The sequence below is a fragment of the Arachis hypogaea genome, chromosome 12 (genome assembly GCF_003086295.3).
Source record: "Arachis hypogaea cultivar Tifrunner chromosome 12, arahy.Tifrunner.gnm2.J5K5, whole genome shotgun sequence".
Lineage (NCBI taxonomy): Eukaryota > Viridiplantae > Streptophyta > Magnoliopsida > Fabales > Fabaceae > Arachis > Arachis hypogaea.
In genome coordinates, this window is record NC_092047.1 from 39315369 (window position 1) to 39387457 (window position 72089).

General features: G+C 36.4%; 5 protein-coding genes, 1 non-coding gene and 1 pseudogene across 6 annotated transcripts; 2 read left to right on the plus strand and 5 right to left on the minus strand.

The window, feature by feature from the left end:
- Positions 1–23877: 23877 nt before the first annotated feature.
- LOC112729979 (uncharacterized) lies at positions 23878–25565 on the plus strand. Its single transcript, XM_025780105.2, has 3 exons — positions 23878–24026; positions 24236–24831; positions 24928–25565. Exons 1-3 carry the CDS (start codon positions 23878–23880, stop codon positions 25563–25565), a joined length of 1383 nt encoding a protein of 460 aa, XP_025635890.2.
- Positions 25566–33139: 7574 nt separating this feature from the next.
- Positions 33140–33832, minus strand: LOC114924903 (uncharacterized). The gene has a single exon (XM_029291059.1). It carries the CDS (start codon positions 33830–33832, stop codon positions 33140–33142), a length of 693 nt encoding a protein of 230 aa, XP_029146892.1.
- A 2824-nt stretch (positions 33833–36656) lies between these two features.
- Positions 36657–39119, plus strand: LOC112727329 (large ribosomal subunit protein uL4). Its single transcript, XM_025777031.3, has 2 exons — positions 36657–38019; positions 38829–39119. Exons 1-2 carry the CDS (start codon positions 36913–36915, stop codon positions 38940–38942), a joined length of 1221 nt encoding a protein of 406 aa, XP_025632816.1. The 5' UTR covers positions 36657–36912; the 3' UTR covers positions 38943–39119.
- A 735-nt stretch (positions 39120–39854) lies between these two features.
- Positions 39855–40886, minus strand: LOC112729980 (uncharacterized). The gene is made up of 4 exons (XM_025780106.1): positions 40647–40886; positions 40490–40594; positions 40263–40364; positions 39855–40163 (listed from the first exon to the last, which is right to left on the minus strand). Exons 1-4 carry the CDS (start codon positions 40884–40886, stop codon positions 39855–39857), a joined length of 756 nt encoding a protein of 251 aa, XP_025635891.1.
- A 7408-nt stretch (positions 40887–48294) lies between these two features.
- LOC112729982 (cationic amino acid transporter 8, vacuolar-like) lies at positions 48295–49379 on the minus strand (annotated as a pseudogene).
- A 5916-nt stretch (positions 49380–55295) lies between these two features.
- LOC112727330 (probable LRR receptor-like serine/threonine-protein kinase At1g67720) lies at positions 55296–61917 on the minus strand. The gene is made up of 15 exons (XM_025777032.3): positions 61676–61917; positions 60235–60766; positions 59345–59850; positions 58830–58962; positions 58656–58727; positions 58474–58542; positions 58324–58395; positions 58085–58153; positions 57493–57647; positions 57163–57407; positions 56922–57048; positions 56785–56853; positions 56461–56647; positions 56171–56306; positions 55296–55783 (listed from the first exon to the last, which is right to left on the minus strand). The coding sequence occupies exons 1-15, from the start codon at positions 61767–61769 to the stop codon at positions 55457–55459; spliced, it is 2793 nt and encodes a 930-aa protein (XP_025632817.1). The 5' UTR covers positions 61770–61917; the 3' UTR covers positions 55296–55456.
- A 6871-nt stretch (positions 61918–68788) lies between these two features.
- On the minus strand, positions 68789–68896 carry LOC112732144 (small nucleolar RNA R71). The gene has a single exon (XR_003167881.1). It is a non-coding gene; the product is annotated as a small nucleolar RNA R71 (small nucleolar RNA).
- Between the last annotated feature and the right edge of the window lie 3193 nt (positions 68897–72089).

The following is a 72089-nucleotide window of genomic DNA, read 5'->3' on the forward strand; positions in this document are numbered from 1 at the left end:
AGTCCCGCTCATCTAATTGGAGCTAAGTTCATTGATAAGTTTGGAATTTATTGTATATTCTCTTCTTTTTATCTTATTTTGTTTTTAGTTGCTTGGGGACAAGCAACAATTTAAGTTTGGTGTTGTGATGAGCGGATAATTTATACCCTTTTTGGCATTATTTTTACATAGTTTTTAGTATGTTTTAGTCACTTTTTATTATATTTTTATTAGTTTTTATTCAAAAGTCACATTTCTAGATTTTACTATGAGTTTGTGTGTTTTTCTATAATTTCAGGTATTTTCTGGCTGAAATTGAGAGACCTGAGCAAAAATCTGATTCAGAGGTTGAAAAAGGACTGCAGATGCTGTTGGATTCTGACCCTCCTGCACTCGAAATGAATTTTCTCGAGCTACAGAAGCCCAATTTGCACGCTCTCAATTGCGTTGGAAAGTAGACATCCTGGGCTTTCCAGCAATATATAATAGTCTATACTTTTCCTGAGAATTAATGGCCCAAACTGGTGTTCAAAGTCAGCCTAAAACTTTCTGGCATAAAACGCCAGAACTGGCACCTTTTTCGGCGTTAAACACCCATTCTGGCACCCAGGGTGGCGTTTAATGCCAACTTTGGGCATATGCACGTGAAAGCTTGGAAGCTCAGCCCAGACACGCACCAAGTGGGTCCTAGAAGTGGATTTCTGCACTATCTGCACTTAGTTACTCATTTTTTGTAAACCTAAGTTACTAGTCTAGTATAAAAACTACTTTTAGTGATTCATTTTGTACCTCATGACATTTTACACTTCATATTGTATCTTCTACGGCATGAGTCTCTAAACCCCATAGGTGGGGGTGAGGAGCTCTGCTGTATTTCAATGGATTAATGCAATTACTACTGTTTTCTATTCAATCACGCTTGATTCTATTCTAAGATACTCATTCGTACTTCAATATAGAGAATATGATGATCCGTGACACTCATCATTATCCTCAACCTATGAATACGTGCCTGACAACCACTCCCGTTCTATCTGAGCTCAACGTAGTCATTGGGCGACAGCTTGAGTGCGTATCTCTTGGGTTTCTGATCCACGGACCGAGTCTGGAGGTTAGAACCTTCGTGGTATAGGCTAGAACCAATTGGCAGCATTCTTGGGATCCAGAAAGTCTAAACCTTGTCTGTGGTATTCTAAGTAGGATCTTGGAAGAGATGACTGTGACGAGCTTCAAACTCATAAATGTTGGGCGCATTGACAGTGTCCAAAAGGACAAAGGTCCTATTCCGACGCTAGTGGAAACCGACAGATGATTAGCCATGCAGTAGCTGTACATGGTATTTTTCATCCGAGACGAGAAATCCGACAGTTGATTAGCTGTGCAGAGATCGTACCTAGTATTTTTCATCCAAGAGGATCATAAAGCTTGCCATTGAAGGAAGCCATACGTGTTTGGAGAAGAAGACAGTAGGAAAGCAGAGATTCAGACGACAAAGCATCTCCGAAACCTCAGCCTGTTTCTCATTATTAAATCACAAGTGCTATTTATTTCATGTTATTTATTTGTCATAAATACAATCACTCTTATCATTAATCTCCTAACTAAAATTTACAAAATAACCATAGCTTGCTTCAAGCCGACAATCTCCGTGGGATCGACCCTTACTCACGTAAGGTATTACTTGGATGACCCAGTGCACTTGCTGGTTAGTTGTGCGGAGTTGTGAAAAGTATAATCACAATTTCGTGTACCAGCCGGGTCTACAAAAATGCCTTCATGAGAGACTACATGTCCCAACACTATGCCTTGTCTTACCATAAAGTGACATTTTTCAAAATTTAAGACAAGGTTAGTGTCAACACATCTAGCTAAGACCTTGGCCAAGTTCTCTAAGCAACAATCAAATGAAGTTCCATAAATACTGAAGTCATCCATAAAGACTTCTAGACAATTCTCCATTAGATCGGAAAAGACACTGGTCATACACCGCTGAAAGGTAGCAGGTGCATTACATAGTCCAAATGGCATGCTTTTGTAGGCAAAGGTGCCAAAAGGGCAAGTAAATGTTGTCTTTTCCTGATCTTCAGGAACAATGTGAATCTGGAAGTAACCAATGAATCCATCAAGAAAGCAATAATGGGATTTACCCGCCAAACGGTCCAACATCTGATCGATAAAGGGCACAGGGTAGTGGTCCTTCCTTGTGGCGGCATTCAACCTTCTATAATCGATGCACACTCGCCATGCATTTTGTACTCTCTTGGTGACCACTTCACCATCATCCTTTTTAACCATAGTGATGTCCGATTTCTTGGGAACAACCTGGACCGGACTCACCTATTCACTGTCAGAAATTGGGTATATGATACCTGCATCAAGTAGCCTAGTGACCTTCTTCTTTACCACATCAAGGATGGTCGGGTTGAGCCTCCTTTGTGGTTGCCTAACTGGCCTAGCTCTCTCTTGGAGAAATATACGATGCATACACTTGCGAGGGTCAATCCCCACAATATCAGCTAGGCTCCAACCAATTGCCTTCTTGTACTTTCTTAGAATATCTAGGAGCTTCCATTCTTCTTCACTAGAAAGCTCACTAGCAATAATGACCGGAAACTTTTGATTGTCCTCTAAGAAAGCATACTTCAAATGAGATGGAAGAGGATTTAGTTCACTCTTTGCCTCAAGCTGAGGTTCCTTTTCATCAAGCTCATGGAGTTCATTCTCAACAACTTTCTTATGTTCACCCTCTTGGTCATCCGTCTCTTCAACAACAGGGTAGCATAACTTGTTGTGGTCTTCTTCTCGCACTTCCGCTACCACTTCATCGATTACATCACATCGGAGAACGGAATGCTCTTCGGGAGGATGCTTCATGGCTTCTTCTAAATTGAACTTGATAGTCTTGTCTCCAACCTCAAAGGAATATGTGCCGGTGAAAGAATCTAACTTGAATTTAGAGGTCTTAAGGAAGGGTCTACCAAGTGGAATGGAGGATGAGCTTCTATTTTCTGTTGGAGGCATTTCAAGGATATAAAAGTCAACCGAAAAGACTAAGTCCTTGATTGCCACAAGTACATCTTCTGCTATTCCCAACAGAGTGATCACACTCTTATTGGCTAAGGCAAACTTCGTCGCCGACTTCTTCAATGGAGCTAAATTCAACCGCACAAAAATAGAAAGTGGCATGATGCTTACGCAAGCTCCTAGGTCACACATACAGTCATGAAAAGTGCGCCCGCCAATACAACAAGACATCAAACAAGGTCCAGGGTCACCATATTTCTTTGGAATAGGTTCCATCAAGGAAGAAATTAAACTACCCAAGGATAATGTCTCCAACTCTCCTATCCTATCCTTGTGTGTACACAAGTCTTTCAGAAATTTTGCATGCTTCAGAATTTGTTGGATAGCATCAAGAAGTGGTATGGTTACCTCAACTTTCCGGGGTCTTATTTGCTTTCTTCACCAATGAAGGGAATGGGATAGGAATGGACTCATCCACTATAGCTTTTCTCTTGGGTTCCTTATGGCTTACTCCTTTTTCATCATGCCTTTTGTCTACCTCCTCTTCTTCATGTGGAGCTTCAACAACCACTTCTTCGTCATGAATGTCTTTCATGATCCTAGGAGGTATCTCCTCTAATGTAGTCCTCGACCGTAAAGTGATGGCGTTGAGACCGCCCTTGGGGTTTGGTTGGGGTTGAGAAGGAAGGCTAGAAGAGCTTGAGGGTTGGTTGGTGTTGTTGGAGGAGGACATGGACATCTTCGAAATCATGTCGGTGATATTGGCCAATTGAGCACTCATGGCCTTGAATTGAGCCTTATAGCCCTCGTCCCGTTTATCCACAGCGGCTCTAAGCTCATCAACTTGATTGGTGGAAGATGAAGAGGATTGGTTGGATTGTTGTCTATGGTGTGGTGCTTGGTATTTGGTGTGGTTGTTTTTGTTTTGGTTGTGGTGATTTTGGTTGGATTGGTGGTTGTTGTTGTTGTGGTGGTATTGAGATGAAGATTGGTTGTTGTTGTAATGAGAAGAAGAGTTGTTCCATCTTTGGTTTCGATTGCTCCCTTGTGTATTATCCCTCCACCCTTGATTTTGATTACTACCATGAGAGTAGTTATTTTGGCTTTGAGAAGGATAGGGCGGACGGTTGTTATAGTTCACATTGGCCACGACAAGGGCATGCTCCTCTTGAATTTGATGGCATTGATCGGTGTAATATATGGTGCTAGAGCATAAACCACAAATTCTAGGAGGGCCTTCAAGTTGAGCAACTTGAGGTGGGGCTTGGATGGCTTGGATGGAGTAGTATTCCTTTTGATCTTTTTGTATTTGCGTGAGGATAGTGGTCATGTCCCCAAGCGTCTTGGTTAAGCTTGCTTCGGAAGGGGATGGTTCTACCACACCCTTAAGAGGATTACTTCTCACCCTTACATGTTGTGTAGCCTCGGCAACATCATTTATCAATTTCCAAGCTTCTCCCTCCGTCTTGTTTTTTGAAAGGGAACCGCCACTAGAAGCGGTGAGCAATCTTCTATCTTCCACACAAAGACCTCCGGTGAAGTAACTAATGAGTAAGTGAGTGTTCAATCCATGGTGTGGACAAGATTCCAATAGCCTCTTGAACCGAGTCCAATACTCATAAAAACTCTCTTGGTCCTTTTGCATTATACCGAAATCTCCTTCCAGATGTAGTCGGTCTTCTCCGGTGGGAAGAATTTATCTAGAGACTCTCTTCTCAAGAAATCCCAATTGGTCACAATCTCATCCGGTTGTGAATAAAACCACATCTTTGCTTGCCCTTCAAGAGAGAAAGGGAAGGCAAAAACCATAATAGCCAACTCATCGGCTCCATGCCTTCGAGCCGTAGAACAAGCAACTTGAAGATCTCTTAGATGTCGGATGGGGTCTTGACCCGGCAACCCATGATACTTAGGAAGTAGATTTATCAAGCTACTCTTCAACTCAAAGTTTGGATCAAGGTTGGGATACCTTGCTTGCAAAGGTTGAAGTATGATATCCGGAGCTCCTTGCTCATGCAAAGTGATCCATCGTGACTCCGCCATGTATGGCTCACCTGTAGGATGCAAAGATGTATTAGTAGTGCCAACAGAAGAATAGGAAGTAGCGGACTCCAAGTCACTCTCGGTACCGTCTAGTGATTCGGTATGTTCCTCAAGAGAGGCCGAAGTACTAGCTGTATAATCCAACCGCCGTCTAGCTTACCGAGTGTGTAACAAGGCTTTTTCAATCTCAGGGTCAAACTCATCTAAGCTAGAATTCGGTTGAGACCAAGTCATCAAACTTGGGAGTCATAGCACACATACAAAAGAAATCTAAACTATAGCTAAGTATTGAAAGAAGGTAAACTATCTACAATATTCACATATTCACATAACCAATATCAAGGCATATGTTGCAACCATTCCCCAGCAACAGCGCCAAAAATTTGATGGAGCTCACGGATACCGTCGATAAGGAATTTCACAAGATTTTTCGCGTTGCAAGTATAGTCATCAACCAACAAATAATCCGCAAGTATCAAATTTAGAAGGAATTGGTTATCACAAGTTCAACCCTAATAAAAGTAACCGAAGTATTCAAACCTCGGGTCGTCTCACAAGGAATGGGCAAACATGTGCTTCAACATTAGTTAGAAATCCGGGGTTGCAAGTCATGAGTAAGAAATTAAACTAGGAATCCTAACAAGCAAGTAATTTTGGAATGCAAGAAACTAATTTAATTGACTAAAGCAAGATGTAATTAATTCCAAACTAATAAAATAACATCCAATGTAATTCTATTCTAAACTAAACAAGTAACTACAACTAAGACAAAGCAATCAAGATTTTTGGGTTTTCAAATAAGAATGATAAAAGCAACTCTTGGCTAGACATGGGAATTGGGGTCACTATCCTTGTCTAATAACTATATCTTGACAATTATGAGGAACCAAACTCATTAAGTCTACTTCTATACTTGAAGTATGTTAAATAGTTTGGTCAACATCAACCCATAAGGTCCAACCTAACTACTAATTAACTTAGTAGTGTGCTAGTGTCAATGGCTTTCAAATTGACCACTAAGGGTTCCCAAATCATCAAATCCATTAGACCCAATGACTCAAGTTTACCCAATTCTCTTAGCCTAGGCCAAGAGTAATAAAGACTACTCCATAATCAAAGGAAACATTTCATCAAACACATGGTAAGCATTGATAAAAGACCTATTCAAATTGTAATTAAATTGGAACTAACAAGTACCCACTAACAATTATCAACATACAATCACTCAAACAACACAATTAATCATGGAAATCATCAATGCAATAATAACAAATCAAGATCCATAAGATTCATGAAATGGGTATAAAATGACAAACAACAAGGAAATATAAAACTAACACAAGATCTAAACAAAATTATACTAGAGAATTCAAATTAAACAATTAAAACTAGTAATTAACAAGATCCAATTCAGAATTCAACAAGGGAAGATCAAATTAAAACTAGATCTAGAGAGGAACAAGTGTTTCTCTCTCTAGAAGAACAAGAACCAAAAACTAGCTAAAAATTGTGTCTAAGTGTAAAATAATTGATCCCCCCCTTTCCACCTAGCATCCTTGGATCTTTTCCATGCAGAACCAGCTTGAATTTGGGCCTCTTCAGCCTCAAAAATTGTCAGACACGATTTCCTTTAATGAGGTCACGTGCAGCTTTCCGCGCGTGCGCGCACGCCGATTGCTTTTGTGATCCACGCGTGCGCGTCATGTACGCGTGCGCGTCGGTGTGGATTTCCTAATCTATGCGGATACGTCCATCCTTGCGCGCCGCTTCCAGCTGTCCACATCCACGCGTGCGCGCGAGGTACGCGTGCGCGCCCATGCTAAAGTTCCCAAAAATCCAAATCTTCATGTTCCTTCCTCTTGTGGCTTTCTTTCTCTCTTCTAGGTCATTCTTGCCCTATAAATTCTGAAATCACTCAACAAACACGTCACAGCATCGAATGGTAGTAAAAGAGGATCAAAATATAGCAATTTTAAGGAAAAAGAAGCATGTTTTTCATCATGGAGCAATATTAGGAAGGGAACACAAAACCATGCAATTCTTGTGGATAAGTGTGAAAAATATTGACGAAACCTCCCAAATTCTACACAATATAAACCACAAAATTGGGGTTTATCAATTGGCATATAGGATGCCAGTTGGTGCACGAATTGTGAATCACACTTTTCACAACTCGTACCACTAACCAGCAAGTGCACTGGGTCGTCCAAGTAATACCTTACGTGAGTAAGGGTCGAATCCCACGGAGATTGTTAGTTTGAAGCAATCTATGGTTATCTTGCAATTCTTAGTCAGGAAGTCAATTGTATTTATCAGTTGAATTGCGAATAAACAAGAGAGCATGGGTTAAAGGTTACTTGTTATGCAGTAATGGAGAATATGTTGGAGTTTTGGAGATGCTTTGTCTTCTGAATCTCTGCTTTCCTTTGTCCTCTGATTCATGCACGCGCGTCCTTCTATGGCAAGCTGTGTGTTGGGCCATCACCGTTGTCAATGGTTACATCCCCTCCTCTTGTGAAAATGGTCCAAATGCTCTGTCACAGCACGGCTAATCATCTGAGGTTCCTAATCATGCTGGAATAGGATTCACCCTCCTTTTGCGTCTGTCACTACGCCCAGCAATCGCGAGTTTAAAGCTCGTCACAGTCATTCAATCCCTGAATCCTACTCGGAATACCACAGACAAGGTTTAGACTTTCCGGATTCTCATGAATGCCGCCATCAATCTAGCTTATACCACGGAGATTATGATTAAGGAATCTAAGAGATATTCATTCAATATGATGTAGAACGGAGGTGATTGTCAGACACACGTTCGTGGATTGAGAAAGGTGATGAGTGTCACTGATCATCACCTTCTCCATAGTTAGGCGCGAATGGATATCTTAGATAGGAACACGCATGTTTGAATAGAAAACAGAAATACTTGCATTAATTCATTGAGACACAGCAGAGCTCCTCACCCCCAACAATGGAGTTTAGAGACTCATGCCGTCAAAGAGTACAAATTTCAGGTCTAAAATGTCATGAGATGCAAAATAAGTTTCTAAAAGTTATTTAAATACTAAACTAGTAGCCTAGGTTTACAAAAGGTGAGTAGACTATGACAGATGGTGCAGAGATCCACTTCTGGGGCCTACTTGATGTGTGCTGGGGCTGAGACTTAAACAATTCACGTGCATAAGGCTGCTTTGGGCGTTCAACGCCAGGTTTGGATCCATTTCTGGTGTTGAACGCCAACTTTTAATCCTTTTCTGGCGCTGGACGCCAGAATTGGGCAGAGAACTGGTGTTGAACGCCAGTTTACGTTGTATATCCTTGAGCAAAGTATGGACTATTATATATTTCTGGAAAGCTTTGGATGTCTACTTTCCAACGCATTTGGAAGCGCGCCATTTTAAGTTCTGTAGCTCCAGAAAATCCACTTTGAGTGTAGGGAGGTCAGAATCCAACAGCATCAGCAGTCCTTTTTCAGCCTGAATCAGATTTTTGCTCAGCTCCCTCAATTTTAGCCAGAAAAATACCTGAAATTACAGAAAAACACACAACTCATAGTAAAGTCCAGAAATATGAATTTTTCCTAAAAACTAAAGGAAACAAACTAAAAACTCACTAAAACATACTAAAAACTATATGAAATTAACCCCAAAAAGCGTATAAAATATCCGCTCATCACAACACCAAACTTAAACTGTTGCTTGTCCTCAAGCAACTAGACAAATAAAATAGAAGACTAATAGGTTGAGAAGCAATAATATCTCAGAGTTTTGAGTGAAGCTCAGATTCTAATTAGATGAGCGGGACTAGTAGCTTTTTGCTTCCGAACAGTTTTGGCATCTCACTTTATCCATTGAAGCTCAGAGTGATTGGCATCTATAGGAACTTAGAATTCAGATAGTGTTATTGATTCTCCTATTTCAGTATGATGATTCTTGAACACAGCTTTTTCATGAGTCTTGGCCGTGGCCCTAAGCACTTTGTTTTCCAGTATTACCACCGGATACATAAATGCCACAGACACATAATTGGGTGAACCTTTTAGATTGTGACTCAGCTTTGCTAAAGTCCCTAATTAGAGGTGTCCAGGGTTCTTAAGCACACTCTTCTTTCTGCTTTGGACCTTGACTTTAACCGCTCAGTCTCAAGCTTTCACTTGACACCTTCATGCCACAAGCACATGGTTAGGGACAGCTTGGTTTAGCCGCTTAGGCCAGGATTCTATTCCCTTAGGCCCTCCTATCCACTGATGCTCAAAGCCTTGGGATCCTTTTTATTACCCTTGCCTTTTGGTTTTAAGGGTTATTGGCTTTTTTTTTTTTTGCTGCTTTTTCTTGCTTCAAGAATCATTTTTATGATTTTTCAGATTATCAATAACATGTCTCATGTTCATCATTCTTTCAAGAGCCAACATATTTAACAGTCTTAAACAACAAATTCAAAAGACATATGCACTGTTCAAGCATTCATTCAGAAGACAGAAAGTATTGCCACCACATGTACTAATTAGAATTTCTCTTATTAAAACTCAACATTTTATTGCCTCTTATTCAAAAGATCTACTATTTTATTCATGTTTGCTGATGATGAGAAAAATAAACTATGGCTTAATTGGAGAAAAAATTAAAATAGATACTAATTACTACTATATGACTCCTAAGGTGAACTTCTATAATGACACTATCATAGAGTTAAAGCAGAAATTGGAATTTAACAACCTTTGTTCTGGGAAGTGGATGTTCCTCTGATCCGTGGGGTGCTTGGTCCTTCAAGAGATAACTTCTGGCGCTTCAATTCCCTTAAGTCACGCCCTTGCTCCTCTTGTTCTTTAAACATATAGGTAAGAATTTGACTGTGTTCCTTCTGTTCTTTTATTATTTGTTCCATAGCTTCCCGTATCTTGGTAACAGACGTCTTAAGATACTCCCAGTATTCAGATTGAGGGATTTCTGGGAGAAATTCCTGTGTTTTCTTCTTGGTGGAATCATCCTGTGCTTGTTGTTTTTCCATTGATGCTTTGGTGATTGGTTTCTCAACTGAGATATACTCAGTTATTCCCATCCTTACTCCAGCGTCCTTGCAGAGTAGAGAAATCACGCTTGGATAAGCCAACCTGGCTTCCTTAGAATTTTTGTTAGCAATTTTGTAGAGTTCAGCTGAGATTAGCTGATGAACTTCCACTTCTTTTCCCATCATGATGCAATGGATCATCACTGCTCTTTTAACAGTGACTTCAGAACGGTTGCTAGTGGGCAACAGAGAATGCCCAATGAAGTCCAGCCATCCTCTGGCGACTGGTTTGAGATCTTCTCTCTTGAGTTGATTTGGGACACCCTTTGTGTTGGTGGTCCACCTGGCTCCAGGGATACTTATGTCCTCTAGAATCTTATCCAGGCCCTTGTCTGTTCTCATCATTCTCCTGTTGAAGGAGTCTGGATCATCTTTCAGCTGAGGTAGCTTTAAGATCTCCCTGATCCTGTCAGGGTGGGTATGAATAATCTTTCCTCTGACCACGGTCCGATAGTCATAGAAAGCAGTCCCAGATAGTTTCTGCTTGTCAGTTTGCCACATATTAGCATAGAACTCCTGAACCATGTTCCTCCCTACTTTCGTTTCAGGATTAGCTAGGACTTCCCAGTTCCTGATTCGAATTTGCTCCTGGATCTCCGGATATTCATCTTCTTTCAGATCAAATCTAACTTCCGGGATCACTGATCTCAGACCCATTATTTTGTTATAATGGTCTGAATGTTCTTTAGATAAGAACCTCCCTTGATTCCAAAGTGGTTTTGGAACACTCTCTTTCTTGCCTCTTGAAGTGGGTTGTTTTCCCTTAGGAGCCATGCTCTTAGTGATCACGGATGAACACACCAAACTTAGAGGTTTGCTTGTCCTCAAGCAAAAGAAAAGAAAGGAGAGGGATAGAAGGAGAGCTAGGTGCAATTGTTGATGGAGGAGGGTGGAGGCCGAACCCATATATAAAGGGAGGGGGGTGGGTTCTGAAAATTTTGAAAAGATATGATAAAAAGATTGATTTGGAAAAGATAAGATAGAAGATATGATAAGAGAGGATATAGTTTAAAATTGAAAAGATATGAAAAATTTTTGAAAAAGATAAATCTAGATTTTGAAAAAGATAATGTGGAGATTTGAAAAAGATATTAGTTGAAAAAAATTAGATTTGTTTTGAAAATAGGATTTGAAAAGAGTTGGATTGAATTTGCAAAGAGGCTTGGTGCTTATGGATTAAGATACATTTGATATTTTTAAAGAGGGATTTTCGAAATCAAGGTTCTTAACATGTTTATGCAAGAAATCATGAATTAAAAACATGAAATTTTAAAATTAGAATGAAAAAATATGAAGAAGAATGATTTTTATCTCCTTCCCACTATCCTGGCGTTTGAACGCCCAAACACTGCCTGTTTTGGGCGTTCAATGCCCAAATGCTGCTCTCCTGGGCGTTCAACACCCAGTTGTTGCCCTTTTCTGGCGTTGAACGCCAGATTGCTATCCTTACTGGCGTTCAGCGCCCACTGGCTGCCCCTTTTGGGCGCTGAACGCCCAAAATAGGCTCTTACTGGCGTTTTCTTGCCAGTGAGCTCTTTTTCTCTGTTTTGTGTGCAGATTTCTTCTGTAACCCTGTGAACTTATGCAATTGATTCTTTACCTTGTTATCAATGAACTCTATATAAACAAATAAAAATAAAAATATGGCAAAATGCTTAGAGGATTGATGCCCCATGGCTGGGTTGCCTCCCAGCAAGCGCTTCTTTATTGTCTTTAGCTGGACCTTGCTGAGCTTTTAATCTAGCTTCAGCCTTGAGCACTCTTGCTCAACGTTGCCTTCAAGATAGTGCTTGATTCTCTGTCCATTGACAATGAACTTCTTATCAGAATCAATATCTTGAAGCTCCACATAACCATATGGTGATACACTTGTAATCACATATGGTCCCCTCCACCGAGATTTCAGTTTCCCGGGGAATAGCCTGAGCCTAGAATTGAACAACAGAACCTTTTGTCCTGGTTCAAAGATTCTAGATGACAGCTTTCTGTCATGCCACTTTTTTTATTTCTCTTTATAAAGCTTGGCATTTTCGAAAGCTGTGAATCTGAATTCCTCTAGCTCATTTAGCTGGAGCAATCTTTTTTCTCCTGCTAATTTGGCATCAAAGTTTAGAAATCTGGTTGCCCAGTAGGCTTTATGTTACAGTTCCACGGGCAGGTGACATGCCTTACCATACACAAGTTGGTATGGGGAGGTCCCTATAGGGGTCTTGAATGCTGTTCTGTAAGCCCACAGAGCATCATCCAAGCTCCGTGCCCAATCCTTTCTCCGGGTACTTACTGTCCGTTCTAGGATTCTCTTTAATTCTCTGTTAGAGACTTCAGCTTGCCCATTAGTTTGTGGATGATATGGAGTAGCCACCTTATGGCGAATTCCATACCGAACCATGCCAGAGTAAAGCTGTTTATTGCAGAAGTGAGTGCCCCCATCACTGATTAGTACTCTAGGGACACCAAACCTGCTAAAGATATGTTTCTGGAGGAACTTCAGCACTGTTTTAGTATCATTGGTGGGTGTGGCAATGGCCTCAACCCATTTTGATACATAGTCAACTGCCACCAGAATATAAGTGTTTGAGTATGATGGTGGGAAAGGTCCCATGAAGTCAATTCCCCATACATCAAACAACTCAATTTCCAAGATTCCCTGTTGAGGCATGGCATAACCATGAGGCAGATTACCAGCTCTTTGGCAACTGTCACAGTTACGTACAAACTCTCGGGAATCTTTATAGAGTGTGGGCCAATAGAAGCCACATTGGAGGACCTTGGTGGCTGTTCGCTCACCTCCGAAATGGCCTCCATATTGAGATCCATGGCAATGCCACAGGAACCTCTGTGCTTCTTCTCTAGGCACACACCTACGGATTATTCCGTCTGCACATCTCTTAAAGAGATAGGGTTCATCCCACAAGTAGTACTTTGCATCAGTAATTAATTTCTTTTTTGTATCCTGTTGTACTCCTTGGGTATGAACCTTGCAGCTTTATAGTTTGCAATATCGGCAAACCATGGTGTTTCCTGAATGGCAAATAAATGCTCATCCGGAAAAGTCTCAGAGATCTCAAGAGAGGGGAGGGGTGTCCCTTCTACTGGCTCTATCCGGGACAGATGATCAGCCACTTGGTTCTCTGTCCCTTTTCTGTCTCTTATTTCTATATCAAACTCTTGCAGAAGCAACACCCATCTGATGAGCCTGGGTTTTGAATCCTGCTTTGTGAGTAAATATTTAAGAGCAGCATGATCAGTATACACAATCACTTTTGATCCTACTAAGTATGATCTGAACTTGTCAATGGCGTAAACCACTGCAAGTAATTCTTTTTCTGTGGTTGTGTAATTCTTCTGGGCATCATTTAGAACGCGACTAGCGTAATAAATGACGTGCAGAAGCTTGTCATGCCTCTGTCCCAACACTGCACCAATGGCGTGATCACTGGCATCACACATTAGCTCAAATGGTAATGTCCAGTCTGGTGCAGAAATAACTGGTACTGTGACCAGGTTAGCTTTCAGCGTTTCAAATGCCTGCAGGCACTCTGTGTCAAACACAAATGGCGTGTCAGCAGCTAGCAGATTGCTTAGAGGTTTTGCGATTTTTGAAAAATCCTTTATAAACCTCCTATAGAATCCTGCATGCCCCAGAAAACTTCTGATTGCCTTAACATTGGCAGGTGGTGGTAATTTTTCAATTACCTCTATTTTTGCTTGATCCACCTCTATTCCCTTGTTTGAGATTTTATGCCCAAGAACAATCCCTTCAGTCACCATGAAGTGACATTTTTCCCAGTTTAAAACTAGGTTGGTCTCTTGGCATCTTTTCAGAACAAGTTTCAAGTGATCAAGACAGGAGCTGAATGAGTCTCCATATACTGAGAAGTCATCCATGAAGACTTCCAGAAATTTTTCCACCATATCAGAGAAAATAGAGAGCATGCATCTCTGGAAGGTTGCAGGCGCATTACACAGCCCAAATGGCATCCTTCTATAAGCAAACACTCCAGATGGACATGTGAATGCTGTTTTCTCTTGATCCTGAGGATCTACTGTAATCTGGTTATAGCCTGAGTAGCCGTCCAAAAAGCAGTAATAATCATGACCTGCTAGTCTTTCTAGCATCTGGTCTATGAATGGTAAAGGAAAATGATCCTTTCTGGTGGCTGTATTGAGCCTTCTGTAGTCAATACACATGCGCCACCCTGTAACTGTTCTTGTAGGAACCAGTTCATTTTTTTCATTATGAATCACTGTCATGCCACCCTTTTTTGGGACGACTTGGACAGGACTCACCCAGGGGCTATCAGAAATAGGATAAATAATCCCAGCCTCTAGTAATTTGGTGACCTCTTTCTGCACCACTTCCTTCATGGCTGGATTTAGCCGTCTCTGTGGTTGAACCACTGGTTTAGCATTATCCTCCAATAAGATTTTGTGCATGCATCTAGCTGGGCTTATGCCCTTAAGGTCACCTATGGACCACCCAAGAGCTGTCTTGTGTGTCCTTAGCACTTGAATAAGTGCTTCCTCTTCCTGTGAATTTAAGGCAGAGCTTATGATCACTGGAAAAGTGTCACCTTCTCCCAGAAATGCATATTTCAAGGATGGTGGTAATGGCTTGAGCTCGGGTTTAGGAGGTTTTTCTTCTTCCAGAAGAATTTTCAGAGGCTCTTTCATGTCCTCTGACTCCTCTAATTCAGGCTGAACATCTTTAAAGATGTTTTCCAACTCTGATTCGAGACTCTCAGCCATGTTGATCTCTTCTACCAAAGAGTCAATAAGATCAACTTTCATGCAGTCTTTTGATGTGTCAGGATGCTGCATGGCTTTGACAGCGTTCAACTTAAACTCATCATCATTGACTCTCAGGGTTATTTCCCCCTGTTGGATGTCAATGAGGGATCATCCAGTTGCTAGGAAGGGTCTTCCTAGAATGAGAGTAGCACTCTTGTGCTCCTCCATTTCCAGCACAACAAAGTCAGTGGGAAAGGCGAATGGCCCAACTCTGACAATCATGTCTTCAATCACGCCTGATGGGTATTTAGTGGAGCCATCAGCAAGTTGGAGACATATCCGGGTTGGTTTAACTTCTTCAGTTAAGCCAAGCTTTCTGATAGTGGATGCAGGTATTCGGTTGATGCTTGCCCCAAGATCGCATAAAGCTGTCTTGGTGCATTGACCTTCTAATATGCATGGTATCAGAAAACTCCCAGGGTCTTTAAGCTTCTTAGGAAAGCTTTTCAGAATGACTGCACTGCATTCTTCAGTGAGGAGAACTCTTTCTGTTTCTCTCCAATCCTTTTTATGACTCAAGATCTCTTTCATGAACTTGGCATAAGAAGGCATTTGCTCAAGTGCTTCTGCAAATGGAATCTTTATTTCAAGAGTCCTGAGATAATCTGCAAAGCGAGCAAATTGCTTATCCTGCTCCTCTTTCCGGAGTTTTTGAGGATAAGGTATCTTGGCTTTATATTCTTCAACCTTAGTTGCTGTAGGTTTATTGCCTACAGAAGTGGTTGAAGAAGCCTTTTTAGAGGGGTTGCTTTCAGTATTTGTGTGTGTCTGATCCCTCACTGTCAATTGAGTGCCAGAGTTAGAAACTGGAGTGACGTTAGATGCCAACTCCTTGTCTGTTCCTGGCGTCTGAACGCCAGAATTATGCCCATTTTGGGCGTTCAGTGCCAGATCTTGCCTATTTTCGGTGTTCAACGCCAGATCCTTGCCTATTTTTGGCGTTGAACGCCAGTCTTGCCTTGTTTCTGGCGTTGAACGCCAGTCCTGAGCATGGTCTGGGCGTTCAGCGCCAGCCTTCCACCAAATTTCTGGCGTTTTAGTTCCAGAATTGCTTCTCCCTGGGCTCTTACTGTCCTCAGGTGAATTTTGGGTGGTTTGCTCATTTCTTAGCTTTTTGCTGCCTTAAGGTGGGGTATTTAATGTTTTCCCACTTCTTAACTGAACTGCTTGGCATTCTTCTGTTATTTGCCTTGACAGCTGCTGCTTTGTTTGCTTAAACTGTTCTTCCATATGTATATTAGCCATCCTTGTCTCTTGTAGTCTATCTTTGAATTCGGCTAACTGTTTTGTTAGAAAGTCCAATTGCTGATTGAATTCAGTAGCTTGTTTTACAGGACTGAGTTCGGCAGTTGCCGTTTTAACTTCTTCTTTCATGGAAGGATCACTGCTTAGGTACAGATGCTGATTCCTGGCAACTGTATCAATGAGCTCTTGAGCCTCTTCAATTGTCTTTCTCATGTGGATAGATCCACCAGCTGAGTAATCTAGAGACATCTGAGCTCCTTCAGCAAGCCCATAATAGAAGATGTCTAACTGAACCCACTCTGAAAATATTTCAGAAGGGCATTTTCGTAGCATCTCTCTGTATCTCTCCCAGGCATCATAAAGAGATTCACTATTTCCTTGTTTAAAGCCTTGGATGTCTAGCCTTAGCTGTGTCATCCGTTTTGGGGGAAAGTATTGATTCAGGAATTTTTCTGTCAGCTGTTTCCATGTCCTTATGCTGGCCTTAGGTTGGTTATTCAACCACCTCTTAGCTTGATCTTTTACAGCAAATGGAAACAGTAATAGTCTGTAGACATCCTGATCTATTTCTTTATCATGTACTGTGTCAGCAATCTGTAGAAACTGTGCCAGAAACTCTGTAGGTTCTTCCTGTGGAAGACCGGAATACTGGCAACTTTGCTGCACCATGATAATGAGCTGAGGATTCAACTCAAAGCTACTGACTCCAATGGAGGGTATGCAGATGCTACTCCCATATGAAGCAGTAGAGGGGTTAGAATATGACCCCAGAGTCCTCCTGGACTGTTCATTTCCGCTTAGGTCCATGATGGAGAAAGGGAGATGATGTAAAATAGAGAAAATATTTTTTATTTATTTATTTATTTATTTATTTCAAAAATAAAATAAATTAATAAAATAAAAAAAATAGGTGAAGATTTTCGAAAAAATGAGGGGAGAGAAAGTGGTAAGGAAGTTTTGAAAAAGATATGATTTGGAAAAGATTTTAAATTTTGAAAAAAAATCTGAATTTTTAAAAATAATTTTCGAAAATTTGTTTTAAAATTAGAGAGAAAAGATATTTTTGAATTTAGTGAGGAAAGAGAAAAACAATAAAATAGCGCAAGATTTAAAATTTTTAGATCTAATGCTCCTTGTTTTCGAAAAATTTGGAGGGAAAACACCAAGGAACACCAAACTTAAAATTTTAAGATCAAGACACAAGGAAAACTCAAGAACACTTTGAAGACTCACAAGAACACAAGAACATGAAGAAGGAACACCAAACTTAAAATTTTCGAAAATCAAAGGGAAATCAACTAGAAAACACCAAACTTAAAGTTTGGCACAAAATTTAATAGAGAAAATATTATTTTTGAAAAAGATTTTAAAAAGAGTGTACCAAACTGCCACGGACTTAGACCAACGCTCTAACCAATTGGGCAGTAAATGTAACACTTGTTTTGAAGAAAGATATTTTTAACTAAGAACAATAATAAGAGACTCTAAACCAAAAAGAAAAATTTTCCTAATCTAAGCAACAAAATAAACCGTCAGTTGTTCAAACACGAACAATCCCCCGCAACGGCGCCAAAAACTTGGTGCACGAATTGTGAATCACACTTTTCACAACTCGTACCACTAACCAGCAAGTGCACTGGGTCGTCCAAGTAATACCTTACGTGAGTAAGGGTCGAATCCCACGGAGATTGTTGGTTTGAAGCAATCTATGGTTATCTTGCAATTCTTAGTCAGGAAGTCAATTGTATTTATCAGTTGAATTGCGAATAAACAAGAGAGCATGGATTAAAGGTTACTTGTTATGCAGTAATGGAGAATATGCTGGAGTTTTAGAGATGCTTTGTCTTCTGAATCTCTGCTTTTCTTCGTCCTCTGATTCACGCACGCACGTCCTTCTATGGCAAGCTGTGTGTTGGGCCATCACCGTTGTCAATGGTTACATCCCCTCCTCTTGTGAAAATGGTCCAAATGCTCTGTCACAGCACGGCTAATCATCTGAGGTTCCCGATCATGCTGGAATAGGATTCACCCTCCTTTTGCGTCTGTCACTATGCCCAGCACTCGCGAGTTTGAAGCTCGTCACAGTCATTCAATCCCTGAATCCTACTCGGAATACCACAGACAAGGTTTAGACTTTCCGGATTCTCATGAATACCGCCATCAATCTAGCTTATACCACGGAGATTCTGATTAAGGAATCTAAGAGATATTCATTCAATCTGATGTAGAACGGAGGTGATTGTCAGACACACGTTCGTGGATTGAGAAAGGTGATGAGTGTCACTGATCATCACCTTCTCCATAGTTAGGCGCGAATGGATATCTTAGATAGGAACACGCATGTTTGAATAGAAAACAGAAATACTTGCATTAATTCATTGAGACACAGCAGAGCTCCTCACCCTCAACAATGGAGTTTAGAGACTCATGCCGTCAAAGAGTACAAAGTTCAGGTCTAAAATGCCATGAGATGCAAAATAAGTTTCTAAAAGTTGTTTAAATACTAAACTAGTAGCCTAGGTTTACAAAAGGTGAGTAGACTATGACAGATGGTGCAGAGATCCACTTTTGGGGCCCACTTGGTGTGTGTTGGGGCTGAGACTTAAACAATTCACGTGCATAAGGCTGTTTTGGGCGTTCAACGCCAGGTTTGGATCCATTTCTGGCGTTGAACTCCAACTTTTAATCCTTTTCTGGCGCTGGACGCTAGAATTAGGCAGAGAACTGGTGTTGAACGCCAGTTTACGTTGTCTATCCTTGAGCAAAGTATAGACTATTATATATTTCTGGAAAGCTCTGGATGTCTACTTTCCAACGCAATTGAAAGCGTGCCATTTCGAGTTCTATAACTCCAGAAAATCCACTTTGAGTACAGAGAGGTCAGAATCCAACAGCATTAGCAGTCCTTTTTCAACCTGAATCAGATTTTTGCTCAGCTCCCTCAATTTCAGCCAGAAAAATACCTGAAATTACAGAAAAACACACAACTCATAGTAAAGTCCAGAAATATGAATTTTTCCTAAAAACTAAAGGAAACAAACTAAAAACTCACTAAAACATACTAAAAACTATATGAAATTAACCCCAAAAAGCGTATAAAATATCCGCTCATCACCAGTTGTGTAAGAAAATTCGTTTGCTTATCAGAAGTTGCAGATTAAATCTGATTAGCATGTTTTATTGATGTTCTCTTATCATCGTAGCATTGCATGCATCTGTCCGAAGGAACTTTGTGTCCATCTTCAAGATATGGGTGGTAGATTTTCTACTTGAAATAATGTGAAGGGAATTCGAAATTTTGGAGTCAACGAAGTGATGCCCCTTTTGTAAGGGCTTGTAGTCCTAGTTTTAATGCATTTGTCATGCTAGAGAAAAATATAAAGAATCATCATGGATGTCCCTCTCCTTCCATGTTTCCTATTTCCCCAGAAGGTATCGCTGATTGCTTGGTCGAGTTGTCTGATGAAGAGGAGATTGGAAACAATGGTAGAAATGTCAATAGTGGTGAGGATGCAGAAATTGTTCCTATCATATATTGTGCGAGGATCATGCAAGGCATCTGGAGATGATAAAAACCTCCTAGTCCTCTCACAGTACCATCGGAGTGATCCCTACTGAGTCGCAAGGTCTCTGTGATTTCAATCCTCAAATGATATGCCTCCGTGTGTCAGTTTTCCCAGACTTCAAACCATGTTGCAAGGCGGATGGGCCACCAGCCATCATCCTCATTGCATGCCGATTAACAATGAAAGGTATTAATATTCAACGGCGGGTTAGGTGGCCCTTGTTTTCCCCCGAACTTTCGCAACACTTTGTCTACATTCAGAATTTCAATCCATCGGAAGAATATGAGTGGCACAACAACAATATAAAAGTCTCCATGTGGTTCGCCTTGAGATTTCCCAGGCACTATCAAAACCATACAAGGATCAGCGTACGACAACCAGTTGAACTATATAAATTAAAAAAAGTCTTATTATATTTTAAGTTTGTCATTTTATATTTTTTTATTGATCTTCAATATTTTTTGAAAAAAATTGATTTGGACAAAAAAAATTATATATTTAGTGTAGTTTTAGATGCTATTATGTTAATTATAATTTTTTAATAATTAAAAAAATAAAAATTAATACATTTAATTTAAATATAAATATATATATTTGGCCCCCCTAAAATTTTTTTTTCAAGATCCGCCACTACTCAACATTATAATCGATTATTGAATACATGTTTTGATATAACCAATAAAGAATGATATTATCCCAACTATAGTTGCATATGACATCATAATTGTCCAACAGTGAAAAGTATTGCACATGCACGGTGTTGTTAGCCTTGTCTGCTAGTAGAATGCCACCTAACAAATACATAATATAACAATGAACATATTGCACGAGGGCATTATCGGGGCATTGTGTTGCATCTCTTTAAAATTGAGTCCTTAGCCATTTTTATGTTGAATTTTGTGGTCTCAACGTGTCCATCTGGAATATCCCCAAGAAGTTCTTCATACCATTGCCATATATTTCTCTAATAAAATTTACTCCATGACCTCAAAGTATCACTCACAGATTCTCCATCAATGGGTAACCCTAATTACAGTACCGCGTCTTTTAAAATAATGGTACACTGATCACCCCATGGGAGGTTAAAAATGTGAGTTTCTGCGAGCAATCTTTCAACAAGCGCATTAATAAGTGGACTGTTATATTCAAACTGCTTTTATCAAAGATGCATAATAAAATCCAGCACATCGTAAGTAGGTCTCAAGCCTCTATCATCTAACCTTCATATTTAGATGAGGAGAATCTGATAGAAAAACGTCAATCAAAGTTCCATGTGGACTAAAGATATATGTGGGCTGAAAAAATAATAATAACAATTATAAAAATATTAACAATAAAAAAATAACGGTAACAATAATAAAAATAATAACAATACTAAATAATTTTAGTAATAATAAATAACAATAATAAAAATAATAATAAATCTAAATAATGATAATAACAACAATAAAATAATAACAATAAATAACAATGATAATAACAATAACAATAATAATAATAATAATAATAATAATAATAATAATAATAATAATAATAATAATAATAATAATAATAATAATAATAATAATAATAAGGTTTAGTTACTCTGTTGGTCCCTATAGTTTTGTAAAATTTTTAATTAAGTCCCTATATTTTTTTCTTTTTAATTGAGTCCTTGCACCAATTTTTTTTTAATTGGGTTTCTATACTTCTTTTTTTATTTAGGTTCCTGCACCAATTTTTTTTAATCGGGTCCCTATTCAATTAAACCAATTACCGTAAAGAAGGACCTAATTGAAAAAAAAATGGTGTAGAAACCAAATTAAAAGAAAAAAAATATAGGGACCTAATTAAAAATTTTGCAAAACTATAGGGACCAATAGAATAATAATAATAATAATAATAATAATAATAATAATAATAACCTTTTTAATTAAATGTGCAGAGATATAAAACTCATCCAACTAATTAAAAAAATTTTTCAATATTTATTCTGCTTATTTTTACAACTTTTAAATGACAACACTTTTTTTTTTCTTCTTCTCCTATTGGTGCACCCTTAACCACCACCTCACCTCAAATTTTTTTAATAGCCTTGCTTATATGAATTACCTCCTCTCACCATTGCTCATCATCTTTGGTCCCCATATCCTCATTTTATATCACTATCACTGAAAATTGTTTAACATTCACCACGCCTCACAACCAATGCATGTTGTACGTGGACTGCCATGCAGGAAAAATTCAGATTCTTGAATGTTACGCTCCAAGTCGCAAACATCACAACAAATGGTCATTTTTTTGTTATGGAGGAGGGGCAGGTGTTGTGCTGGAATATGGACTGAGGGGTGCTACACTGGAATGTGGGACAGGTTTTGGTCAGATCTGGAATGGAAGAAATCGGACCCTCCGTGTTCTTTGTTTTAGAAATTATGTAAGTAAATCAGAGGGTCCGTTTTGCTCGTAGCACATAGGAGAAATCGAACCGTGCGATATGACCCCAGCAAAACGGATGGTCCGATCTCTTTGTTGGATTGTTTTTTAATTCGTTATACTACTCGCTGGGTCTGATTTTTCGTTGCAAAACTTTTTTTTTAATTTACATTAAAAAAAATCGGACCGTGAGTTTTCATTATTTTATAATTTTTTCGAATTAGGTTATACACCACTCGGTTGGTCCGAATTGTGTGTGTATATATATAGTTGCTAAGGTGTGCGAACCAAAGACAGCCGATCAGATCTAACTTTCTTCTTCTTGTTTGAGTTCTCTTCTTCTTTCTCTGGGTCTGGTGTGGGGTTACTTGGATTGGGGAAAAAAAGTTGATGGTGAAGTTTCTATTTTTGTTTAAGTGAGTGGGAAGAATAGATGATAGAGTTCTTTTGAAAGTGTATTATTTTGGTCAGATTTTGTTGCAGACACCTGAAGGAGTAAAATTTGTTTGTGAAGATCCATTAGATGTTGTTATTCCCTTCACAATTTCATTTGAAGAGCTTAAAGGCGTGATTTGTGAGAAGATAGATTCGGAGATGTCAAGAAAAATATCATGTATTTTATACAGATATCATGTACCAGTATTTGGTGGATTCGTCCAATTTCAGACCAAATATGTAACGGACGAAGCAAGTATGCAAGAGATGTTTTCAATGTATATTGAAAGTTGTGCTCAAATTTCGTTCATTGAGTTGTACATTGAATTCGAACAATTTGAGGCCGATCGAAATATTTTACGAGAAGACTACAATAGTGACAGTGAGGAAGAGTTCGAAAGCAATTACGAAGTTGTTGGTGAAGACGGAGATATAGATCCAGCCGATGGCAGTGTGGCTCCGAATGTGACACACGTTGCAAATGCACTTGCGAACGAAGAGCCATTTGAGGAGCCATCTTTTATGCGAGTTTTGGATTTGGAAGCCATGCATGCTCCGGAGTTTCCGGACTATATGAGTGCAGGTACTCGTTTAGCACTTGTAAAAGAGGTTATTTAGACAAGTTCAAAATAAAAAGACTTTAAGTGAATTAGTATTTAGGGTCCAGTATTCATTTAGTTAATATGTTAATTAGGCTTTATTAATAAGTATTTGTTAGAGTATTTACGAAGATATTTAGGCGATTGTTACCTATTTTGAGTAATTTAGTTAATTTATATTTATTTAGTTACTTAGTTAATTAGGATTTATTTATTAGTTTAATTATTAATGAGTATTTATTATAGTCTAGATGAAGTTATGTAGGCGGTTAGTATTTATTTTGAGTTATTTAGTTACTTTGTATTTATTTAGCTAATAAGGATTTATTAATGAGCATTTGTTATAGTATTTATTTGTAGTTGTTTAGGTGATTAATAATTATTTTCAGTTATTTGGTTAATTTGTATTTATTTAGTTATTTAGTTAATTAGGGTATTATAACTAATTGTTTATTATAGTATTTATGAAGTTATCTGGAAGATAAGTATTTATTTTTTAGTTATTGAGCATAATTTGTTTTAATGTGTTTGTATTTTTATATAATTGAGATTTAGATAATAACGTAATGTAAACTTTAGCTATATCATTATTGATGATGTGAGTGATGATTTAATATTTAATTTTGGTCATTAAACAATCATGTATTAAATACTTATGGTATGGCTGCCTTCCTGGTAGAAGTTCCTTTTGTCGCAGATGGTGAGTTCACCGTGGGATGGAATTCAGTTCCAGGGAAGCTGTTATTAAGGCGATGAAGGAGTATACCCTCCGAAGATCTGTAGACTGCCGTGTGTATAAGTCGGAGCCGTTGACATTTATGCGAAGTGTACACAGTACGGGTCAGGGTGTGATTGGCTTATTAGAGTTAGCATGATCAGCAGAAAGTACTGTTGGGTTATTAGGAGGTACAACGGTAGTCACACTTGTACCAGAGCAACCATTTCTCAGGATCATTCGAAGCTGGATTCAAATACGATTGCCAAAGCCATAAAGCCATTGGTTGAGGCTGACCCCTCTTTAAAGGTAAAATTAGTTATTGCAGAAGTATAGTCGAAGTTCAACTACACCGTCAGCTATCGAAAAGCATGGTTGGCAAAGCAGAAGTCCGTTGAGAAGATATTTGGAGGTTGGGAAGCATCCTACGAAGCGTTGCCTATATGGTTCGAGGCCATGTGTCATAAGGAACCATCAGCTGTTGTACATTGTGAGACTATGCCTGCATATCAAGGGGATGATTTGGTAACTGATATCCAGGTATTGCATCGAGTCTTTTGGAGCTATTACCTATGCATTAGAGCATTCAGACACTGTAAGCCAGTTGTCCAGGTGGACGAGACTCACTTGTACGAAAAGTACAAGGGTTGCTTGTTAGTGGCCGTTTCGCAGGATGGTAACAATAATATCGTCCCGATTGCATTTGCTATTGTCGAGGGAGAGACCTCTGATGCTTGGCACTTCTTCCTTAGTAACCTGCGTCAACATGTTGTGACTCGAAATGATGTGGGGCTTATATCGGACCGACATGAGTCCATAAATGTAGATGTGGAACGTAGTCACGGAGCTTGGTCACCTCCTAGAGCTTTCCACATGTTTTACATCAGGCATATAGAATCGAACTTTCTGAGAAAATTCAAGGCACCCTATCTGCAAAAGCTAGTCGTCAATATAGGTAACATTGATTCCTTCAAAGTTTGTTATTAATGAAACTGCGAACATTCTATACGTCCTGAAACTTATTTGTTGTTTGGTACCTGATATTGTTTAGGATATTCGCGGACGGTTCGTGAGTATGAAGTGCGTTACCAGCGTTTACGAGAGCGGGGCGAGGCGTACACTAACTGGTTAAACCGTATTCCCCGTGAACAGTATGCGTTGGCCTTTGACGGTGGCTACCGATGGGGTCACATGACGACTAATCTAATGGAATGCATCAACTCAGTCTTGAAGGGTGCACGCAATCTCCCCATCACTGCACTTGTGAAAGCAACGTTCTACAGACTTAATGAGTTGTACACACGGAAAAGAGCAAAAGCAGAGGCGAGGATTAATGCAGGCCATGTTTTTACGGAGCATGTGACCTCCAAAATTCATGCAAATCAACTTGCATCAGGAAACATTCAGGTTAATTATTTTGACAGGCAGAATGAGGTATTTGAAGTGTGTGAGATGCCAAGTGGAGTGGAGTATACTATTGACCTCCGTCGTCAGAGATGTGACTGTGGTGAGTTCCAGGTGGATCGGATTCCTTGTCGGCATGTGTTTGCATGTTGTGCAAATCAACGACTAGATTGGCAGGTGTATGTGCATGACGTTTATAAGATGGACCAAGTCAGATGCGTTTATCGGGCTAGGTTTAGGCCATTAGGGAATCCTACTACGTGGCCTTCTTACAATGGTCCCTGATTCGTACCGAACCCGTACCTGAGACACGTTTCCAAAGGTCGGCCCAGGATGACGCGCTTCTTGAATGAGATGGACACACGTATGTTACGCCGTCCGAGGCGATGTAGGCAACATGGAGTTGAGGGACACAGTCGTAGTAGATGCCGTCAGGGAGGTCCTCCAGGTACCGACTATAATGCCCAGTAGATGTATATGATATTTGAAGCATTGTAACCTATGTCAATGCCTTGTATGATAAATGAATCATTGCTACCTGTGTCATTGTACTTTATGGTAATTGAACCATCGTAACCTGTGTTAGTGTACTTTATGATGTATGAACCGGTGTAATGCCAGTCACTGGAAGGCCTTCGGTCGAAAGACCAAAGATCATAGTCACATCTTCCAGTGACACGGCACATTCACCAATTGGAAGGTGGAATGTATGTGTGTCTGGGTGCCACCTTTCCACTAAAGCATTTACCAGTGCTTTCTGGCATTGAACTACTCCAATCTAACTAACATGGTAAAACCCAGTTGATCGTAAATGCTCCTCCACTCTCTCATCGTACCGATTCGGAGGGACAGGGTGATCACATGTTATCATCCGTGAGGCCTACAAAAGCATAGCAAAAGCACGATTCAAATTACACAACTATCATACATATTTTAAAAAGCTAATTAAAAAATATAATTATATTGAATCCGATTTACTAAGTAATAACATTTTCATCTCTAATTTTAATTAATGTACATAGAGCCTATATCTAAGTTGTTGCAGATAATAATTACTAATACATAGTTTCACTTTCTATGTAACTAATAATGTTCTAATGTAATAATAATAAAACCTCAACTAAAATAACATACTTCTATACATTAAAAGGCTAACGGGAAACAACTTATTACTACCAAAACCGCAAATAAATTATACTTTACAAATCCTAATTTACTATTTGAAATTATCAACATTGTTCCAGAAAAATATACACCAAAAGTATCCTAAAATTATAATTTTTATAATTAATTATAACAGTTACTTAATTAATTATTAAATCTAAAACTATTATAAAAATTATAAACAAATCATTTTTAATACTAATCTATTATATTGGATAAACGTCTAAACAACAATTACTTATTTTTAAACACACATGTTGCTAACCATTATTTAAACATATAACCATAAATTCTTAAAATTAAGCATAACAGTTAACTTCTTAACTCTAATTACAAAAATTATTACAAAAATTTATAAACAAGAATTAATTATATTTAGACCCACTTATCTAACTATTATTTAAATACATATTTCTAAATTTTTGAATTAAATTGCAACAGTTAACAACTATAATTTCTAATATTATTACAAAAATTTCTAATATTAATTTTTTTATTTCTAATATGTTATTAAAAAAGAATCTAAACAACAACTAGCCACATTTAAACATATATATATATATATATATATATATATATATCCTAACTATTATTTAAACATATATTCCTAAATTTCTACAAATAACCATCACTTCTAAAATTATTCCAAAATTTTTTAAAAACTATTTTTTTTTATAATTTATTATATTACAAATTACTCTGAACAAGATGGAACTACTACACTTACATACATACACCTTATTTATTTAAACATTTATTTTTAAATTTCTATCAATAAATCTATACACTAATTCATATATATGTTCTTCAGATAAACTCCTAATAACAACCATAAACTACTACACTTACACCTTATTTATTTAAATATTTATTTTTAAATTTCTATCAATAAATCTATACACTAATTCATATATATGTTCTTTAGATCAACTCCTAACAACCATAAATATCCTAACAACTAACCATAAATATAACTAAATTTAAAAATAAAAAATAAAAAATCTGCAAAAAATAAATAAGATTTAAAAAAAAACTTACAAAATCAGAGTAGCTCAAATATTTTACAATGTAGAGTTCCGGACGATCAACATTTCTAGGTTTTGATTTTTTTGACATTTTAGCTTTTTTTCCTCACACAGCAGAAGCCCAGAACGTTGAGGGAGGAAGAAGATGGAGTTGTGTGTGTTGGGTGGGGAAGGAAAGGAAAGTGAACTCGGTTGGTACGCATGTAACACTTGGTTTGGTTGTGTTAAAGGGGCACCGTTTGTGGGGAGCAAGCATTCAGCGACGCGTGGCTTGGCTATACACAACTCGGATGGTCCGCGTTTGGACATGGAAATCGGAGGGTCCGAGTTCCCCTCTCCTACTCGCACGGTCCGATTTCTTTCTCCACTGACACCACAGAAAAGTAAAGCTCCCCCCTCCTCCATAACTGAGTTCAACTCGTATTTGCCCTCCATATAGAAATTAAAAAGCGTCGCAACAGACTTGGTCTATTTTTGAAGGCAGTGATCAATCCAAAAAAATTTGATAGTGGAGACAAAATTTATATAACATGATAATAATTTTTATAATAAAAATAATATATATATATATATATATATATATATATATATAAAATTAAATATTAATTTTTTTATTAACCATTATGTATTTGTGTATAAATACATTATTGTTTAACTTATTTTTAATGTATATTTTGTATTTTAATATGTATTTTATATAGATAGTTATTTTTTATGTACATGTAGCATGATTATTGTTATGATTATATTTTATTATTATAAAATACGATTAGCCTTCAAAATATCTAATATACCAATTAAAACACTAAAAATAGTAATTTAAATAATAATATATAATTTAGAATTCTATTGTTTTAGGTTTTATATTTTTAAAAAATTAAGTAAATTTTTTTAACATTACCATCAAAATTTCTCTCTTTCTATATATATTACTAAAAAATTATTTAGAAATTCACTTTCCAACACAATTAGAAGCAGACTCTTATTGATATTTATAGTTAGAAAAGTTATTTTAATTAATGCAATTGTTACGCAAAAATTAAAGCTAATTTCAAAGGAAGATAAATAATACTTTTTTGAATTGGTTTCTAAAAAATAACACTAATTTTGTTTAAATATGAGAATTGTTTATTCTAACGAATATCTAATATGATATCCTTAAATTGACGGTTAAGTACCAAAAGCTGAGTAAAAAATTATTGTGGGGTCAAATTTAATAATCTAATTGGGGCAAATAAATATTATTATCATATACTACTAAAAAAATTTCAAATTGAAGTAGGGGCACTTGCCCCCACAATGCTACACTTCAAACCGTCCCTGCTTGTAGGCGCCACAGCTGATTCAGCCATTTTCGCAAGCATTGCACCTAAATTGGCCACTTTGCAGGTGCCACAGTAGATATCACCAATTCGCAACGCCACCACAGAGTCTCCCACTTCATTGACACCACTCACGGATTGGACTTGCGGCTCCAATTTGCATGTGTCAGAACGCAGTTCCAAAGACTGACACGCCTGGCTCCAATTCATTAGTGGTGCATCTGAAATGGTGACAAAATCTATTTTACAGGAACTTTGTGTGAATTGGCTATGCATACTTTGACAACACTTTTACATGGTGTGTATTTAGGGAATTAAAATATTTTTATATTTATATAAATAAAAAAGCCAAGTTTTGAGTATTTATTTTCATTTTGTTTGTTTTCGTATGAGAAATCAGTTGGCTCAAAAATACGAAGATTAACAGCAAAAAAAGCCAACAAAAAGAGTAATTACCCAAATCAATCTCTAAGGATTTTAAAAGCGGACATTTTAGTCCCCAAAGAAAATTAATACACATCAATCCCTAGTATTTGTCTTTATCAGCCGAATCAGTCCCTATTCCAGTTTCTGGCATGACTCACTAATGGAGACTGCTGAGTTGGCACGTCGCACATGTGCCAGTTAAGTGTCCACGTGTACAAGAAGGAAAAATTAGTCCCTGAGCAATAGTGGAACATATTGTCGTTATGGTGTCCTCTCCCAAACATTGCGTTGCAAATTATAGTTCAAATTCTTCATCCTTGAAGATGAGTTTGTAAACCCTAGTTCATCATAAGCTCTATTGTAAACCTTAGTTCAACTACAACAGCGACCAGAAAAGGAAGTCTTCTTCATCGAATCGCCAAGGAGAAAGACGCGGTGGATCTAGTTGTAGTGGTCTCAGAACAATTACTTATAATCAAGAAAACCACTATCTTATAACCCTAAACTACTCTATTGTGATAATTTTCCTAAAAGAAACAAACAAAAAATGTTCATCGGCATCTTTAGTAACTATCAAGGAACATACATACAAAACCAAAGAGCCTTTGTAAATTTTGCATTGTGCTCTATATTGCAACACACATTGCAAAATAACATACACTTCAATGCCTCGTGATTTTGAGAGAGTGGGGGTGATAAGAATCTATTCAGAGCACGAAACCACAATGCAGATGAAACTGCCACGCGGAGAGAGCATGAGGGTGCGCGGATGCCACGTGAAGTTGTGGAGGAAGGGAAAGGGCGGTCGTTAGGGATCTACCGAGGACATAGAAGTGGTGGCCGACAGAGACTGCAGCGAAATTGCAGAGACTATAGACTTAAGGGTTGCAGGTCATGGGTGGAAGAGGACACCATGCGTGGTTCTTTGGGTCAAAGAGAAAGCAGGAAGCGATGGATAAGTCCTATGAGAAGATGCAAATGAGGTAGTTGCGGCGGCGGTAGAAGAAGAAGGCCTTCGAGGAGAGGATGCAGTTCCATGAAGATTGAAGAAATGTGATTTTTATTCTCCCACTTTAATGTTATCTTTTGCTCCACACCCAAAACAACGTCGTGTTGCTGATAAGGATGAGACCAATTTGTCCATGAGGGACACTTGTGCACGTTACCAAACACGTTGGATACTAAATGTGCTACATCGGAATTTTTTGACAATCTCAAACAAAGAAATCATGTAAGGGACTTATTTGACCGACGGAGACAAAAACTGAGTATTAATATGTGTATTAATTTTTTTGAGAATTAAAACATCCGCTCTTAAAATATTGAAAATAGATTTGGATAATTATTTAACAAAAAATAATCCTAAATAATTACCGCAAGGGACCCAAAAGACGCTTTTTATTTTGTATATGGAAGCCAGGGTGGTGTTAAACCCGGTTATGGGAAGGAGGGGGGCTGCACATTGGTGTGGTGTCAGGACATGAGAAAATCGGACCGTGCGACATCCAGTTCGCAACGCGGACCGTGCGACATCCACCTCGCAACACGGATGGTCCGTTTTGTGGCTCTCTGGACACGCGTCACGCAAGGCTGCCTCCCCAAACGGTGCCTAATATACCAACATAGTGCATGCAGTAGGGACTCTCACCATCCGATAACTCACTTTCAGCATTCACTCTCAAGCTCAAAACTCCATTCTTCTTCTTCATTCCTCTGTTGGTGGTGGGGTGTGCATGGTGGGAAAAAAAAAAGGAAAATGCCAAAGAAATATAAAATTAAAGATCTTGATCGCCTTGAGCTTCATATTAGACATTATCTCAGTCATTCTGATTATGTAAGTATGTTTAAAATTTTTTTAATTTTTATAATTATAAATATTATTATTAGAAATTTAGTTGTTCTTGTTGTTGTTAGGATCTGAACTTAGAAATATACATAGAATGGTTAGGACTATTTTTTAATTTTTTTTTACTGAAATTTTTTATTATTTTTTTTAAAATTATTGTTGTTAGGATCTTAATTATTATTATTGTTGTTAGACATTGAATCGAAATGTAAATAGGATGATGTTATATTTAGGTAAAACAAACGCAGTATGTTTTTTTTTAATTTGTTTAATTTTTTTAATATATCTATTAGTGTTAGGAAGTGAATATTAATATTTAGAAAATAAATTATAAAATGTAAACCGGATTATTATTAATTTTTTTATACAACGTTTTTTTTTAAATATTTTCTAAATTTTTAGTTATAATTTTTAGGAAATTAAATATTATTGTGGTTGTCAGTAATTGAATGTAGGAATAAAAACTGAATGGTAAGTATTAATTTTTAAAAGTACGTTAGTTTATTTTTGTTAATTATAATTATCATTGTTAGGAAGTTAATTATTATTGTTATTAGAAAATGAATTTAGGAAGATAATGAGAATGATTATTAGTATTTTTTAAAATTTAGACAGTATCCATTGGATACTTACATGTACTGGTACCGATCAAAATTTGGGGACTGCTTGAACTTGTCGAATCTTGTTGTTCAAGAGAATGATGAGGGTAATCAGGATATGGATGAGGGTAATGAGGATATAGATCAGGGTAATGAGGATATGGATGAGGGTAGTTAGGATGCGGATGATGACAACGAGGAACAGGAGCCACAGTCGCCGCCACCACAACCTCCAAATCTGCTTCCACAAGAACAACCTCAGTCCTCAAGCCAGTACGTACCTCAGACACAGTTCACCCCGTCATTTCCAATGCATCAACAATATTTGGGTATATCACAATTTGAAACAGGAGAAGGAGGTTCTTTTAGCCAATTGCTTGGGTTCATGGCTGCAGATGCAGGACAGTCACAATATGGCAATCAGCCTAATTTCATGGCACGTAGGTATTCGTTGGATGCGAGGCTACCGTGCCATACCTCATCGGTTGCTTCTGGAGGATTCGTGTCTGTTGACTCTAGTAGAAGTGAAGGTGGACGCACAGTTCTTAATAGTCAAAATCCTAACCGTGTTTCCATGGGACCTCTTGAGGAAGATGCTAACACACTCGAGGAGGAGGCCAATGCGTATCTAGTAGATGAACCAGATGACGAGGATGATGATGAGGAGGATGAGATAGAGGAGTTCGATGAGGATGAGGAATCCCGTAATGATGGTATTATGTTGTGTATTTTTGCTTTACATGTTCGATTAGTTATTCATTTTGTGTTCATAAATGGTATCTCCATGTGATTTGAGTAAATGATATGTGGTATCTCTGTTGTGGTGTTTACCTAATGTGCTATATTTAATTGTTTTTATTAAATTGTATGCAGGTCAGGCACACACTCCGGATGACAAAGTCAAAGGTTACAATCTGAGGATTGATCCGTCACGTCGTAGCGCTAATCACTACATTCCATCTGTGTTCAAAAAGGCCGCCAAAAAATGTAAGAACTTTGTGAAGGATGTAAAGTGGACAATGAGAAAGTAGTTGTGGTGTAATAAACTTATTTATGTATTAATGGTGTAGACTATGTTTAGAGTACTTTATATGGGTCGGACATCATGTATTAATGACCTGGACTATGGTAACATTGCTTTGTATATTCATAGTATTTATATATTAACGAACTTATTTATGTATTAATGATCTGGACTATGTATTAATGTTTCAAAAATCTTAATATATTACTACGAATATCGTATCAAATTAACTAATTTGGACAATTGAGGATCATATTATATAATACTACAGATAGAGAATAATACTATCTTGTCATAGTTTATAACGCTACATAGACCAGATCATGTTAACTCAGTATGAGAAGTCATGTCAGATTATACAATGTTACATATATCATAATTTGTTAACTCAACTGAACAACTCATGCCATACTATATAATGCTACATATAAAATATCATCTTAGAATGTGAACCTACTGAGCATCTCTGCCAGCATTTGCACCACCTGACTGACGGCATCTGCTACGACTGTGTCCCTCAGCTCCACATAGCCTACATCGCCTAGGTCGACGTAACATTCGCGTGTCCATCTCATTCAAGAAGCGCGTCATTCTGGGGCGACCTTTCGTCACGCGTCTCAGGAATGGATTCGGCATGAACCGAGGTCCGTTGTAAGCAGGCCATGTAGTAGGATTACCTAGTGGCCTAAACCTTGCTCGGTACACCCGCCGAACTTGGTCCATCTTATACACATCATGCACATACACTTGCCAATCCAGTCGCTGGTTGGCACAACATGCGAACACATGTCGACAGGGGATCCGATCCACCTGGAACTTACCACAGTCACATCGAAGGCCACGTAGGTCGACTGGAAACTCCAGTCCACTTGGCATCTCACGCACCTCAAAGACCTCATTCTGCCGGTCAAAACAACTAACCTGTATGTTTCCGGATGCAAGTTGGTTTGCATGCAACTTCGTGGTCACGACATCAGAAAACACATGCCCAGCATTAATCCGGGCTTCCGCCTCTGCTCTTTTTCGGGTGAACAACTCGTTAAGCCTGTAGAATTTGTCTTCACAAGGGCAGTAACGGGGAGATTGCGTGCACCCTTCAATACTGAATTGATACATTCTACTAGATTCGTCGTCATATGCCCTCATCGATATCCACCATCAAAAGCCAACGCGTACTGTTCGTGGGGGATTCGGTTTAACCAGTTAGTGTAGGCCTCGCCCCGTTCTCGTAAACGCTGGTAGCATACTTCATACTCCCGCACCGTCCTCGAATATCCTGTAGAATAAAAAGAAACAAACGAAAAAAAAGAGGTAAACACACTTAATGAAGGTAACTCCATTAGTAAATTAATTAGCTTTACTGAGCGTTACCTATATTGACGACCAGTTTCTGCAAGTACGGCGCCTTGAATTTTCTCAGAAAATTCGACTCTATATACCTGATGCAAAATATATGAAAAGCTCTAGGAGGTGACCAAGCACCGTTACTCCTTTCCACAGCTGCATTTATGGATTCGTGACGGTCGGATATCAGTCCCACACCATCCCGAGTGACAACATGCTGATGAAGGTTACTAAGGAAAAAGTGCCACGCATCAGAAGTCTTTCCCTCCACAATAGCAAACGCAATTGGGACGATATTGTTGTTGCCATCCTGTGAAACTGCCACTAGTAGACAACCTTTGTACTTTCCATACAAGTGAGTCTCATCTACCTGGACAACTGGCTTACAATGTCTGAATGCTCTAATGCAGGGGTAATAACTCCAAAAGACCCGATGCAATACCCGAATATCAGTCACCAGGTCATCGCCTTGATATGCAGGCATAGTCTCAAAATGAACAACAGCTGACAGCTCCTTATGACACATGGCCTCAAACCATATAGGCAAGGCTTCGTATGATACTTCCCAGCCTCCAAATATTTTTTCTACTGCCTTTTACTTAGCCAACCATGCTTTCCGATAACTAATGGTGTAGTTGAACTTCGATTGCACTTCTGCTATAACCGATTTTTACCTTTAGGGCGGGGTCAGCCTCAACCAACGGCTTTATTGCTTCTGCAATTGTGGTCGAATCCAGCTTTGAATGATCCTGAGAAATTGTGGCTCTGGTATATGTGTGACTGCTATTATACCTCCTTATAACCCAACAATACTTCTGGCTGATCATGCTAACTCGGATAAGCTAATCACACCCTGACCCATACTGTATACACTTCGCATAAAATGTCAACGGCTCAGACTCATACACCCGGTAGTCTACACTTCTTCATATGGTATACTCTTTTATTGCCTTAATAACAGCTTCCCTGAAACTGAATTCCATCCCAACGACAAATTCACCATCTGCGACAAAAAGAATTTCTGCCACAAGGACAGCCATACAAAAAATATTTAATACACAAATATTTAAACATCGAAAATAAAGATAAATCAATTTTTACTGCATCAATTATGATATAAATCCAAACTATTTATATTTGACTAATTTACTTATTTACTAACAAATGCGTATTTATTTTCAAGTAATTTACTAACAAATATTAATTTATATTTAACTAATTCACTAGTTTACTATTTCACTAATAAATTCTAATTTATATTAATCTAATTTACTAATTTACTAATAGATACTAATTTATATTTAATTAACTTGCTAAATTAACTCATAAATACTAACTGATATTTAACTAATTTACTAATTTATATATAAATTCTAATTTATATTCAACTAATTCAGTTACTCCTTAAAAATTTTACTTTCTCAAACTTAAATACACAAACAGGTAAACAAAAATAAATACTAATCGAGTATATTTTCACACTTCACTTAGCTAGTTAGTCCAACTATCAAGATAAATTATTAAAAAATTCTAATCCATTTTATAAATACGGAGAATTACGTACCCGCACTGATATAATCCGGAAACTCCGGAACATGCATGGCTTCCAAATCCAAAACTCGCATGAATGATGGCTCCTCAAACGGCACTTCGTTTGCTAGTGTATTTGCCACATCTGACACATCCAGAGCCATAGGTCCGTCACCTTGATCTTCATCTCCATCTGGACCAACAACTTCGTAGTTGCTTTCGAACTCTTCTTCACTTTCACTATTGTAATCTTCCTGTAGAATATTCCGGTCGGCCTCAGATTGCTCAAACTCAACATACAACTCGATGAACGCGAGTTGACTCCGATTTTCAATATACATTGAAAACATCTCTTGCATGCTCGCTTTGTCCGTTACATATTTGGTTTGAAATTGGACGAATCCACCAAACACTTGTATAGGATATCTATATAGAATACAGGCTATTCTTCTTGCCCTCTCAGAATGAATCTTTTTACATATCACACATTTGAGCTCTTCAAATGAGATTGTGAAAGGAATCACAACATCTAACGAATTTTCACAAACAAATGTTACTCCTTCAGATGTTTGTAATAAAATCTGACCAAAATAATACACCTTCAATAAAACTCTGTCACTCATTACTCTTATTCACATAAACAAGATAAAAAACTTGAAAACTAAATTTTTAGCTATCATGCCAAGTAAGGAAGAAACAGAGAAACAAAAAATCAGAAGAAAGAATCGTTGAAGAAGGAGAAGAAAATGCGAGTAGGTCCTCACCACCATTCAGATACTTTTATTTAAAGTCAACAACAAATCGGACCCTACGATTAGATTTACTTCATTCAAAAAAATTATAGAATAATAAAATCGCACCCTCCGATTTCATAAACCGAATTCATAAAAAAACTACACCCTACTAGCAATTCGGAGGGTCCGATTAGCACCTTCAGAAAATACAAAATTCCATCCTCTCCAAATCGGACCCACCGATTTGTTTAGCCAAATTTAAAACTCAAACAAGTCGCACGGTCTGAGTTCATGGGCCTGACACTAAGAAAAAAACCTGTCCCACGGAATGGTATGAAACCCCATAATTCTATGTCCGGAAAAGACACGCACAACCCTTCCATATAAAAAAAAATTGAACCCCCAAAAGAGACGCGGCCCAAACCATCAAACCAAACCTAAAACACCAACAGTGCAAAACACAATCGCACACATAGACACAGGAAAAGAAAATGAGATGTCCTTTTTGCAGAGACACACTATAAATTCATTCTTAACTAAATTCTCTCACTCTCACCCTAAAGAAAAACCCTAATTCACTTCCCCCCACCCTACTCTTTCTCCCCCATTTCCCTAACCATGGCCGCAGCAGCAGCTAGACCCCTTGTCACCGTCCAACCCTTGGATGGCGACATGGCCACCGATGCCCAACCAACTGTCCCACTTCCCGATGTCATGAAGGCCGCCATTCGCCCTGACATCGTCACATTCGTCCACGACAACATTTCCAAGAACTCCCGCCAGCCCTACGCCGTCTCCCGCCGCGCCGGCCACCAGACCTCCGCCGAGTCCTGGGGAACCGGGCGTGCTGTCTCCCGTATTCCCCGTGTTCCCGGCGGCGGAACTCACCGCGCTGGCCAGGGAGCTTTCGGAAACATGTGCCGCGGCGGGCGCATGTTTGCCCCTACCAAGATCTGGCGCCGCTGGCACCGCAAGATCAACGTCAACCAGAAGCGGTACGCCGTCGTTTCCGCCATCGCTGCCTCTGCCATTCCCTCACTAGTCGTCGCACGCGGCCACCGCATTGACACCGTGCCGGAGCTCCCTCTCGTCGTCTCAGATGCCGCGGAAGCCGTTGAAAAGACAAAGGAAGCGATCAACGTCTTGAAATCCATCGGAGCTTATTCCGACGCTGAGAAGGCAAAGGACAGCCACGCAATTCGCCCTGGGAAGGGGAAAATGCGTAACCGCCGATACATTTCAAGAAAGGGACCTCTGATTGTGTACGGAACCGAAGGAGCTAAGGCTGTTAAGGCGTTCCGGAACATTCCTGGCGTCGAAGTTGTGAACGTTGAGAGACTGAATTTATTGAAATTGGCGCCTGGTGGACACCTTGGCAGGTTTGTGATATGGACTAAGTCGGCATTCGAGAAGCTTGATTCGATTTATGGTTCGTTTGAGAAGCCGTCTGAGAAGAAGAAGGGGTACTTGCTTCCTAGGGCGAAGATGGTGAATGCAGATTTGGCTAGGATTATTAACTCTGATGAGGTGCAGAGTGTTGTAAGGCCGATCAAGAAGGAGGTTAAGAGGGCTACATTGAAGAAGAACCCTCTGAAGAACCTGAATGTCATGTTGAGGTTGAACCCTTATGCTAAGGCTGCTAAGAGGATGGCACTTCTTGCAGAGGCGCAACGCGTTAAGGCCAAGAAGGAGAAGCTTGACCAGAAGAGGAAGACTGTTTCCAAGGTATGTGAATTTCAACTATGCAGCACTTGTCATTTTTATGAATTTAGTATGTAGCATTGTGTGATATTGTGATAGTGTGGATTTGGTTTGAAAATGGTGTGTATATTGTTATATTTTGAGATTATGCATTTTGTGATATATCTAGTTGTTTTGCAGTGCTTTAGGGTTCCAATTTCTTTTAAAAAAAATTATTATTGATTGTAGATTCGTGTAGAATATGGGTTTATTGTGGTTTCAGATTTGCTATATTGATTCTGTGATTCGGTGTGGCTTGGACTAACAGCTATAAATTGTTATTTCTGTTGTTGATTTAATTGTATTAATGTTCGTGCTGATCATATTCTTTTTAGAGCTTTTCTGGCTGCAATTTACTGGTCGAACGTGATTTTTATGTTCTTTATGGCGGGTGCATCTTAGTTTGTGCGGGGGATTGTGAATAATGTTCCATGGTTTCGTCAAATAGCTTAAATTATGTGCTTAAATTATGTGCATGTGTTGTAAATGGTAATTGTTAGTTGATTCAAATTGTTCTTTGATAATTGCAATGTGCTTGTGTTTTTACTCAGCTACATATGTATTTGTGTTAGATGAGAACAATGATGAATCTTAGGCCATAGAATACCAAATCAAATCAGCATGAATTTAAATATAACTATGGCATTCAAGTTCTCCTATTTGTGGCAACATGAATTTCTTTTGTATAATGTCTCTTTGGTAATTGAATGCCTTTGCTCATGTTGTTGGTTGATAGATTGCCTTAAACTTTGGTAATTGTTTAATTGCATCTTTTTTGTGTCTGTGATTGTTAGGAGGAAGCTTCTGCCATCAGGGCCGCTGGAAAGGCATGGTATCAAACTATGGTTTCAGATTCTGATTACACTGAGTTTGATAACTTCTCTAAGTGGTTGGGTGTTTCACAGTGAGGTTTACCGAGAGTTACTTAGTTTCTTGTCTAGATATTTTGTTCTTGTACTCTGTTATGATAAAAAAGATTTTTGGTTTTTATTTTTGCGGGTTATTTATATCATAATCTTATGCAAAGACAAGATCGAAATTTTTTTTGAAGTATTGCAGTCCAAACTCTGGCATCTTCAGTGGCATGTTTATCCTTGTTTGCTATACGCGTTTGTTAACTAGTTTGTTTGGTTAAATTTTTGCTACCAAAGGGAATGAGAGTTCCCATAACTGAAAAAGTTGTTTCTAACATTCGGTCAAGTGTTTCGAGAAGTTGAACTGTTTTCCTAATACAAAAGATTTACAAAGGTCAATGTGCCAAGTCAAAACTTGTAAGATAGTTTCTTTTGTTTGTAGTTAATGTGTTTCTCGAATTACCTTTGGAATTGTCTGCATCAAGGATGGTGTGCTATTGTAGATTTATGGAATTTGAATTTATCGGGTGATTAGATTTGAAGATCCTCTGTCCAAATACCTCAATTATTTCTGATGCAATAGTACGCCTGCTTAAATTCGCTTAAATTCTATCTAAGCGTAATTCTCTTTTTTTTCTATTAGGAGAAACTAATTTTAGTCTCTGATGTGGTCTTATTTAATTAATTGATTAAAATACTTAAAAGTAATGTAATTATTTTTTTCAATAATATTATTTAAATTTATAAATTTAAAAATAATTCACTATTAAAAAATATTAATATTAAAAAAATTCATATGTAACAATAATACACAATATATAATTCGGGATTACACTAATTTGTAAAATTATTTAATACAAAGAAAATCATAATTAAGCTCTATACATTGTGAAATTGCCATATGTGTTCAATCAAGTCTTCTTTCAATTGTCTATGCTGCTGCCTATTTTGAAGTTGGACATTTCTTTAGAGAAATTGAAGGTATGGTGCAAAATCTTCCTCTCCCAATTGAGGTTGTGATAAGTCATTTTCGACATCGTCATACTCTAAGCCTTGAGCAAAATTTCCTACATAAGTGTCTCTTTCATCGTCAATAATCATATTATGTAATATAATACAAGCTCTCATTATGTTGGCAAGCTTCTTCTTTTCCCAAAAGCGAGCTGGACCACGTATAATTGCAAAGCGTGCTTGCAACACTTCGAATGCTCGCTCCACATCTTTTCTTTGCCCTTGTTGATATTGTGCAAATAACTTGCGTTTCTCCCCTTGTAGCTTTGAAATTGATTTGACAAATGTGGCCCATTCAGGATAAATATCATCTGCTAAATAGTATCCCATAGTATAATTATTACCATTAATAGTATAATTTACTTTCGGAGCATGGTCATTTAGAATATCATCGAACACTGGAGAACGATCTAACACATTGATATCGTTATTTGAACTAGAAACTCCAAAGAACGCATGCCATATCTAAAGGTCTGAAGATGCTACAACCTCAAGTACTATGGTTGCAACCCCACGATAACCACTCATGTACATACATTTCCACGCCTTTGGACAATTTTTTTATTGCCAATGCATGCAGTCAATGTTACCCAACATGCCAGGAAAGCCACAACCCTCCGCCATTTGTAGCAGGCGTCGTACATCAATTGGATTTGTTTTTCGTAAGTATTCATCCTCGAACATCGAAATGACACCTTCAACAAATTTTTCCAAGCATTCAATTGTAGTGCTCTCGTCTATGCGCACATAATCATCAACAGCATCAGCTGCTACGCCATATGCTAACATCCATATCGCAGTGGTGCATTTTTGGAGTGGTGACAAGCCTCTTCTTCTAGTTGCATTAACCCTCTGTTGGAAATACGGATAGACGTTTGAGAGAGCGTCTACTATCCATCGAAAAATGTCAGCATTATACACCGGTTCATCTGCAAAGTAATCTTGGAAAAGGCGATCATGTCCTCTTCTCGATCTCCGTTGATCCATCTACGAGAAGTTGGGATAGAGCATCTATCGATATCTTCTTCTGAATCTTCGAATAAACACTCATCGATCCAATTATCTATGAGTGTGTTATCTTGTCGTCTTCTTTTGCCATACAAAACCTCATTAAACATATCATCAAAATTTCTAACCATATCTTGAAATGTAATTTTTAGTACTCTTTCGAGGTGAGAAACAAGAGTTGAAATGGAGTTGCAGAGTCATTGATAGTTGATATTTATAAGTGTGTCTGCAGCAAGTACCTACTTCTCAATGGCTAGTTTTACAACGGCTACTTAACGGATAGTTTTGCAACGGCTACTTAACGTTCACTTTTATGAACAATAACGACACAATAATATTGACTAATTTGAAAAGTTACATCAGAAATGAATAAAACAAACTACATCACATACTAGTAATACGCAATAAAAATAAGAACATACTACGTAACTCTACGAATACAAGGAACTATTAAGTAAACCACTTCGCGATTATTTTCTCACATGCAATCTCATGAAGAGCTCGTCGTTTTTCACTCATTGTAGACGTGTCATCATTAAGTATTTGCATATCCATTTCCCTTTCCCTTTCCTTAGCCATCCTTTCCATTTCCCTTTCTTTTGCATTTATCTCCATTTCTTTAATATACCTCTGAGTTTATAATTCTTGTTCTTTCATTTTCGCTTGAATTTGTAACTCCTTCTCCTTCATTGCCATAATCTTTGTTCTATGTGCCCTCTCCTCCTCTCTTTCTTTTTCCCTATCCATTAGTTCTTTTTCTCTAACATTCTTAATATCTTCCATGAGAGATAATTTTTTAACAATTGATGATTTCTTTTCGCTAAGATCTTCAGACATTTGTGCTTTTCTCTTACCTTTTTGCTTGCTCTTCTTTGATCCTTGTGGGCAAACGGGAGAGTCCACACCGGGTTCATCTGCCAACAGTGTATATGGGTTTGATGAGGATGAGTATGCTCCAGTTGCACTAACCTTGGTTCTCTTTGAGCCTCCACTCTATGTAGGTAGTTGGCTTCTCCATTTTTGCTCCAAACGAAGCATGTTCCAATGCCTCTCAAAAGTGAATTTTTGACCATAATTCGTGGAATAAAGTTTATAGGCCAACTCCTTTATATCATCAGCGTTCGAACCACTCCTTATGTTTCGACTAGCTTGATCGTAGCAACCAGCAAATTATGCAACAGCCTTGTTGATCTTATACCATCGTTTCTTACATGAAACTACCCCCTTGTCATGTTGGAGCAAAATTCTACACAGTACCTGTGAATTCGACTCCAAAATGTTTTCCCCTTTTGATCGGTACCAATTATAGGGTCAGTTGAAATATTTAACCATGCACTGATCAGCATCTCATCCTCTTTTCAATGCCAGTGTTGAATACTATCTTGCCTCCAATCTTCAATATCATCATCATTGAGGTCGATAACATCTAATCCACGAGGGTTGGCAAAATTTGAATATTGCGAATTTGGACTAGATTGTATCGAAATCTGAGAGGATGGGTTAGAAGAGCCACCAACACTAGATGAATTATGTCTTGATGCACTGAATTGAGTTGAAAACGGCAAAGATGTTGGAGTAACATTTCCGATAAAGAGGTTAAATATGGATGAAAATGGAAAATGTGGTGTTTGTAAATTTTGATTTTGTGGTTGGAATATAGGAAATTGATTATTATAAAGAGCTTGAAAATTAAAATTAGGAAGATTTTTTGGATTTGGATTTTGAAATGTATTTGGTAGTGTGAAGTTTTGATTTGGAACTTGAGAGTTTGAGGTTTGAGATTGTTGGGTATTTGGAGTTTGAGAAAAGTTTTGTAAATAATTGAAAAAAGAGTTGAGTTGGTTTGGATCCATTTTTTCGAACAAAACATAATATCAGTAGAACTTTGATTTTGTAAACTTGGAAGAAGTTGAAGATTTAAAGAAAGTGTGAGAATAGAATTGTATGTAAGTGGTATATATAGAGTAATAAGATATTAATTTATTAAGAATAACTGTAACATAGTAACGGCTAATTTCCAACGGCTAATTTTGCAACGGCTAATTTTAATAATGTGGTTAGCATTTTAAATTTTAAAAATAAAAATAACCAACCCAACCAAAAATTATTTTGTAAGGTGTAAAAATTAAATTTATTTTTTAATATAAGTAAATTTAATTAATTATAATTTAATATAATAATATAAATAATATTCAATATTAATGATGACATAAATAATTAATATAAATCATTAATTAAATAGAAATTTAATTATTTAATCTAATTAATTATTATAATTATTAATAAATTAATTATGATTTAATTATTTAATTAATTATTATTTAAATAATTAATATAAATTATTAATTAAATAGAGATATAATTGTTTAATATAATTATTTAATTATTTTATATTTTATATAATTATTTATTTTTTTTTGACAAGTTATTATTGGTTAATATGAGTCCCTCTGAATGGGGATTCTCTCTTCTTAAACTATGTGCAGGGACTCCATCTCTCTATGCTCCAACAGTAGGTTCCTCCATATGTCAGAAAAAGTTGAATGAGAACCCAGCCGTTGGAGGTGCTCTAAAACGCTACATGTTTAAATTTAGAGTAAAGTGATAATTAGATTTTTAAGGATTTTGATTTCGGATTAATTAGTCCTTGAAGAAAAAAAATACCAATTAGATCCTTCATAATAGCAAATGGTAGACATGTATATCTTTCATCCACAAATAATGTGAAACGAAATGAAGTTGTCTATGTATTTTGTTATCTACAATGGTGGATATTATATTGTTGTTACATGAATATCGAAATGATGTAGTTTTGGACTGGAAAATATTATTATCTTGAGTTTCTATCTGACCTTTATCAACTACTTTTTATTTATTACGAATCCTACTAAAACAGATGAAGTTTTGTTCCAAAAGTTGTTATCTACATGATGATCTCATAATAGACACGACATAGTAATTAATGGTACATATAAGCACCACCACTAAGTTTTATGTGACAAACTGATAGAAGGATATAACGTATCCATCGTTTGCCATCCTAGAAGGCCAAATTGGTATTTTTTTTCTTCAAGGACTAATTAGTCTGAGGTCAAATTCTTTAGGTACATGTAGGAGATAATACTCAAATTGACTCTTGAAATGAGAAAGTATAGGAAGTCAACTATACCATTAGCTAACTTGAACAACTTTTAAAAAAATAGGATTTTAAATTTTTTAAAAATAGGATTATAAATAATTAGGATTAATGCTACAAAATTAGGATTATCGTAATGTAACTTTCCATTGAATATCATCGCATAACCGCTTCGTAACATGAAGCGCTCTCTCATCGGATCGCCGGTCCCTCAAGCTCAATTGCCTATGGCGCTGCTTCTGTGACCTTCGTCACAACTCCTTTGAGCCATGTCGCGCTGACCTGCATGGAATCCTCATCGCCGCGAGTGGCGCGTTCAGATCCTTGACGTCTTGGTGCGAGTTCCCGCAGTCTGAGATCGCTGCGGAATGCGCTAGACCACGCTACAGTCTTCCCTGCATTAATTCCTCATCACTGCGACGCGCAGCTCTTCGTGCAACGAATCCTGGACGCGATCGGTCCCTCCCTGTTGAGCGCCTCTGGGTGTGCCGCCAATCTTCCTGCCAGCATCGTTGTCGACGCTCCAGGCCGTCGCACGAAGCAGTCATGATTGCAAGGGCTCCATAGACAAGGTAACGCCCCTTGTGTGCATTTGTTTTTTTTTTTTTGGAATTTGTTTGTTTACCTTTTTTTTGGATGTTTCGTTTCGAGTAAATGGGTGATTACTTTTATGTGGGTTGCTGGATGTTTCTTTCATAGGTTTTAGGATGTTTCTTTTTGGGGGATGCGGTCCCTTTTTTTTTTGAATTTATTTCTTTAATTATTTTTTTGGATGTTTCTTTCTGAGTAAATGGATGGTTTCTTTTATTTGGGGTTGAGATTTGGGGGGGGGGGGGAGGGTGCGGTGGCGCGCGACGGAGGCTTGTTCTTGGGGGCGCTCAAGAGGATTTACAGATGAGCACACAATGTTGCGAGAGGTAGAAGAAGGAGGTGGAATTGAAAGACGACGAAAATTGCTTTTTTTGAAATTTAAAAGTTTTCTGAAATCTAAAATGTTGGCTGGTAGCCTGGTTGGTTACCTAGCAAAGTTCAATAAATTTTAAATTCGTCCTTGGAATATGAATTATCTCAATTTGGACTTTTAAGTTTTTACTTCGTAACTCATGTTAGCTTCTCAAATCATTTTTGTTGAATTTGGATCCTCTAAATTTTAGTTTTTAACTTTAGAAGATAAAGTGAGATCTCTCACCATTGGATATTTTTTCTCTCATGTTTTCTCTTGATCCCACCTATGAAATAAATAGTGATAGATCATACTTTACCCTCTAAAATAAAATTCAAAATTTAAAAGATCTAAATCCATTTTTGTTAATGTCATGCTGATGTGGCATGTTGATATAGTGTCACATGTTAGAATAACATTTGGTCATGTGGAATGAAGGGATGATATGTATTAGTGACATGTGGCATGCTTAGATGGATGGTAGTCTCATGAATCATAATTAAATTTGTCTTTGTGAGTTATGTGACTTGTGTTGAGAGGATTCAAAAAGGTCCTTTGAGCGCCTATATCTTATGTTATAATAGATTCGAACACTTGCCCCGGATTAACTTCCGAATCATAATTGTTCTAGTGAATAACTAAAGAAAAAAATTGGAATAGATGGGATATGGTTCCGAAAGATGAACTGGACAGTTCTAATAAGATTTCATTCTTGAAAAAAAATCTGATAGACTTATTTGAGGGAGGGTCCCATTGGCATGCATTTCCATAGAATTAATCAAAATGTCAAAAGTATAACACGTCTTCTTATTGACACTACTCATTTTGATACTAAAAAGCCTTCTCCTTTTTATCCTCATGAATCCACCAATACTATGCTTTTTTCTATGTTTATATTAGTATTATTTACTTTGTTGAGTAATAGGAATCTCTTAGCCAAGAAGGAACAAATTTGGATATATTATCCAAATTGTTAATCCCTTTTATAGACCTGTTGCATCAAAATTTTCCAAATTCTTTCGATTGGTTTGAACTTTTAACAAATGTAACTTTTTCGGTGAGATGGATTCATTTTTCAATTGATTGGACAATAATGAAAGAAGGAATTACAAGTAATCCATGTCGATCTCTAAAGTGCGTATTGATATATCAATTCAATAAATATATCTATTTATATAATTGAATAATAATAAAAATAATGGATATATGATACGTCTCTGTCAGTTAATTAAAGCAAACGATTCTATAATCTAAAATCAGCATCAGTAAATGATCCAATAACCATCCTTCCTTTTTTGTTTGAAGTATTTATAAAATACTATGATGGTTCTGTTGCTTTATTATTTCGTCTGTTCTTCAGCAATCCCAAAGATCTGTGTACGTGTCATTGATATGTTATTATTTTAAGTGATTTAAATTAGTCTCTAAATTCACTCATGATTTATTTTAGTTCATGAAATAAATTTTTTTATTTTTTTATTTCATATATTCAAAAATTATTAATATCTTTTAAAAATTTTCTAATTTTTCATCTATTTTTTTTCAAATAAATTAAATAAAATTCTTGTTACATAATAGAAAAACTATTTCAAGAAACTTAAAATATGAAACTAAAAGCTGATAATGAAAGAAGATTTCGCATTTATTTGTTTCGTTATATGATTTATGAACGAAGTCTTGTGAGAGGTTGATTTTGAAGATGAATTTGAAAGGAAAAAAAATTATTAATGTTTATATAAAAGACAAATTTAATTATTCTCTTTATATATTTTTCAGAAATCTCATTTTGTGATAATTTTCATATAAGAGGTTTTTTATTAATTAATTAGTATTAATAGTAATAGGCATAATTTAGACCAAAATAAAAAGATGCATATTTTAGTCAATCTTATATTTATCTTATTGAAATAATGTAATTATATTATAAAATTTATTAATATTAAATTATTATAAAAAAAATTATATGATCTAACTATAAAATTTAAAATTATTTATAAGAAGTTTTCTATTTATGTAAAATATAAAGAATAGAAAAGAAATTAATGATTTTCATTCTTTAATTTGGTGGGCTAAATATGAGTCATGAATGAAAATTTAAAGGCTAATTTAAATCACTTAAAATAATAATATATCAGTGACACGTGAACAAATTATATTATAACATGAGGCACAACTAACATGTGTACAAATCATGTTATGACATGTGACATAATTATTTATGTCAGCATATAACGTGTCAGTAACAAACATGTCATCCCTTCGTTATTCTTGATCGAATATTGTTCTGATACGTGACACTAACTATTTATGTCATCATTTCACATCAGTACACCATCAACATAAATTATTTGAGAAACTAATGTGAGTTATAGAGTAAAAATTTAAGGTCCACATTGAGGTAATTGAAATTTCAATGGCCAATTTAAGACTTAAAGTAAATTTCAGGAGCTAATTTGAATATTAACTCACCCAAGTAGATTAACATTTTATGGTTTGAGACTAGTCCTGTGATGCCCTGAACCAAGTCATCAAGATATTATATAGAGTAAATTATCAAAATGGTATCCAAAAGTTTACACTGATGACAAAAAGAATCTTAAAAAATGATATCGACAAATAAGTCTCCAAAAGATTTAAAAATGCAACAAAAAGGACTAAACATTAAATATATATTCTAAAAAAAGACTTTAGAGATTGGATTTTGATGCAAACTTTTGCAATGATTATTAAGAAAATAAGATCTTTTCATCCTTAAAATTTGGTAATTTTATGTCAAGTGAATTTTTGTTAAATTGTTTTTTAAATTGTGAATGACCACATTTTTTTGAAGATTAAAAAAAATTTCGAGATCAAAATTTGTTCTTTTTGCTCCAAATTTTTTTGTGTACCTTTAAATAATTATTCAAATATTGCTACAAAAATTCAGATCAAAATAGATAAGTTATTTTCTAAAAACAGAAGTTTTTTTGTCACTCACAAAAAATATAATAATTATTGGTTATTTTGTTGCATTTTCAAATCATTCAGGAGCTATTTTGTTGACAAACATATTTCAAGGAGTGAACTACCAACCCGACCCTTGTCCATTTCGCAGAATAACAAAGCGACCCCTAACGAATAAAGCAATCCACTTCGGTCTCAGTCCCATACTTCCGTGGCACAAGGCAGTCCCTGTGGGTGAATCTCCGGTTACTACGAATGGAAAATGCTGAGCTGTCATGGTGAGCATGTGTTAGCTTACTGATGTAGATGAATGCTGCAGTCGTGGACACCTCAAATGGTCAGGAGGTTAATTTTCCACATCCACGTCAACCAAAAACGTGGTCGTTTTGAGGGGAGGAATTAACCGTGATCATCGAAATGGAACCAACCAAACCAATAGGTATATCCCTGGTAGGGTTCTTGGTTTCCTCAGCCATAGTTGCCACCATGTCGAAGCCTCTATAAGACCAATGTACAATTGCAGCAGCATTAAACACTCCCTTCATCCCCATAGGGAAGAATGGCGTCAGGTTTGAGGCTTTACCGTGAACAAATCCAACTACGATGATGAACATAATAACAAGCGTAGTGGCAATGGAGCTGAGCCACTTTAGAATTGAGGTATTCCTAGTGCTGCTCATTGCAACACCATTGGCTTTAAAAAGAATGACATCAGCAATTGGATTCAGTATGTTGAACCCTTCTTGGAAGGAATTCACCCAGATTCGGAAGAAATCCGGATCGTTCTTGATCATATCGGCAAAATAAGAGGACCACGAACAGCCGAGGCCGGCAGCGCCTACAACAGCCTCGAGGAGGATGTTTTCGGCGGCAAGGAAGGCAATGAAGTCACCAAGCTCGATGTGGAGGAAGGAGAAAGAGCCGCTGGCAACGGGGATGTTGACTACGAACTCGGTGTAGCAGAGTGCGGAGCAGCCAGAGATGGCGTAGGCGAGAACGATGGCGGGACCAGCGTCGGTGCGGGCCTCCTGGCCGGTGATTACAAAGATTCCAGAGTCGAAGACGGAGACAAAAGTGAGCTAGGTGAGGTCCCAGGCGGTGAGGCAGCGACGCATGGGATTCTCGCTAGCGTAAATTAGGACGTTGAGCTCGCTGTTGTCAGAGGAGCGGTTGAGGGGGCGATCCCTTAGATGGGGGCACGCGGAGGCAAGGGTGACCTGGTAGGTGGTGAAGCTCTGGAATGAGGGCTCCGGAAAAAGAAGTCTTGCTTACTCCACCGCTAGTAGCTCTGGGGCAGGTGTTGGGGATGGCGGAGGTGGGCAGTGGTGGCGGTTCCTCCATTTCGGCATAGCAATTGAGCGAAGATGGTAGAGGGAGGTCGTTTTGGTTGACGTGGATGGGGACAATTAACCCCCTGACCAATTGAGGTGTTCATGTCTGCAGCATTCATCTACATCAGCAAGCTAACACACGCTCACCGTGACAACTCAGCGTTTTCTGTTCGTAATTACCGGAGATTCACCCACAAGGACCGTCTTGTGTCATGGAAGTATGGGACAGGGACCGAAGTGGATTGTTTTATTCGTCAGGGGTTGCTTCGTCATTCTGTGAAATGCACAAGGGCCGAGTTGGTAGTTCACTCTATTTCAAGAATCTTTTTGTCAACAATTAAATTTTTGAGGTACCAAATTGATAGTTAACCCTATGATATACTTGATGATAAATTATATACCTAGACTTATCAAAGTTATATATAAAATTCTTTTATCGACCATTATATATTTACTCGTTTTTATTGCATAAAAATTGGATAATTAGATGTAAAAAGTGATTTTCAACCCGCAATTTCTTTGCATATAGAATTTGTAGCGATATAAGAACAATCACAATTTTTTATAGCATTATTATGAAAGGTGATCCAATTCGTATAACTTGATAGTTGGAGACTTATAATTCAGAAGACCAATTCAAAATAACACGTTAGAATAATCAGAAAGCAATATGTAACTCTCTTAGTTAACGCTATCACTAATAATCTGGAATCAGAAACAATGCTAAAACAGCCACATTAGTAAAACCTCGGCCTGCATAAGGATAAATAGGTATGAGGTACAAAACATGATCACGTATCACAACAAAAACTAGAATTCGAACTCGTTTACACTAAGGTTGTTTGAATCTTTATTCTGTGACTGATTTGAACGTTGGAGTATTTTTTACAGGTACTCTCCACGTTTGGTGTTCATTGGGAGTTGAAGTAACTCATCTCTTAGAGGCATACGAGTCAAGGACAAGCCATACCTCGAACCTTCTCCTAGGACAAAAACATTTTGAAGCCCACCATGAGGCCGGTACCTTCCTAACCAAGATCAAGAGAGACGATGGCCAAGAACAGATCCTCGTCGAGGAATGCTAAATTACTAGCCATGGTTGCAGCTCTACAGGCCAACAACGAGAAAATGGCACAACAGCTATCCGAACTTTAGTGATAACGAACAACCTATAGCACAAGCGGGAATGCAAATGTGGAAATACTAGATACCTCTAAAGCTAACTAGTCAGGTGAGGAACCATCGAATGCTGAGTATTTTGGCCAAGGGCCCTTGTCACAGGAGATGGAATTCGGCCTGCCGGTGAACTTCACCTTGCCGGCCACTTTGAAACCCTACAATGGTTCAGGCAATTTGAAACTGCAAGTTACTAAATTTCAATCTATGATGCTTCATACCGGTGCCTCTAACCCTATATTTTGTCATGTATTTCCAAGTATTTTAGAAAGTGCTACTTTACTTTTTGGTTCTCTTCTTTACCTGCAGGTTCTATCTTTAATTTTTAGGAACTATCCGAGCTCTTTACAAACAACTTTGCTGCATCATCTATTTATGTCCATGACTCTAACTACCTTAACACCATCAAGAAAGGCTAGCACTAGTCCTTGCATGACTATCCGACTCGCTTCAACAAGGTTGCCATCGATATACCTAACCTACATCCTGGGGTACACTTGCACGCTCTTAAAAGTAGACACATACCTGGTAAGTTCCAATAAGCAATTGTCGTCACTAAACTAAAATCCTAGTAGAATTTCGAGAAAAGGCGGATGGTATTTGAAACTGATGCTATGCTACCAGTGGAAATCACCCATATATCCTTGTGCACCGCACTATATAATGACAACTTTAATGCAGAAACCAGACTAGACAAGCATGACATGGAAGAGGAAAGTAAAGATATAGCACTACCCAGGCAATAGACAATGAAAATGCTAATAAAATGCAGATATAACAAAAATTTCATAGGCTCAAACAAATGCCTATGAATTTGGGTGAAGTTGAGATAGTGCACAATTTAAGTGTAACAAGACACTACATTGAAATTTAGTGAACGGAAGTTTCACATCTAATTCAACAAGGACACAATTATACATATAAAAATAGGCAAAATCATCCCTCTTTTCAAAAACCATTGTTAGACAAATGTTAGATGAGTATTATTTTTGAAATGTGTCAACATACAGACGTAGAAACATAACGAAGTATTCGCACTTCATAGTCTATATACATGTTTAGGTTTTTCACTATTCCTATTATTGTTATTTACTATTTTGACACACTTAAAATTCTAATGTTAAGGGACTCTCTGTTTGGATCCTTCTCTCTAAACAATGGAGACTACACACTTTGAAACTTTCACTTTACACTGTCGTCAACCTTTCCTTCCACCTCCATTTTCATATACAAAAAAAATGATTGTCTGATTTAACTGTTTTGATTTATTTAAACAAATTAAAATCTAAATACATATAAAAAAGATCATAACACTTATTTTTCAATGATGTAAGGAGTAATATTAGGATATCTTAACAAGAATTATGTGATATATAGTTTTGCTTAATATTTACATGTAATTTTAATTGACAGTGTTGTTTAATATTTTAGCCATATTTTGAAATCGTCAAATAATAATTTAGAATAGACAAATTTAGTGCTAATATATCATAATCATAACCGTTAATACTAGCCAAAAAGAATTATAAGGTATAAACATTTGCATACTCAATATAATTGTATATGTATGATAATAAAAAAAGTATGGGAAGCCAATGAATATAGTGTACAATGTATATAATAGGAATAAAATTGAAATTAACATAAAATGATAATTAAATTAATTAATTATTAATAATTTTCAATTTGAAATTCAAAGCAAATAAGGATTTGCAGTTAAGTACACTGCAAAAAAGTCTCCCTCTCCCCCATATGATGTGAATTCCTTCTCATCCACTCTCTTCCCTTCTCACTAGTGAAAACTCCGACAGCAACATCAGCCGTCGCCGCCAGAGCATCAAACCACACCGCCCTGCGACCCGCCAATGTACGAGCAGCACGGTCGCGCACTTTGCGTTACTCACTAGAAGCATCTCAACGTGCTGATTGTGCGGCCCCCTCCCGCAGCCGGCGTGTTTTACCGTCACTCCGTTTTCATCCGCCACAAACAAGGGATAGAAGTGGCTGGCCGTATCATACGTGGGTCACTCCTCACAGCCACGTTAATGGAGAACGGTAATAATTAGGATTAATAATTAAATATTTCATTTCTTTGCATAAAAGCTTCTACATTATAGAACAAAATTCGAAAAATATATTTGAGTGGCTACATGTTTATAAATCACTATTAGGATTTTCATAACTTTAAATCTTCTCTTGAAGAGAAGCTTAATCTTTTCTATAACTTTTAATAATTAAAATAACCATCCAGCTATTTAATGAAATGAACATCCAACATTTGTTAATTATATATACTTGAACTAACCATCCTATTAAGAATTACAATAACTATCTGCCAACCTATTGGACTGAACATATATCAATGGGCGCATGAGGGAAAAGCACAGGTGGGGAAGGCATGGGTGCGGCTATGGGGCTGCGGGGTGTCACATTGTTAAAATTTGAAATTTAAAATTGGGGGATTTAAAATTTGAAATTTGAAATTTGATGGTTATTTTGTCATATATTTTGGGGGGGTTCCGCAATGAATAGGAAATGGTTAAAATTTGAAAATGGGAGTAAAAGTTTTTTGTTATTAGAGTTTAGAAAGTGTTTTTTATTTTTTAATCCACCGTAAATCAATAAAGCAGTACATTATACACATTGTTAAGATTTCGCATTGTCTTTCTAATAGAATTCTAGATAATATTTCATATTTACTATTTACTAATAATAATTATGTGCATTGTGGTTTATTTATATTTGAAAATGGCCAAATCTTTAGAATAAATATTGTGTTTTAAAAGTTAACAAAAATGATGATATTTAATAGCAGCCATTAATGTTAAACTTTATAAATTATAAGTATTATGAAATAAATTATATAAGTATGATCATTATTATCATTAAATTTTGTACATGAAAAACTTAAAATATAATATAAATGAAATTCAATTCATGAATGTATTTGTTAATAAATATAAATGTAAATAAAATTATAGAAAATTTAAATTAATTAATTAATGACAACAGTTATTTCAATAAACTGTTATCCATGTTTGGAAATAGTCAAATAATATTTAGCACGAATACTGATTTTGTATATTGATATCATTATGAATGTTTATGTGTTCCAAAAACAAAAGTAGAGAGTACGACAATTTTAAAAAAGAAATTTCTTTGGTTTCTTATAGTATCTCCTAGTTTGGTAGGTTAAGAATTTATCTGTCACAGATCTGAGCTCTATTGAAAGTTTTGTCGCTAAATAATAGATTGCTACATACATAAAGCGAAATTCAAACTTTCAACACTTATTTAAATATATTAGTAAGTTAACTACTAAATCAACCCCAATTAATTAGAAAATAATCTATTATTAGAGGTAACAAATAACTTAACAGATTTTGAAGCTTTTTCTTATAATCTTGCTAAAAAAAAGTGGTTAACTAGCAAGAGGTTACTCTTTTAATTTCATAAAATGTGTAATATTTTTACCGTCTAACATTCATATATGTATTAGATTGGTCTAATGGGAAAAGCATTCATAAATGTCCCATGAGCATAGTTATTTCGATATTTGAACGGTATAAGACAAAGAATCGATACGAACCGATAAAAATCGATCAAATTTAATAAAGATTAATCCGATCAAACCGCTTAAAATTTATTTTCTCAAAATGTTTGAGGTGGGGTTCGACCTCTCTCCTCAATGTGAGAGATGCCATTTACAAACACAAGGCTGTCATATTTCTTGTTAACACACACATAATATATATATATATATATATATATATATATATATATATATATAATCTCACTCATTCTTAAATTAATTATATTTTTATTAAACAATAATTATAAATTTACTTTTTTTTTTTCATAATTATATAATATCTATTAATATTATTTTTTAATAAATATTTGTAGTATATAATAATATAATAGATATAAACTAATTAATAAATTATTGAAATTTAAAAATAATAGTTATTTTAATATAAAAACAAAATAATATTTATGATAGAGTAAAATTAACAAAATACTTATTCTTCGTGTTCCATATTATTTTAGAATAGCTAGATATTTTTAAAATATTAGTGAAAATATGTATTTTAAATTTTAATTTTAAATTTTTGACTATTTTTTATTTTTATTTACATAGGACTGGATCAACCGATTTAACCAGTGATGCACCGATTGAATCAGTAATTCAATAGTCTGAACGGTTTGATCACCGGTTTAATTTTGACAACTATGCCCATGAGAACTAATAATATGTGCAAACTGAAAAATTCAAATTATTAAAAAAATAAACCAAAACCGCAATTTAGTGGATCAAACTTTTGAGAGTGAAATCCAAATTATAGAAAAACAAATATAAATTATGCACCATCAAATATAAATATCGCCTAAACGCTCAGTTCACATAGACACTAGGCAAACTTTATGCAAGACAAAATAAATTGGATTTCAGTAAATATTGTCTTTTTCTTTTCTTTATGAAAATAAAGTATTTTTTATTTTATAATAGAAAAAAAAAATCTAAAACCGTAATATAATCCAATATAATTTAACCAAATTTAATATGGAAACACAATCTAAAAACAAATTTGACATAACCAACTTCACATTAAATATCCAACATGCACATTACATTAAAAGAAAATAAAACAAAGTCACTAATATAAGTAAGGGCATTTTAATAACTTAATCGTGAGATAAGTCCCCATCCTCGTGAGTATTTAGCAAGTTCTTCCCGGTAAATTCCCATTGCGGGTAATTTTAGTTTTTTTGCCATCCCTAGTTGTGTGCGCACTTTAGTCTTAAAAGCATGCGTATTTTGGCTAATAAAAAATATTTAAATATTTATTTAAATCACATTGGATGAAATTGCTTCTTTCTTTTCAGGGGAAAAAAATGATATGTTGAAAATTGTTAAGCAGCATAAAACCTTTTAGACCACATACGGGCAATGCCTGCAAAATTCAAGACAACAAAGGAAGCAGGGTGGGAAAGAATTGGGCGTGTTTACAACACAGATCTATCTTGCAGTAGGCTGTGCCATGGATTCATCAATCGACACAAAGTTCGCAGTTCCGGCCAGATCCATAGAACCAATAATGTTCTTGGAAGAAAGTAAAGAATTTCTTGATAACTCGTCTGAATTGCCTCCAGCCTCTCTCTCGATGGTGATCGCATCTTGGATCTCCTTGAGGACTTCTGATATTGGCGGCCGCATATGGCCGTGAGGTTGGACGCACATCAATGCTTTCTCTGCAATTTTCCACATTGATTGTAGATCATAGTTGTTTCTTAGCACTGGATCAATGATACCTTGTATGTCTCCACTCTCAATATGTAATTTTGCCTGCAGAAAAATTAATAAAGCAACCACAAGTTAGGATATGTAATATGATTCAACATATTGAAATACAAAATACACAATGAAAATGAGTCAAATAACATATGTATAATATACAAATACAGTGGCTGATTTAGTGTGTACATAGCATTTTTGTTTTCTCATTCATGTAGTTCATTAAACAAATTGTGTTGCTCTATACTTTGTAAATTCACTTAAATAACTATATATCTTTTCTTACTACAATATAATTTCACTCAACCATTATAAGACATGTTTATAATTTGAAACACAGTACAAACTATTTCCAAGAGAATTACAAAGAATTTTAGAGCTATTAGCTCAGTAGTCCAAAGTCCAAAATTCATGTCTGATGAGAAACGAAAAACTCACCCACTGGACTATGTTTCGGCAATTGGCGCCAAAGCTGTCATTCGATATTGCTTCTTGACCAGATATGAGTTCAAGAAGAATAACTCCAAAACTATAAATATCACTCTTGTCAGTCAGCTGCTGAGAAATATAGTACCTGTTAGGGGAAGGTATGATGTTAAGCATTGCAGTTAATATCAGATCATAGGGAACAAAAATCAAGAGATTGCGCATTAAACTTTGGTAACAACTAGCAAATAAGGTTTTAAAAAAAAAAAAAATAAGTGATGGAAAATAATTTAAGGAATTACTCAGGATCAAGATATCCTACTGTCCCCCGGACTATGCTAGAGACATGGGAAGCTCCATCAACAGCAAGTTTTGAAAGGCCGAAATCTGAAACCTTGGCTCGCATTTGCTTGTCAAGAAGAATATTGCTGGTTTTTAGGTCTCTATGTATGACTGCAGGAACACATCCTGTATGAAGATATTCTATTCCTGAACAAAGTACGAGGACATAAATATAATTAATTCATTGCCATCTATAATATACAAATTATAAGGGCCATTCAATAAGAAAATTAAAGGGAACAAAATAATACTGTTACTGTAAATGATGAGTTAGCATTGTAAACCTTTTGCGGCATCTTCTGCAATCTCAAGGCGCTTGATCCAATTGATGCTTCGTCCATGTGTTAATGGACCTAAATTAAATTGGGCATAATTGAGCATATTTAACTTCTGAATCTTGAATTAAATCATCTGGGCTTACCGTAAAGATGTTCTTTGAGAGTCCCGTTATGCATGTACTCATAAATAAGCATGCTATTCCCTTCTTCGCGGCAATAACCGAGAAGCTGTACCAAGTTTCTGTGATGTATTCTTGATAGAAGAGTAACCTGGATCAAACATAAATAACTAAATATGTCTATTCATGTCAAGCCACAAACAAAATTTGGGATAGCTGCAAATTACAAATGTTAGAATAATTAAAGAGGTATACTAAATTCTACCTCATTGGAGAACTCTCGTTTGCCTTGGTAGGAATTACTGGTTAGAACTTTAACTGCTATCTCTTTTCCATCTTTCAGTCTCCCATAGTAAACAACTCCAAAACCTCCGGAACCAATTTTTCTCTCGAAGTTATTGGTTGAACTTTCAATTTCAGAAAAACTGAAGCAGTGAGCAGCTTCTGCGTTTGAAGGACCTTCACTCACGGTAGAACCAATACTTTGAGATGGGCGAGAGACAAGTTTGTCTATGGAGAATGTAACCACACAAATCAGCTTCTGCCACCTCAAATCAGAAAGGAACAATATATGATTCTGATTCATAGTCCTTACCTTGCTCATAATATTTTTTCTTTCCTTTACGCAAAAACAAGCAAGAGATGATAGTTGCCAGAAGAAGAACCGCAGCGCCAGCAGATGAACCTATGATTACAATCATATGGCTTTGTTTTCCACTTTTCTTATGAAGATCAATGTTTCCAGAGTAACTGTTGAGGATCCAAATAAAATCAGTAGTCATATAAATGTGGTGATGTTTGAACAGAAAATTTGGAAAAGAAAAAAAATATATAAATGAAAGCTTTGAACTATATGCGTTACAAGGGGTTGGTCGAATGACATGAAAGGAGGCACAATTCATATAAAGGAATATCTGCTGTTCTATGCAGTACATGGTCTAATTCTTTATCATATAGCAACCATTTAAAAGATGATACATAAACTCATAAAAGTGCTAAAATCTGGAAGACAATGACAATTGAATTGAACAAGATAGGACAACGTAAAGGCATCCATCATATCTATTATCTAGTGTGCATATTTATCAGTATTCTTAAGATGGAGCATGCCAGTATTTCCTCTACTTCTGAATATGCAATGCAGCATTTTGTTTAAGTTCAAATTAAAATATATAAAGAATACTCACTTTATGACCAAATCTTCACTCAGAAGGTCTGAAGGTATTGTTCCAGATAACATATTATTTTGCACATACCTGAAATCATTGTAAGCATTATCTATAACCAATGTTACTCATTTTAGTGAGACAAATACATTCTATTGCTAATATCATAATTGATAGTATAACAATTCCCACTTTGATAAAAATAAAAAATAAAAATAAATAAAAATAAAGATTTAATATGTAAGCTCCAGATATCTTACAATTCCCTCAAATTCGGAAGGTTCACCAGAGAGGAAGGTAATTGACCTGTTAAGTGGTTGTTTTCAAGATGACTGAGGGAAAAAAAAACATGTTACTCGTTGCTCAAAATTAACAAATAGTGATTAAGAGAAGGAAGTATCAGCAATTACATGATCTTTAAGTCCATGCATCCAGTAAAATCCGGTATTGTACCAGTCAACATATTTCCATCAAGCCATCTGCATCCATGAATAATAAAATCATCCGCCAACCAAAACAGCGGTTTGATGGACAAACAATGAGGCATCAGTAGCTGCTTTGCAGAAAAATTAGAAAGCAACAAAGAACTTACATTTCAACAAGACCAGTCAACTTGGTAATGTCCAACGGAATATTGCCTGTCAAGTTTTTACCTGACAATAAACTGTCATCACCAGGAACATAATGCAGTTGTTTAGGGTCATTATTGATGAAAACTAATTCACATATGGACAAAATCAAAACCTTTAGAAAGATAAACATTTACATTGAAACAATTTTTGGCTGTGGATCTGAGCTACAGCGGACCCATGACCATGGAGCAGGTAGGCAAGGGTCACCCCCTTCTTGAGCCCAGTCTGCGGAAGAGTAGTGCGAAAGTACGGCAGATATAGTATCACCTGCAAACCAAGTGCTGAAATGGTTCAAGAAATAATAACAATAATAATTGGCAATTAACAGCACTTCTATGACACAAATACATGCTTATCAAGTAGTTACTCTAGGCCTCATTTGGTAACTATCTCGAGAAAAATGAAAGGCATAGTGACACAAGCCTATTTTGGAGAACGAGATAGAAATTAAAACAAGCAAACAATTTTTATCCTGATTCAATTTGTCCAATTTTCTATCCACCCAAAGACTGAGGTCAGTAGAAATAGGTACAAAGACAACTGTTTATCTTGTCATTGTCTCAATATCTTCATATTTTTGTCATAAAACATTTACCAAACACAGCCCTATAGTTCCAAAAACATGTCATATGGTGTGTCTACCACTAACCATCAGGAGAACCATCACTTTTCTTTAGATATTTATTTATCTCCATGGCATTTAGAAGAGGGCCCCTGGTAGAATCAGATGTCTTGACAAATCTAAAGGACAGCACGAATGGTAAGGATAAATTGGTATATCCTGGTTCGTAAAGGCGATATTTCCCTTGAGCATTTTCTTCGATATTTACCACAGCCTTGCTCATATCATTGTGGCCTGGAAGTACTAGCCTGAATTTTCTTGATTCATTTTCTAGCAAATCTTCAATCTCTGCAAAATAGGTGAAAGCCCAACCCATACCAGGAAAACCATCCAAGTTTAGCCGGTAAGTTAAGGACCCGTTTGTACCGACTACAGCTGTCTGCATTACTTTTACTGGTGGCATTTCATCTCTGTTAACATCAATTGACATATTGGTTGAAATTTTCTGAGTTCCGGCAGCAACATCGACAAGATAATTGGCTTTCTTGATAGAATCTGACTGCCAAATTCTATCAAATGGATCATCAGGATACCTGATATGGCAGTAACATAAACTTCATAAGTAAAAGGAAATTCCTTCTACAGTCAAAACTACTAGTGGCACTAATGCATCCTCCCAAGAGACATAATATGGGAAGTAGTTCCTTGCTATGAGGAAAGTTACCAGTATCAGACATTTCTGATTTAACTTCATATTACAACGAACAAAATAAACAAGTGTGAAATCTGCCAAATGAAATAGATCCTAGGTGTTGGGATTCAGGAATGCTTTTTTTTTTGGGGGGGGGGGGGGGTTCATTAAATTTAATTCCATTGACTTCATATTGCAACGTATATTTTGTCATACACTTACGACCGCATTTAGAAAAATACTTTTGCAAAATAGTATATGATTCAACACAGAGTTGGGTCAATACCTGACAGGAGCATCACTCTCAGCACCAAAATTGATCCTAGCAGAGACACTGAGGTAATATTGTTCCTCGATTTCTGTATAATAAACAGAACCATTGAATTGCCGGAGTTCAAGTGTAGAAATAAACGGCTTCCCAGTTGTTGCATTTGATAAACATACACTAACTGTAGGACTTGTAGCCAGAAAGATAAGCTCTATCACTTCAATAGTGTCAGCATCAGATATAACAATAGTAGACCAATGAGTTGCTCCAACAGAAATGTCGAATTTCGGATAAACATTGTTATTATCAAAGTTCCCATACAAGAATGATGCCCTCAGCAGGTATCTTGTTCTACTGTCAACATCAAGCGAGTAGCAGTATTTCCTGGAATCTGCCGGAAAGTGTCGAAGCGTTGTGTATTGCTTTCGTGTCTCATTCACAACCGATATAGTGCTTATTTCTCCGAAAGTCAGTTTGTCATCAGGAGTCCATTCGATACCAATTTCATCAGTGAAGTTTTCGTTACCTCCACAGTCCAAACTTATGAAACCTGCTTATTAACATGTCATATTTAGTCGCCAAAGAACAGCATAGCTGAAGTGAGTTAAATGCACAACCAATTTACTAAGTTGATCCATGTAAATATTATGCACATAATGCATAAGATTAATTCTTACTAAAAATAAAAAAGAAAAAATTTAGTGTTGAGACAAATGAAGAAGTTTGTTACAGTAATAATTAACAGAGGCTTGAAAAATTAGCAGTATGAATCATTTAACTTGATTTTAGATTTTTAGCCGATCTTATGATCTAGAAAAACCACCGTGTTCCAAGAACCAAAAATCTTCATAGAAGAAGGTTCATTATTCATAATTGAGGATTAATAACGGTTCTACTTTGGCATTTAATCGCCATTATTAATTAAGTTACTTATATCTTGCTAACTACTAATTTAACAGCTCTAAAAACATGATTTAACCATTAACCTTTTGTATCTAACTTATTTATGCTGAAAGATTTCCTGAATCTTTTTAAGCAAACTAACAAGATTTTTAATATAAATACACTTTAAATGGCACACTAGAAAGATTTAACCTTCAGAACTGAAAGAAAAATGAAAAATCATTGAACTCCTGAGTAGTTTGAAAAATTAAAAGAAACAAACACGAAAAAATAGGGGGGAAAAACATAGTAAAGAAGAAGAACTACAATGATATTAACAAACCAGAAAAAAAAAAAAAAAAAACAATGCCAGAGAGCAGAGGTTGGTTTCAAAGCACCGAAAAAATATTACTTTTAGTATCGGGTTAAAAAAAACAGACTTAATATTCCTTACAGAAACCAATCCAGAATAAGAAAAAAAGGGTGAAGAAGAAGAACGAGGGTAGTTAAGGAAGAAGAAGAAGAAGAAGAAGAAGAAGAAGAAGAAGAACGAGCATAGTTAAGTAATCAGGTTTACCTGGCATCTGAGCTGAAGAAAAAGGGAAGAGAAGAAGTAGCAGTAATGAGAGAGAAAAGAGGAAGAAGTAGAAGGAGGGAACCCTTGTCTCCATTTTTCTTCGCTGTGAAGCTTTTTGTTTTCGCTTTACTGTTGCTGAGAAACAAAACCATGTAGAAATTATCTTTGGCCCAACTCAGCAGAGTGAAAGGAACCCTGAAAACAAAAGTTCGTGGCACAAAATCTGATAATGCTTTGTTTTCTTATTTTAATTTTTAAATTTTTAATTTGAATTAGTGGTGAAACTAAAAAAGAGAAATGAAAAGTGACACTCAGAAAGTGAGAACAACTAATATACCTGCTTCTCTTTTAGTCTGTTACCTTCCTTTTTTTTTTCTTTTAAATTTTGAAGTTTGAATGAAGTCTGATCTGATTTGTCACCTTTTTGAATTTTAATTACCTAAAGTCCTAAACAAATGTTTTCTTTTTTTGGGATTTCTTTTCAGTACACTCATTTTTTAGAATTTTGCTGGTTAGACTCATTAAAAAAAAAAATCTCTGTTCATTTTTATTGTTACCTCATCATTCTTATCCCATCGATTTAAATGCAAAGACAAATGAACTTCAAGAATGTTTAGTGCATTTAAATTAATTTAATGTCGAACATTTTTAATACTTAAGTGTCTACTGACTTCTGCAATTAATGAACGAAGATACAAATACGACGCTCCAAAATATACTGAAGCAAATAAAATGATTTATATTACTACACAAATCTTTAGATAAAGAATGACTGATATTTTTTTATGCGGATCGGGAAGAGTAATATATGCTACCTCCTAGATAATTTTAATTTACGCGATTACAAGAAACATGTCCTTATTGTATTGAGATGAATGGAAAGAAATCAAAGAATGTTAGGAAGGAATTGTGTGAATTATAAGGAAACTAGAATGAGAACCACGTGATCTATATGGTAAATTAACGATAGTATATAATAAATATTAAAAATTATTATATTTTATAAAATTAAATTAAATGTGTAAATTAAAATTAAATTTAAAAGGTATTTTATTTAAAATAATTTGTAATACAAAAAATTTGGATATTAGAATTGTATGTATAAAATAATATTTTTATTCGGTGATTTAATTTTTATATTTATTTTAGCTGATGAACTTAGTCTTTTTATGTGTCGCTCGTCCTCCTTTTTTTACTGGTTGTTGTTAGAATTGTTACTTTCTTCTTGTAAAGACATGTTCTTTATGAATTGTTGAGTTATATGCACTTTTTATTGTGTTGTTTGTTCCATCTTTACAAGTACGTTCTTCTTCCGAATATATGTCTTGAATTTGTATAGTTTTCTTTCTCCTTAATCTCTTGATGGGTATGTGATCTTCATCTAATGATATTAGTGTTGGCAAAGTTAGTTCTTATAATCAATGAATAATTTAAATTAGAAATAAAAAATGATGTCTAAAATAATTAAGATAAGTGATTTTTTTAGTATTACCTGTTTTATTTGTTGTAATGAGTGTTGAGGTTCAGTATTTTTTGTTGGAACAAATATCTTGGTAAGAATGTATTGTTTAGAAGTTTCTTTAAGATTAAAATCATTTACATTGACTTCAAATATAAGTGAGGTTGTACAAATTTTTCAATTGGGGTGGTGTTTCAAGGAAATGAATCCTTTCCATTTTTTTTAACACATGAGAGAATAAAATGTGATCTCTCACCTTTAATTCTATAAGTGGGACCAAAATTAAATAGGAGAGAGAGAGCAATGAATGGTGAGATTAAACACTAGACACCATCCAATTTTTTTTCACTGGAGAGGATCCATTCCCATGTTTCAATGTCATTACTTTTCTCGAGTGCTATTAAATTTGAAACAGTTGTACCCAACAATTTTTTTGCTTCGCCATCAAATAGTACAAAAGTTGTTGTACCACTTTGAATATTTGTAACGTAAAATTTATTATGATTAATAATATTATTATGACATTTGTAATATAGATGTTTATTAGATTGAATGAGTTATTTATAGAAATTAATAAATTAATTATTAAAATTATAAATTTATTGTATTGTTTATAACGGTAAAATATAATAAATATAGAAATATAGATTTAATGTTTTTGTAAGTTACAAATTTGATTAGACGCTATTAATTTTTAATTATTTTTGTGGGTAATTATTGTATTATTTTTTGTATATTTTTTTTGTTGATTTAAAAATAATAGATAATTTAACAAAAATTGAATAATTAATACTAAAATTTTGTCAAATAAATGATATTACTGATATGATATTAATAAAAAAAAATATCTTAAAAATAATATAGGTACATTTATGTATCTATTTTATGAAATTGGAGTGCTGAAGGTTTGTTAGGACAGTGCATGTGCAGGGCGTGGCATTGGCTAAATTCCAAAACATAGAGCATGCAAGGAAGAAGATTTGAGGTCTAAGAGGATGTGAGACCTGCTTCTACTCATTGACCACGGCAATAATTGCTTTTCTCGAGTAAACGGTCTTTGTATTTTTGCTACAGGGGTCAATGGAATTTTTTTAAATGAATAAAATAAAAAAAAAATTTCCAGATATAAACACAAATAAAATCATTTGTTTTCCCTGCATTACATATTTCATGTACGTGTACACGAAAGACGAATTTTTTTAAGAATGTATTTTGATCTTAATGAGAACGAGATGCGTTGAAAAAAATACATAACATATTTCGTGTACAATTAGAATAAGATACGAGATTTATACCGAATATATCTCGTTTTCAATGAGGAAGAGATATATTTATAAGTATCCCACTTTCACTGCAAACAAGATATTTAGTGCATATTTTAATTTTGTCATTTTGCAGTTTTTTGAAGTGCTTTGGACAGATTTATGAGTTTCCGACTACTTCCAATGATGCAAATACGTTCCGTGGACATCAACATACTAAATCGAACTTGGCAGCACATTGCAGGAGCACTTGATCCTAAGGTTGGTTCTCGCATTAGTTGAATTTTTTTAATTTTAATTTAGTTAATTTTTTGTTACTTCACTTAGGTAATAATAATTTTTTTTAGGTTTAATTATTCTGTTACTTCCTATAGTTTGTCCGAATTTTTAATTAGGTCCTTATAGTTCTTTTCCTTTTAATTGAGTCCCTATACCAATTTTTTTGTTTTAATTGGGTCCTTACAGTGACAAAAAACGTTTGGGTTAACGGAATATTACGTTCCAAAATTGGATATACCTAGGGGTGGCAAGCGGGGAAACCCGTCCCGCCAAAAGCCCGCCCTTTGGCAGGCTGGCCCGCCCCGCCCCGCCTAGTGAGGCGGTCCTAGAATCCTAACCCGCTTATGAGCGGATAATTTATACGCTTTTTGGTATTGTTTTTACATAGTGTTTAGTATGATTTAGTTAGTTTTTAGTAAATTTTTATTAGTTTTTAAATAAAAATTACATTTCTGGACTTTACTATGAGTTTGTGTGTTTTTCTGTGATTTCAGGTAAATTCTGCCTGAAATTGAGGGACCTGAGCAAAAATCTGATTCAGAGGCTGAAGAAGGACTGCAGATGCTGTTGGATTCTGACATCTCTGCACTCGAAATGGATTTTCTGGAGCTACAGAAACCCAAATGGCGTGCTTTCAATTGCGTTGAAAAGTAGACATCCAGGGCTTTCTAGCAATATATAATAGTCCATACTTTGCACGAGTTTAGATGACGCAAACTGGCGTTTAACGCCAACTTTCTGCCCTATTCTGGCGTTAAACGCCAGAAACAAGTTGCAAATCAGAGTTAAACGCCAGAAACAGGTTACAATCTGGCGTTTAACTCCAAAAGAAGCCTCTACACATGAAAACTCAATGCTCAGCCCAAGCACACACCAAGCGGGCCCGAAAGTGGATTTCTGCATCATTTACTTATTTTCTGTAACCCTAGTTACTAGTCTAGTATAAAAACTACTTTTAGTGAATTATTTTATATCTCTGGATAATCTTTTGAATAATTGTGCGTTCTGAGATCACGTTTAGGGGGCTGGCCATTCGGCCATGCCTGGACCTTGTTCTTATGTATTTTCAACGGTAGAGTTTCTACACATCATAGATTAAGGTGTGGAGCTCTGCTGTTCCTCATGAATTAATGCAAAGTACTATTGTTTTTCTATTCAACTCAAGCCTATTTCTTCTCTAAGATATTCATTCACACATAAGAACATGATGAATGTGATGATTATGTGACGCTCATCACCATTCTCACTTATGAACGCGTGCCTGACAAACACTTCTGTTCTACATGAAAACAAGCTTGAATGCATATATCTCTTAGCCTGCTGATTTACGATCAGAGTCTTCGTGGTATAGGCTAGAATTATTGGCGGCTATTCTTGAGATCCGAAAAGTCTAAACCTTGTCTGTGGTATTCCGAGTAGGATCTGGGAAGGGATGGCTGTGACGAGCTTCAAACTCGCGAGTGTTGGGCGTAGTGACAGACGCAAAAGGATCACTGGATCCTATTCCAACATGATCGAGAACCGACAGATGATTAGCCGTGCGGTGACAGCGCATTTTGGACCATTTTCACTGAGAGGAAGGGAAGTAGCCATTGACAACGGTGATGCCCAACATACAGCTTGCCATGAAAAAGGAGTATGAAGGATTGAATAAAGGCAATAGGAAAGCAGAGAATCAGGAGGAACAAAGCATCTCCATACGCTTATCTGAAATTCCTACCAATGAATTACATAAGTATCTCTATCATATTTTACATTTTATTTATATTTTAATTATCAATTCACCATAACCATTAGAATCCGCCTGACTGAGATTTACAAGATGACCATAGCTTGCTTCATACCGACAATCTCCGTGGGATCGACCCTTACTCACGTAAGGTTTATTACTTGGACGACCCAGTGCACTTGCTGGTTAGTTGTGCGAAGTTGTGAAGAAGAACTAAGATTATGAACATGCGTATTAAGTTTTTAGCATCGTTACTAAGGAAAGAACAATCACGATCTCGTGCACCAAGTTTTTGGCGCCGTTGCCGGGGTTTGTTCGAGTTTGGACAACTGACGGTTCATCTTGTTGCTCAGATTACGTAATTTTATTTTATTTTTAAGCTTTTATTTTCAAAAAATACAAAAAAAAATCTTTCTTCTTTTTCGTTATTCCCAAAATAATTTTTGAAAAAAATACAAAAAAATTTTAATAAAATAAAAAAAAAAACCAAAAATTTGATGTTTCTTGTTTGAGTCTAGTGTCAATTTTTAAGTTTGGTGTCAATTGCATATTTTTTATTTTCATAAAATTTTCGAAAACTCATGCAAAACGTTCTTCATGATCTTCAAGTTGTTCTTGATGATCTTCTTTGTTTGATCTTTGCATTTTTATATTTCGTGTCTTTTCTTGTTTTTCATATGCATTTTCAATTTGTTAGTGTCTAAACATTGAAAATTTCTAAGTTTGGTGTCTTGCATGTGTTTCTTTTCTTAAAAATTTTCAAAAATAAGTTCTTGGTGTTCATCTTGACATTCAAAGTGTTCTTGATGTTCATCTTGACATTTAAAGTGTTCTTGTATGGATTTCTTATTTTGATCTTAAATTCTCATGTTTTGAGTCTTTTTATTGTTTTTCTCTTTCTTCATTAAAAATTCAAAAATAAAAAAATATCTTTCCTTTATTTACAAATAAATTTCGAAAATTTGAGTTGACTTTTTCAAAAATTTTTAAATCTAGTTGTTTCTTATGAGTCAAATCAAATTTTCAATTTAAAAATTCTATCTTTTTCAAATCTTTTTCAAAAATCAAATCTTTTTCATTTATTTTTACATATTTTTGAAATTTTTTTAAATTGATTTTCAAAATCTTTTTCTTATTCTTACTTCATATTTTCGAAAATCTCACTAACATTTAATGTTTTAATTCAAAAATTTTTCAAATTGTTACTTGCCTATTAAGAAAGGTTCAATCTTTGAATTTTAAAATCATATCTTTTAATTTCTTATTAGTCAAGTAATCAACTTTAATTTCAAAAATAAAATCTTTTTAAATTTCTTTTTCAAATCTTTTTCAAAATAAATTTCAATCACATCTTTTTCAAAATCAATTTCAAAATCTTTTCTAACTTCTTATCTTTTCAAAATTGATTTTCAAATCTTTTTAATCTTATCTTTTTGTTTGATTCTTATATTTTTCAAAACTACCTAACTAATTTTCTCTCTCTAATTTTCGAAAATCACTAACCTCTTTTTCAAAATTTATTTTCATTAACTAATTATTTTAAATTTTAATTTTAATTTTATTCCTTTTCGTATTTTTGAATTATAACTAATATTTAAAATAAAAACAAAAATATTCTTATTTTATTTTATTTTATTTTCGAATTCTTCTCTCTCATCCCCTTCTGTTTATTTATTTATTTACTAACACCCCTCTTTCACTCAAAAATTCGAACCCACTCTTCTCCTCTGTGTTCGAATTCTTATCTTTTCCTTCTTCTATTCTTCTCTTATACTCATATAAGGAATCTCTATACTGTGACATAGAGGATTACATATTTTCTTTTCTGTTCTCTTCTTTTTCATATGAGCAGGAACAAGGATAAGAACATTCTTGTTGAAGCTGATCCTGAACCTGGAAGGACTCTGAAGAGGAAGCTAAGGGAAGCTAAAGCACAACTCTCTGGAGAAAATCTGACAAAAATTTTCGAAAAAGAAGGAGACATGGCCGAAAATAATAACAATGGTGGAGATGCGAGGAAGATGCTTAGTGACTTTATTGCACCCTCTTCTGACTTCTGTGGAAGGAGCATCTCAATTCCTGCCATTGGAGCAAACAATTTTGAGCTAAAATCTCAATTAGTTTCTCTGATGCAACAGAATTGCAAGTTTCATGGACTTCCATCAGAAGATCCTTTTCAGTTCTTAACTGAATTCTTGCAGATCTGTGATACTGTTAAGACCAATGGGGTTGATCTCAAGGTCTACAGGCTTATGCTTTTCCCGTTTGCTGTAAGAGACAGAGCTAGAATATGGTTGGACTCTCAACCTAAAGATAGCCTGAACTCTTGGGAAAAGCTGGTCAATGCTTTCCTGGCCAAATTCTTTCCTCCTCAAAAGCTTAGCAAGCTTAGAGTGGATGTTCAAACCTTCAAACAGAAAGAAGGTGAATCCCTCTATGAAGCTTGGGAGAGATACAAGCAACTGACCAAAAAGTGTCCTTCTGACATGCTTTTAGAATGGATCATCCTGGATATATTCTATGATGGTCTGTCTGAATTATCTAAGATGTCATTGAACCATTCTGCAGGTGGATCCATTCGCCTAAAGAAAAAGCCTACAGAAGCTCAGGAACTCATTGACATGGTTACAAATAACCAGTTTATGTACACTTCTGAAAGGAATCCTATGAGTAATGGGACGCCTCAGAGGAAGGGAGTTCTTGAAATTGATACTCTGAATGCCATATTGGCTCAGAATAAACTCAGCAAGTCAATATGATTTCTCAGAGTCTGAATGGATTGCAAGCTGCATCCAACAGTACTAAAGAAGCATCTTCTGAAGAAGAAGCTTATGATCCTGAGAACCCTGCAATAGCAGAGGTGAATTACATGGGAGAACCCTATGGAAACACCTATAATCCCTCATGGAGAAATCATCCAAATTTCTCATAGAAGGATCAACAAAAGCCTCAACAAGGCTTTAATAATGGTGGAAGGAACAGGTTTAGCAATAGCAAGCCTTTTCCATCATACTCTCAGCAACAGACAGAGAATTCTGAGCAGAATCCATCTAGCTTAGCAAATATAGTCTCTGATCTATCTAAGGCCACTCTAAGTTTCATGAATGAAACAAGGTCCTCCATCAGAAATTTGGAGGCACAAGTGGGCCAGCTGAGTAAAAGAGTCACTGAAACTCCTCCTAGTACTCTCCCAAGCAATACAGAAGAGAATCCAAAAAGAGAGTGCAAGGCCATAACCTTACTTGGTGTGGTCGAACCCAGAGAGGAAGAGGAGGACGTGAATCCTAGTGAGGAAGACCTCCTGGGACGTTCACTGACCAATAAGGAGTTTTCCTTTGAGGAACCAAAGGAATATGAGACTCATATAGAGACCATAGAGATTCCATTGAACCTCCTTTTACCATTCATGAGCTCTGATGACTATTTATCTTCTGAAAAAGATGAAGACATTGTTCAAGGGCAAGTTGCCCAGTATTTAGGAGCAATCATGAAGTTGAATGCCAAGCTATTTGGTAATGAGACTTGGGAGGACAAGCCTCCATTGCTCATTAATGAACTGAATATCTGGGTTCAGCACACTTTACCTCAAAAGAAACAGGATCCTAGTAAATTCCTAATTCCCTGTAACATAGGCACCATGACCTTGAGAAGCTCTGTGTGACCTGGGTCAGCATAAACTTAATGCCACTCTATAATGGAGAAACTAGAATCTGAGGTACATGCTACCACAGACAAATCCATGAAACAGGCTTATGGACTAGTAGAGGACGTGTTAGTAAAGGTTGAAGGCCTTTACATCCCTGCTAATTTCATAATCCTAGACACTGGGAAGGATGAGGATGAATCCATCATCCTTGGAAAACCCTTCCTAGCCACGGCAAAAGCTGTGATTGATGTGGACAGAGGAGAGTTGGTCCTTCAACTGAATGAGGACAACCTTGTGTTTAAAACTCAAGGATATTCTTCTGTAACCATGGAGAGGAAGCATGAAAAGCTTCTCTCACTACAGAGTCAACCAAAGCCCCCACAGTCAAACTCTAAGTTTGGCATTGGGAGGCCACAACCAAACTCTAAGTTTGGTGTTGGGAGGTCCCAACAATGCTCTGAACATCTGTGAGGCTCCATAAGAGCTCACTGTCAAGCTATTGACACTAAAGAAGTGCTTATTGGGAGTCAACCCAATGTTATTTAATTATATTTATTTATTTTCCATTGCTATTTTATGTTTTCCTTAGGTTGATGATCATGTGAAGTCACAAATAAAACTGAAAAATCAAAAATAGAATGAAAAACAGCATTAAAAACAGCTCACCCTGGAGGAAGAACTTACTGGCGTTTAAACGCCAGTAAGAAGCATCAAACTGGCGTTTAACGCCGAAAGAAGCATCAAGCTGGCGTTAAACACCAGAAACAAGCAGCAAGCTGGTGTTTAACGCCAGACATGCCTTCTAAGGGCGTTTGCATGCCTAAATGGAGCAGGGATGCTAAGTCCTTGACCCCTCTGGATCTGTGGACCCCACAGGATCCCCACCTACCCCACCTCTTCTTCTCTCCTCTTCACACCTTTTCACAACTCTCTTCTCCAAATACCCTTAACCACTCACATCCATCCACTCTTCCCCATAAACCCTACCTACCTCCAAAATTCAAAATCCTTTCCCTCCCAAACCCAACCCTAATGTCCGAAACCTAACCTCCCCCCCACCCCTATATAAACCCCTCAACACTACTCCATTTTCACACATTACAACCATCATTTCTCCCCCTTGGCCGAATACACCTTCTCCTTCCATCTCCCCCATTTTCTTCTTCTTCTACTACTTCCTTTCTTCTTTTGCTCGGGGACGAGCAAACCTTTTAAGTTTGGTGTGGTAAAATCATTGCTTTTTGTTTTTCCATAACCATCAATGGCACCTAAGGCCAGAGAAACCTCAAGAAAGAGGAAAGGGAAGGCAATTGCTTCCACCTCTGAGTCATGGAAGATGGAGAGATTCATCTCAAAGGTCCATCAAGACCACTTCTATGAAGTTGTGGCCAAGAAAAAGGAGATCCCTGAGGTCCCTTTTAAGCTCAAAAAGAGCGAGTATCCGGAGATCCGACAAGAGATTAGAAGAAGAGGATGGGAGGTTCTCTCTAATCCTATTCAACAAGTCGGGATCTTAATGGTTCAAGAGTTCTATGCAAACGCATGGATCACTAGGAACCATGATCAAAGTATGAACCCAAACCCAAAGAATTGGCTTACAATGGTTCGGGGGAAATACTTAGATTTTAGTCCGGAAAATGTAAGGTTGGCGTTCAACTTGCCAATGATGCAAGAAAACGCACGCCCCTACACTAGAAGGGTCAACTTTGATCAAAGGTTGGACCAAGTCCTCATGGACATATGTGTAGAAGGAGCTCAATGGAAAGTTGACTCAAGAGGCAAGCCGGTTCAATTGAGAAGACCGGACCTTAAGCCTGTAGCTAGAGGATGGTTGGAGTTCATTCAACGCTCAATTATTCCTACTAGCAACCGGTCTGAAGTTACTGTAGACCGGACCATCATGATCCACAGTATCATGATTGGGGAGGAAGTGGAAGTTCATGAGATTATACCTCAAGAACTCTACAAGGTGGCTGACAAGTCTTCCACTTTGGCAAGGTTAGCCTTTCCTCACCTCATTTGCCACCTATGCAATTCGG

Coding starts and splice junctions, on each gene's coding strand:
- LOC112729979 (XM_025780105.2), top strand. CDS start 23,878: ATGGAATTCAGTTCCAGGGAAGCTGTTATTAAGGCGATGAAGGAGTAT. Junction 24,027..24,235: donor GGTGTGATTGGCTTATTAGA/GTTAGCATGATC, acceptor CTACACCGTCAG/CTATCGAAAAGCATGGTTGG. Junction 24,832..24,927: donor AAAGCTAGTCGTCAATATAG/GTAACATTGATT, acceptor GATATTGTTTAG/GATATTCGCGGACGGTTCGT.
- LOC114924903 (XM_029291059.1), bottom strand. CDS start 33,832: ATGAGGGCATATGACGACGAATCTAGTAGAATGTATCAATTCAGTATT.
- LOC112727329 (XM_025777031.3), top strand. CDS start 36,913: ATGGCCGCAGCAGCAGCTAGACCCCTTGTCACCGTCCAACCCTTGGAT. Junction 38,020..38,828: donor AGAGGAAGACTGTTTCCAAG/GTATGTGAATTT, acceptor TGTGATTGTTAG/GAGGAAGCTTCTGCCATCAG.
- LOC112729980 (XM_025780106.1), bottom strand. CDS start 40,886: ATGGATCAACGGAGATCGAGAAGAGGACATGATCGCCTTTTCCAAGAT. Junction 40,365..40,489: donor TGGCTTTCCTGGCATGTTGG/GTAACATTGACT, acceptor TCAGACCTTTAG/ATATGGCATGCGTTCTTTGG. Junction 40,164..40,262: donor TAAATGACCATGCTCCGAAA/GTAAATTATACT, acceptor TCAATTTCAAAG/CTACAAGGGGAGAAACGCAA.
- LOC112727330 (XM_025777032.3), bottom strand. CDS start 61,769: ATGGAGACAAGGGTTCCCTCCTTCTACTTCTTCCTCTTTTCTCTCTCA. Junction 60,767..61,675: donor TTCTTCAGCTCAGATGCCAG/GTAAACCTGATT, acceptor GTTAATAAGCAG/GTTTCATAAGTTTGGACTGT. Junction 58,154..58,323: donor CTTCCGAATTTGAGGGAATT/GTAAGATATCTG, acceptor CAATGATTTCAG/GTATGTGCAAAATAATATGT.